The following is a 55,196-nucleotide window of genomic DNA, read 5'->3' as shown; positions in this document are numbered from 1 at the left end:
CATGTGAGCTCAAACTCCCTTTTAATAAGTGAGGTTTAATACATGAAATATTTAATTGAAATGAGGGTGAAGGACTAATACAAGATTCGAACTCAAAGCCTTTGGCTCTGATACTATTTTATATTACCACTAATTATTTCAAAAGTTTAAGTTGATATTAAGTGGTAAATTTAATCATTAAATCAATAATTTAAAAACACTATTTACTGTCGCTCGAATAATGTCGTTTTTGGGCAAAAAAAGGTGACACTATTTATTTAGTATCGCTTTTGAAGCGTTGCTAAACATAAGGTTGAGACTCCAAATTAGAGTCGTTTTACTGTTCAATCGACATTAATTAAAGTCGCTTATGTTTAAGCGACACTAAACAGTTAAAGCATCCCTAGTAAACTCTCTATTTCAAATTTTTCACCAAAATTTAATAAAAAAACTAAAAAAAGTCTATTTTAACAAATTCTTTATAATTTCTCTATTTTGATTATTGTCAGGATTTTATCATAAATTTGACTTACAAATTTCATCAACCGTTCAATACTTTATCATTTTTCGTTTGTTTCCCGCCTTTCCCCCTTCTTTACTCCACACACCCGCGCTCCACGTCCACCTCATGGACCGCTGCCAATCATGAAAAGCCTTTGATGATCGGGACCAACCACGAGTTCAGACAGTCGCGGAGAGGGAGACTCTGCAGATGAGACCGAGTTGGCCGAGCCCGTTTTTGCTCTGAGCCGAAGTTCTGGAGAGGAAGATAAGGCGACAGTGGGGAAAGAATGGAAGCCTCCGGAGGTTGCCTAAAGGCTAAAGGACCGGTAAAGGTGCACTGGTTGGGGTTAAGATCGTCACTGGCTTGGCTTCAGTTATCAAAGATGACTGGCTGTGATTTTTTTTTTTTTTCTTTGGAAATGATGCTTATGCATCTGGGAGAGTGAAGGACTACGTGATGGAGTGGATTGGGAGTGAGATAAAAGGAGTAATTGTTAAAACGTTACTTTCAAAACTAAAAAAAAAAAAAATATTTAGTTAAAATAAAGAAATATTTAAAAAGTTTAATGTAATAAATAAAATAAAAAAAAGTTTAATGTAATAAATAAAATAACAAATGTAGATTATTTAGCTAAAATTTAGAGAAAATTTAGGAGGAATGCTAGAGCATTTTTTTGTGCTCTTCTGATGTTCTCTTGAAATGATATAGATGTAATTTTTTTGATTAAAAAATTACATCTATGCCATCCAAAATGACATAGATGTGATTTTTTAATTATATTTATGCCATTGCAGGAGAACACTAGGAGATGTTCTAACATTTCTCAAAATTTAGAAAGCTCACTAAAAATGTTCTAATTAGTGTCGTTTGTCTATTCAAACAATACTAACCTAAAAATTAGAAAAAAAATTAAAATTTCTAAAGTATTCAAATATATATCTATAATTTTTTTTCCCTTCTTCTTTCCTTTCCTCTTCTTTCCTGCAACTCTGTCTTCTTCTGATCTTCGGTCTTCAAAAGAAATATCCTGCAAGTTTGCAGGAGATTAATGATTAATTCTTCTTTTCTTTCTTCTTCTTATTCTTATTCTTCCTCGTCCTGCACTTCCTGCGCAGGAAGCAAGTGCTAGAGGTTGTTGGTTTTTTCCTTATTCCTTTTTCTGTTTCCGTAGTTTTCTTGTGGCAAACAATGATTTCGGATGCTGGCATGTGAAGAACGGTGGGTGTTGGAGGATTTCCGGTGGAGTTTTGTTCAACGCCAGATCTATTAGCCTCGGCTGGTTTTTCTTCAGTAAGAACTTTCCAAGTGCGATGGCCGACCTCTTCTGGTCAGGATGGTTATTTTTCGAGGCTGTGCTGTTAGTCCATGGTCGGTCGTGACCCGCATGCGCCGACATTTCAGTTCTTCTGCTTTTGCGTGTGTGGGCTACGTCTGTTTTCTCCGGTCTCGGAAGGTGCCGATCTCAACTTGTGGAAGTCGTCTGTCGCTAGGAAGGTTCCCGGCGAGGGGGCGTGTTTTACACGCGCCGTCTCCGGCAATCGTTTCTTGCCGGTATCTGCATTCTGGGTTTCTGTTTGTGTTTGTGTTTGTTGTATATTCCTGCTTGTAATCACAATCTACTGTTGGGTAGCTGCTTCAAACCAGGTTTTCCTGGTTTTGTGGGTAGATATTCTTTATCTCTGTTCACTCCGACGACCTTCGGGCTCTGTTTCTCGCCTTTGAGCGTTAAATTTGTTTCTGGTGCCTTGCTTGTAATGTTTGTTTCTTCCCTGGTTTGTACCCCTTTGGGGAGTTCTAATGGTTTGTAATGGAAGAAGACAGCACTGTGTTCAAAAAAAAAAAAAAAAAAATCTGATGCCGCATGCTAAAAATGATCGTGACAAAACTAGCATTTAGGGTATTTATTATACTTATGGTAATAAGAAAAAGGGTCCTCTAAATATTCACGCATGAAAGTTAGTTCTTCCAATTCCAATGCATTAATAGTTCCAAATAACACATTCGACATGAGCGGGAAAGTCGCACTCTCACAATAATAGAATCAACAATTCGAATTTCTTTTTTCTTCGCAAATTAGACAATAGTATTCTTCAGAATCGTCTTCAGCAGATATATATCATATTTATGCCTCGTTACCAATGAAAGATTTGCACATCTAATTCTCATGGCGAAATCACAATCGGTGTATATGAATGAATACAGACTTCTCTTTGTCTTTAGAACAAATTAACATTGCATTTGCTATTAAAATGTAGAGAAAATAAAAGTGAATGCACTTTAGTGACATGTATAGTAACCCACTTTTTGACACGTCACTAATTAGTGACGTGTCAAATAGTGGCACGCCACTAAAAAGTTTAATGGCGTGTTAAAAAATTTTCGAAATTGATTTGCATTGAATGCGCATACTACAAAGAGTCTAGAATTTAGTGACATGCAAAAAGGTTTTGCAGATCCATAAACTCTAGTGACGTGGTGTTAGTGACGTGATCCACATGTCACTAATCATTTTATCGCTATAGTAACTTTAGTGATGCGCAAAAGTGCACCACATCACTAAAGTTTAGTGAGTACAAAATTAACATGTCACTGAAAATAGTGACGTGTCAAATAATTACGTCATGCTAGAAAAAAAATACACGTCATAAAAGTTTGTGACGTGTCCTCTAATATTTTCACGTTCCTATAGTTATTGATGCGGTCCATGCGAAAAAATAACACATCAACACGTACAAATAGTGATGTGCAGCAGACACCACGTCACTATAATTAGTGATGTGGAAAAATAACACATCAACACGTACAAAAACAGTGACGTGCAACAGACACCACGTCAGTATAGTTAGCCAGGTGATAATTGTCTTTCTTTAAAGAAACATCTTTAACTGAGAAAAAAAAAAAAAAACTTTAATTTTGAAGTTTACTTACTTGTCCCAATACTGTTAGCATTTACGTACTTGTTCCAAGCTCTTATATTTGATTCCACGTGATGTAACCACTACCATCACAAAGTTTTATAATTGCCATTAGAAAGAGAATATATATGAACAGTCAATCGTAAAATTGACCATAAAAAATTTATTATTTTTTGAAAAATATTTTTCGTTTATTTAATATCGTAAACCATTTTTCGATCGAGTTTGACTTTCTCTTTCTCATATAGTTTAGTTTGGGGTTAAATACAAAATTGCCTCCTGTAGTTTATAAACTTTATTTTTTGCTCCATAAGTTTTAATTTTTATCATAGGTGGTACATGTGGTATGAGAAAAGATAGATTTTTTGCCCCCTAAGTTTTAATTTTTATCATAAGTAGTACATGTGGTATGAGAAAAGATAGAAATGATACTTCTGTCTATTTTTCTATCCAAAACTAACGAAAATCTACATCAGCCCCATGTGACACCATTCAAAATGTGACCCATGGCTATACTATTTTAATTTTTTTTTTGAAAAAAAAAATTGTAGGCCACCCTTTTTGGGCCACTTGGGGGTGGCCGAACCACTCCCAAAGGCCACGGGGGTGGTTCAGCCACCCTTAGACTGGCCGGTTTGGGAGTGGCCAAACCCCCCTAGCCAAATGGAGGTAGCTAGCTACCCTCATGTGGCCCAAAAGGGGTGGCTTTTACAATTTTTTTTTAAAAATTTTTTATTTTTTAACAAAAGCCTTAAAATTTTTTTAAAAAAAAAATTAAAAAAAATTGTGTGGCCACGCATTGCATTTTGAATGGTGACATGTGGTGTTAACGTGGATTTCTGTCAATTTTGGATGGAAAAATAGACGGAGGTACCATTTCTATCTTTTTCCATACCATACGTATCACTTATAATAAAAATTAAAACTCAGGGGGCAAAAAATAAAGTTTGTAAACCATAGGGTGCAAGTAGGTATTTAACCTTTTAGTTTATTCTTCGCCTCTGAAGTTCGCCAGAAGTTGTACATTTTTTTTGGATGGTCACCAATCATTGCCCATTGTCTCTATTTTACGTACAAGCAACGCCAAAAAATATTTTTAACTGAAATTATTTTCACCAAAAATATTTTTCAACAAATACTGAAGTTCTAGAAAAGTTGATTTTAATGTTAATTTTGAAAATAATTTATGAATTTAGAGGGAAATTGAGACAAAAAAAAAAAGTTACCATGCACGCGCGTACAAAAGCTGAAAGTTCGAATAAAGAGATGGGATAATTGCACCGGAGGTCCCTGTGGTATACCATAATTATTTTTCACTCCCTATGGTTTAAAAAGTTCACTGGAGGTCCTCGTGATATGCAATAATTACAAATCGATCCCTGGCGTCAAATTCTGTTAAAATTTTTAACAGATTCCGTCAAATGCCACGTCAGCGCCACGTGTCGTCATCTTATTGGTGACACGTGGCGCTGACATGTCTAATTTTAATAAAATAATATAAATTTATTAAAAAATAAATAAAAAATACTTATTTTTTTTAAAAAAAAAACAAAAAACAAAAAAAAAAAAGAAAAAAACAAAAATGGGAAAGGGGTGGCCTGGCCACCCCCAAAAGGGGTGGCCAGGCCACCAACAGCCCATGGGGGTGGCCGCGCGCCACCCCCAGAGGCCGCCGGCGGTGGCGCGCGGCCACCCCCAGTGGCCGGGGGTGGCGCGCGGCCACCCCCAGTGGCCGGGGGTGGCGCGCGGCCACCCCCAGGCCATTGGGGGTGGCCTTTGGGCCACCCCTAGATCTTCTAAGGGTGGCCCGATGGCCACCCCCGGCCACTGGGGGTGGCCGCGCACCACCCCCAGAGGCCACCTGGGGTGGCGCGCGGCCACCCCCAGTGGCCGGGGGTGGCCATCGGGCCACCCTTAGTAGATCTAGGGGTGGCCCGAAGGCCACCCCCTGGGCCTTGGGGGTGGCCGCGCGCCACCCCCGGCCACTGGGGGTGGCCGCGCGCCACCACCTGCAGCCACTAGGGGTGGCGCGCGGCCACCCCCAGTGGCTGGGGGCGGCCAGGCCACCCCCAAAGGGGTGGCTGGGCCACCCCTTCAGCTTCTTTTTTTTTTTGTTTTTTTTTTTGAATTTTTTTTATAAAAAAATAAGTATTTTTATTTATTTTTTAATAAATTTATATTTTTTATTACGATAGACACGTGTCGCCATCTTATTGGCGACACGTGGCATTTGACGGAATCTGTTAAAAATTTTAACAGAATTTGACGCCAGGGATCGATTTGTAATTATTGCATATCACGAGGACCTCCAGTGAACTTTTTAAACCATAGGGAGTGAAAAATAATTATGGTATACCACAGGGCCCTCCGGTGCAATTATCCCTAAAGATATATATATATATATATATATATATATATATATATATATATATATATATATATATATATATATATATATATATATATATATATATATATATATATATATCTCAAACACAAGAGGCAAGCAAGCTTCACTTATCTTGCACTCATACAATAAATACTACACAAAGAATTGAATTGTCTATGCCTGTTTCTTTTTGCACTCAAGATTCTTTAGATTTCTCTTAGGAATGCTATTATTATAGAAAAATGATTGATTACTGTAGTTTTTATTTTGTTTTTCTTACAAATTAATTAAGGTAATAATTCATAATTAATAACTAATTTTTTATTCATTAAATTTATAATAAATTTTGTGGCAAAAAGTTCCAGGAAAATCTTTTGTTTGAGTGTGAAGTAGTGGAGTGCAACATGTGATAAAAGCAAGTGAACAAAGAAGAAAAGTGATGCAAATTACACAGTTGAAGACTTGAAGTTACCGAGAATCGACTACTCTTTGAATTAATGTGTGTTCGGGTGAGGGATAGTTTAGTATTTAAGGTACACACACAGATATATATATATATTTGCCGGATATGACACTAAAATTCTTCTAGTTATGAAAAATAAAAGTGCAAGAAGAAATTATGCCAGTGAAATGATGAAAAGCAAAAGAGTGATAGAATAAAAAGTAAAACGAGAAAATATGTAAGTAAATCATGCAATGTTCATTTGACAAAACTTTTTAGAGAGCATTTTTAACTTTTCGGTTGTTGTTAATTAGGTTTTTGAATTGGCTAATTAAGTGACAAAATAATTTCAGATGTAAGTTTTAGATCTAGATTTGTGATCAAAACAAATTTCGATCGAGCTTAAACGAAGAAAAATCTAGAGTTCATGAAGATTTTGATTAATCAAACTCAATTTGAATTAATCAAACTTAAATTGGATCAATCAAATTTGTCTGGATAAGAAAAATTTGTATGATAAAATAGCAATTTTGGAATATCAATCTTTAATTTCATTGCATATTCTCTTTGAATTCTTCTTGTAAACCACATTGTTCATCTTTCATTCGACCGTTGAAGTTTATCGGAGTTCCGATAAACAATATTATCAAGTAGAAGAGTTGTCCATAAGTTCTAGGAGAATTACATATTGCAGTAGCGGGCAAGTAGGTCTCTTGTCTAATACAAGATAGTGTTAACTACAAATGTTTTATAAATGTGAATTTCTTGTAATTTCTTATTCTTATATAGTACATTGATTTTCTAAGTTTGGCTGTCGCGAAATAGTTTTACTTTTGAAGAATTTTTCAAAAGATTTCCACTTATCACCAAAATCCTTGTGTTAAGTGTTAATGCTTTGCTTGATTTTAGTATTTATATATGTGGTCTTTAAATTAAAAGTTATAACTTCATTAATTTTAATTGTTATCTAAAAAAAAAATAATAAAGTAGGCTGGAATTTCAAAATCAATTTGAAAAAGAACAACCAATTAATCCATGTACAAGAAGTAAAACTGGAGGGCCCACTTTAATCAATCACAAATTTCCATCTAAGGTTGAACTTCATAAGGTTCTCAATGCAAATCTCTAGCTTCCTAACATTTCCTCCGGTACTCTTGAGGGTAATCACGAGCTATAAACACCAATCATACTTCAGAATTGAAATTGGTTTAGTAAACATGTTCATTAGATTTTTTTATTTTTATTTTTATTATTATTATTATTATTATTATTTTAATTTTATTCACTATGATATCACTCTTTGCCACAATCTTCCGGAAAAAAATGATATTTGACATCAATATGTTTGTCTTCTCATGATACATTTGATTTTTGGTCAAATGTATTGCGCTTTGGCTATCATAAAATACAACAGTTTCACCTATTATACAGATCCAGAGATTGCCAACCAGACCTCTCAGCCAAATTGATTCATAGGGAACATGATATATATTTGCTCATTCAAAATCAGCATTTGTATTAGGAGTGGGCCTGTTAGTGTTTGCTGACTGTTAATTAAGTAGAATTTATGGGGCACCAAAGGCCACGCAACCTGATTTTTTGATACATTCACCAGTTGACCTTTGATACTAACGAAAACTTTAACATGTCTTGCAAGTCAATATTCCTAATGATGTGTTGGTGAAACAACCCCTTTATTCAGAGGTGGATGTATTGTTTGCCTTAAATAATAATTGCCGACTTTTTTTTTTTTTTTCGATGAATAAAATCTTTCATTGAACAACTCTCAGTTTTACACGCCAGAAAGAAAAACAAACTAGAACACAATCTCTAAACAGAGAAACAAAAGAGGCCAGAAATACAAGCCTAAGAAACCAACGAAAACACCCCTCAAGGCCAAGACTTACAACAGAGCAGCCCGATGAACCACAAACAGAACATCACCAACCTCAAACTGAACCAATAGAGGATTGTATATTCCAACGAAAGACTAAACTATGTTTGAATCGATAATTGCCGACTTTGGCAAGACAAATAATATCGCTGATACTAATTTCCACCTTCTAAGTTGACAAAGGCTAGGCTAGTAGTTTTGTTGTTCTTTGGGTCAAGAGATGGCTGAAGCAACTCAAATAATGAATGAGAGCCATCATGCTTTTCAATTTAAGCCATCCTCTTTTTAGCAGCCTTAAGTTACAGTTATTCAAATGAGGACGTACCTGAGGTGAACTTAGAACAGGCTCAATCCTATCCTGAATTCCTGATTATACCTCTGTTGGTTGGTTGACTGGTTCCATACAGTGGATTGCTACAATTTCGTCAATTATGAATGTATTAAATAGATGCATACATGTAACATAAGGATATTAGTTTGTGAAACAAGGGAATATAATATATGACTTTTTACCCTTTAGTCTGAGCAGGGTCTTATGCTCTCAGTTTCACTTTAAAAATTTAGTGTTAGTGTTTTTTTTTTGGGGGGGTTTATGAAGTTTCACTAGTTTCCTTGATATAGACAACGGAGCCTTCCATTTCGGGGGAATCCTACCCCCCCTCCCCAGCAGAGTTGGGAATCTTTTGCAAAGAGGCAAGAAAGTCTGAGGAAAAGGACTTAGCTTTCAGAACAAGGTGTTCTGGAGAGATGAAGCCTCCTTGGAAAACAAAAGAATTTCTCCTTAGCCACACTTCACGCATCACCGAGAAAACCTCCAAGAGCTCTTGTCTATCCACCCTGGCATGAATAGACTTTATAATATGCAGCCCATCTCCTTCTTCTAACACCATTTTCTGGATCTTCCGCCCACAATCCTGCCAAACTACAGTGGTTGCCCGACAGCTCCATAAGGCGTGAAAAATAGATTCTGAGGATGAGAGACAGAAAGGGCAAAACGGGTCTTCAACTATGCCTTTGCGAAATAAGTTCTCCCTTGTTGCTAGGATGTTTCTTCCTAGTTTCCAAAGAAAATTTTTCAGAGAAGGCGGAAAGTTCCAGCTCCAAATAGCCTTCCAAATTTTCTAGTTTTCCCCGGACATAGAGGACTCTCCCACTTTCTGAGCTCTCCTCATCATTTCAAGATGGTATGCGCTTCGAACCGTAAAGCACCCATTCTTGGAGGTAGTCCAGATCTGCTTGTCTTCTTGTCGCAAAGGGCTAGGCGCTACATTGCACACCTTGGCAGCCTCCGAAGGGATAAAAACAGGATTGATCAAATTGTAGTTCCACCAATCTGAACCAGGGTCCAAAAGGGAATCCACCGTAGCTTCTTGGGACAGAATTTGCACAGGAGAATGAACCCGGTGATCAGCAGAGGATGGGATCCACTTGTCATGCCAAATCCGAATACGCTGGCCATTTCCAAGCCTCCACATCAATCCTTGATCTAGTAAAGGGCGAGCTTTAAGCAAGCTACGCCACGTAAAAGAGGGGCGAGAGCCCATTTTTGCCTGCATGAAGGAATCCTGAAGGAAGTATTTTCCTTTTAGGACGTTGGCCAGCAGAGAATTAGGATATTGTAGTAACCTCCAGCCTTGTTTAGCAAGAAGGGCTAAATTGAACGCCTCCAAGTCCCTAAACCCAAGGCCTCCAGTTTGTTTCGAAGCCCCCAGACGCGACTAGCTCATCCAATGCACACCCTTAGAAGCATAATTTTTTCCCCACCAGAATCGGTACATCAGGGAATGAATTTGGGAGCACAGGGACTTTGGGAGCTGGAACACACTCATGCAATAGGTCGGGATTGCTTGAGCTACTACCATGAGGAGGATCTCTCTGCCCGCCTGCGAGAGGGATTTTTCCTTCCAATCTTCAAGCCTCTTTCGGACCCTAGAAACAATCCCAGCAAAGGTCCTTGATTTTGAGCGACCCACCATGGCCGGAAGACCAAGGTACCTCTCAAAGGAAGCAGCTGCAGGAATCCCAACAGTGTTATGGATGAAATCCTTGAAGTCTTGGGGGGTATTTCTGCTATAAAAGACGGAGGTTTTCTCATTGTTAAGTTTCTGGCCAGAGGCCATTTCATACCACTGCAGGAGTTGGGAAATTGCTCTCCATTCATTCCAATTAGACCTGCAAAACAACAAGCTGCCATCCGCAAAAAGGAGGTGACTGAGATGCACACCTCTAGCTGAGATTGGGGCCCCCGAGATGAGCCCATCATGGCAGGCTTTGCTCAACAACGAGCTTAATCCCTCCGCACACAGCAGGAATAGATATGGGGATAAAGGGTCTCCTTGCCTTAGGCCCCGAGAAGGCGAGAAAACGTCGAGGGGAGACCCATTAAGGAGAACAGCATAAGAAACCGAGGAAACACACCGCATTATGAGTTGCACCCACTGATCCGCAAAACCCAACCTTAGCATCATAGCCTCCAAAAAACTCCACTCGACCCGGTCGTAAGCTTTAGACATGAGCTTGATAGCCATATAGCCCTTCTTCCCTTTCATTCTCGAACTCATAGAGTGAAGGGCCTCGTAAGCCACCAATATGTTGTCTGATATCAACCTCCCTGGCACAAAGGCACTTTGGAAGGGAGAAATAATTTTGTCAAGCACAAGCTTCAGTCTGTTGGCTATGGTCTTTGCAATGATTTTGTATAAGACGTTGCAAAGACTAATGGGCCTGAAGTCACTAACCAAGACAGCACTTGACTTCTTCGAAATCAACGCTAAATAAGTGAGGTTTAGAGAGGGGTCAAAAATACAGTTATTCAAGAAGTTCAGGGCAGCTTCACACACTTCAGCACCCACCGAGTCCCAATGATTCTGAAAAAAATAGACCCCAAAGCCATCCGGACCAGGGGCTGTCAGAGGCTGCATCTGGAACAAAGCCACCTTCAGCTCATCCGACTGGAAAGGACGCATAAGCGCTACATTCATCTCTGTGGTAACACAGGGAGAAACCGCCTCCAGGATACCTTCTACTTCCCGTGCCCCCGATGTAGAGAAGAGCTGTTGAAAATACTGAGACAACAGACCCCCAATGACCCCCGGGGAAGACCATCTTAGGCCTGAATCATCTCTGATTTCAGCAATGCGATTTGTCTTCCGACGATGGGAAGCCCAAGCATGGAAGTACCCCGTGTTTCTGTCACCCTGTTGGAACCATCTCCGTTTAGCATGTTGTTTCCATTTTACATCCTCCACCTCAAGGAGATGGTCCGCCTCCAGTTGTAATTGGAGAATATCAGCAGCATTCTCTGGGAGTTCGTCCCTCTGCAGACTTTCTAGACGACCTTTCAGAATTTTTATCCTACGGGGGACATCACCGAACTTCTTGGAGCTCCATTCAGACAAGGCTCTCTTGCAGTTATGAAGGTTCTCAATGATAGTGGAAAGTGTCTTAGTACATCCTTGCTTCTTCCTCCCCCACGCAGCTTTCACTATGTCAATACAGTCAACTTACAGATTCCAGCAGGCCTCGTATCTAAAAGAAGGTCTCTTTCTGCCCACCTTTCCTGGGGAAGCCAACAAAATCCACAAGGGTTTATGGTCCGAACGGCATACAGGCAGGACGTGGACTTCCACTTCAAGGAATTTCCTGCACCACCCTGGGTTTGCTAGAGCCCGATCCAAACGTTCCTTAATGAAATCCCCCGCACCTCTTTTGTTGCTCCAGGTGAACTTAGACCCCTTGAAGCCAAGGTCACCCAGGGAACACTCCGCTAGAGCAGAATGGAAAGAGTCCCCCCCTCGTTTTTCTAAATGATCTAGAATCTCGTTAAAATCGCTCATGCAGAACCAGTCAGGAGGGGCAAAAGAGTTGAGGTGGCGGAGAATGGACCAGGATTCAGAACGATTACCGGATTCTGGATTACCATAGAAGCCCGTGAATTTCCACGGGACCTCTGTTCCCGACAAAGAGACACTGGCACAAATGTGTCTAACCGAATAATTCATAATCTCCACCACAGCTGGCTCTCTCCAAAGTAAGGCCAAACCCCCACTTTTCCTTACCGGCTCCACCGTGAGCATACCATTAAAATTCAACTTATCCTTAATGATTTTCATTCTACGATTTCTCAATTTGGTTTCCATGAGAAACAGCAGAGAGGACTGTTTTTCCTTCACTCAGGAGTGAAGTTCTCGAACTGTGCAAGGGCGCCCCAGCCCTCGACAGTTCCAGCTTAAGAGACTCATAATGGGCGGCGGGGCTGTTGGACAGCCTCCGCCAAACAACCAACATCACTCAGTGAAATCGACTCATGCCCTCGGTCGGAAACAAAAAGTTGAGTTACCAAGTTATTATCTGAACCAGCAAAGCCATTCTTCTGAGGGGAGTGTGGGCCACCCGAACTTTGCTCTTCAGTTGGACGAGAAAAAGGCGGGGGACCCGAAGTGGCCGACACCGGAAGAGAAGAATTCGCGATTTCCCGCCCACATTTTGGCAACTCCTTCGATTGGGTGTCCTCCGACCCACGGTCTTGTCTCTTCCAGTTACTGGCCTCTTCGACCGGAGTTTTTCCATCCAAAAAGTTCAGCAGGCAGTGAACAGAGGGATCCACAGATTGCTCCCTCTCCTTTCTTTTTTTGGAGGCTTGGACTTTGGGATGGGTCTGGAAAGATCCCTTGCGGGAGGCTCTCGATACTGGATCTGTCGAAGCATTGCAGTTTGGGCCGGAAGTCTGAGGGGGGCCCAGCGACTTAGAAGAGCCCACCCGTTCCGCCTGTTGGGCCTTTGGGCGATAAGCTGAGAGCTCACAGCCCACGACTCCTTTGGGCTCAAGAGAATCATGAGCAGCCATAGACTGAGCACCCCCGGGAGAAGAGCAAATATTAAGCCTTGGGGCAGCCGTACTCTTGCCACGTTGTAAACCTTGTTTACCTCATTTCTTTCCTTTTGTACTCTTCAGGGCTCCAGACGAAATCAGAGCCCCCCTATCATGGCTAGGAGTGAGAAACCCGGGATTCGAGATCTGCTCCTGAAGCTCCCTCTTCGGCTGTGCAGGAAAAAGCGAGCTCTGCTCTAGTGCCACCTCAGACTTATCAATAATGAGATTTTGACGTTTCGATTTAGGAGGGCCGTTGTTTTCAGGGAGGGAGGGATTCACAGGATTTCTCTCCTCGACTTCTGCGTCCATCTGTTTTGCCTTATCCGGCAAACTCCCTGATGGGACCCCACTCTGGCCGGGGACCGGCCTCACCGGTGAGGGGGGGCGGTTGGTTCGCTGGCCCTTAGGGAGCCCCTGTCTTCTGGATTGATCATCAGCTCTCAACCAGGAACCCCACCCATCTAGCCCCCCATCATGGCTAGGTTGCCGGCTGTTCTCCTCTGGACACCCTTTCGATCCATGAATAATCCGATCACACTGGAAGCAGAAAACCGAAAGTTTTTCGTATTTGAAAGAAACCCACTTCGATTTCCCTAAGATAATCAACGACCTCCCACGTTCGAGAGGTTGGTGGAGGTTAATCGCCACCCTTACACGGAGGTAGCGTCCCCATCCCACATCGTCTTTTGCCACAGCCATGTCCTCCACCGATCCCAGCGAACTCCCGATTTGAAACCCAACTGCCCGATTCATACATCCAAGCGGCATGTCATGGATCTGGATCCATATTGGGGAGATCGAAAAATCCATTTTCGAAGGAGAGGTCTGTCCGTCGAAGTCGTTAAGGATTAGTATAGTACGGTCATAGGACCAAGGACGCCCATCCATCACTTTAACTTTGTCCCCCTCTTCAGAAAACTCAAAAAGCCACAGATTCTCCTGAATTTCTTTCAGGAAAAGGTTTCTACCCAATCTCCAAATACGAACAAGGACAGCTTTGAAAGCCTCCTTATTAAGTTTCTTTGGTACTCCCAAACTTCCCACCAGACACCTGGATCCCTTTGTTTGGAGATCCTGGATCGTCTCATCAGCAATAATAAGACCACATTTCTCCCCTCGTATAAAACCCATTACTGTCCCCCATACTCTCTAGCAAAAGCCGAGAATAATAGAAGAGGCAAGGGTCCAGAAACGTCCCCTACACCGATCACCAGCAGGAGCCCAAGAATTACCTCCAGCAGAGGCCCTCTGTATTCATGTCAGCAAAGTCGGCTTTCAATCCATTTGGGGGAAGAGAAGAGAGAAGGAAGAGATCACACTTCCCCAATGAACTTCATACTTGAGGCACGATTGGGTTTCTAATTCTATAGACAACTCACTTGCAGAGTTATTTCAGGCCATATTGATCACACTGCTGCATGTCTTGTTTCATGTGCCTAATCAAAAGGACACTTCTATAGTGAAAATCTTGAGGGAATCAAATTCCTTTTTTGGTACTTGGTAGTACGCTATTGGCTCTTGTCTATCCACCTTCTTTTACATGGTTTACCACCGGTGACTGCAGGCCGGTCCGATATTTTTTGGGGTGTTAGGCAAGAAGTTTAAATAAAATATTTTATTCAAAATTAAATAATATTTAATATATTATTTAATTTAAAATTATATTTTTATTTAAAATTCATTCTTCTTGCTTTTTTGGATGCAAAATTACTTATTAAATTTTTATATTCAAGTTTTTTTAACATTTCCTTTTCTAACTCTTTTTTCATGAATATCTTGTTCATTTATGTGTTTTTCAACTAAATTATCATTTATATTTTTTTTATTGCTAATAACAAATTTATTTAAAGATCCTTTTTGAGATTCAATTAATTTTTCTACTCTTTTTTTTTTTTTAGTTTGTCATATCCAGAATCATATTTTCTAGTAGACATCTATAGCTAAAAGTATTAACAAATTAAACAAACACGATTTATAATAAAAAAAAAATTATATATCTTATGACTATAATAAAATAAATTAAAAAAAAATAGAACGATAAAACCTGATTTATCAAAGGTCGAATTCTCTTTAGTCTTTATGATAGGATTATCTAACACTTTTCAAGGAATTTCCTAAAATCAAATAAAAAAATTAATGCAATTGATTGATTGAGTATTTGGTAACTAACCTTTTTTTTTAATCACTGATCAAATATGGAATGATTTTAAGAACTTAAATAGTAAGTTATAAGGAAAGAATGAAAATGGAGAAAAAGAGAGAAATTTAAATTTGAATAATTAAGATCGACTTCAATAGAAAAATTGATGTAAAAAAAAATGAAAACTTATAGAGTAGAATTTGAAATGGAAACCTAATTAGAGACTTTCCATCTTCTTACTTCTTATCATTTATTTATGTATTTTTATTTTATATTGATTCTTCATTCTTGAACGTTGGAGTCGGTTGGACTTAAGGAACGTTGGAGTTAATAATTAAGTCTTATTTTTTGAACCAGACTTTCCATCTTCTTACTTCTTAGCATTTAATTCTTTTTTTTTTCATTCTATATTTTTCTTTCGGACTTAATTAATTAATTTTTTTTTAATGAGACTTTCCATCTTCATGAATGTTGACTTAAGGTGTAATTAATTTTTTGAACTTTGGCTGGACGTACAGTTGGTCTTAATTAATTTAGTCTTATTTATTAAACGATGGGATTAAATAGGGTCTTCAATTTATGTTTTTTGTTTTGGAAATAAATCTTCATTGATATTTAGGCCTTCTTAAATTGGGGCCATGCATTATATTAATGTCTTTATTAATTTTATTTTTACAATATTTTAGGGCCTTATTAAAGTGTATTGATGGTAATTAAGGCTTTTTTTTTTAAATAATTTTTTTTAATATTTTTTTATTGGGAGCTTAGGCGGCCACCTAATTCGCTTAAGGCTCCGGCTCGCCCTGACCGTGACTGAGCACTCTTTAGATGAATCGGTTGGTCAATGTGTGCCTGATTACGTAAAAAGTTGCATCAAAGAGCAGCCTCAAGGAAAAACGAGAAGCCATTTGCATATTGATCTTCTTTACCGTCTAAAATGTGGAGAAAGCAGGAGTTAATTTCTCTAAGGTTATGAGTCATCGACAAATGCAACAAAATAATATATAAGCGTGTATCCATTTGAAGTACTTGTCTACAGTAGGATAAGTTTTGCAGTCTTTATCTATGGAGCATGAAGAAGATACATCATTTATTTTTGCTATGTCATATACTTGCATGAAACCAGTGACGGGTAGAAGTTAATTTTGGCTTAGTTCATAATGTGATTTCTATTGAAGAATGAAAAGGAAAAGATTTACAATGTTTATCTAAAGCTTATGCTAATAATTCATGTTTTTACTCTCTATTTCCAGGTACTATGCACCGGCATTGGGGGTTTTAATGTTTGCAGTTGGGGTTAATTCCAGAGAAAAGGATTTCCTTGAAGCATTCAAGAGACCAGCAGCTATTTTTGCTGGTTATGTTGGCCAATTTGTTATGAAGCCTCTTCTTGGATATCGATCTTTTTGGCACAATCTCAGCTACACTATTTGGTCTACCACCTTCCATAGGTAAGGATCTCTCTCTCTCTCTCTCTCTCTCTCTCTCTCTCTCTCTCTCTCTTATAGCTAGGATCAATCTCACCTTCAAAAACCTGCTGACACTGGGTTAACATTTTCTTAATCTATGTAATAGGTGCTGGGATTATGTTGGTATCGTGTGTTAGTGGGGCCCAGCTCTCACACTATTCTACTTTTCTCACAGACCCACTAATGGGCAATGGCCCCTCTAAGCATTATCATGACATCATTGTCTACTGCTACTGCGGTATTCGTCACACCAATGTTGTCCCTCTTGCTCATTGGAAAGAGACGGCCTGTTGATGTAAAAGGAATGATGTCTAGCATTATGTAGATTGTAGTTGCGCCCATTGCTGCAGGCTTGCTATTGAATCGGTGATATAACAACTCTATATAACTTGATAACATATTGAACTCTTTTAGTCGTCCCTTATATTTGTGCCTACAGGTTCTTTCCCCTGATCTGTGATGCTATTCGGCCACTTTTGCCCCCACTATCAGTCTTGGTAACAGCTCTCTGTGTTGGAGCACCACTTGCCCTTAACATTGAATCAGTTATATCTCCTTTTGAAGCGACAATTTTGTTGCTCGTTATTGCATTTCATTTTTCCGCGTTTGTAGCCGGTTATTTCTTTTCTGGTCTACTCTTCCATAAGGCAACTGATGTGAAAGCTCTGCAAAGAACACTATCCTATGAGACAGGTGCCACCTTTTAGCCCATTAACAGCAATGTAAAACTCTGCATCTGCGTGTCATTCAAGCTAACTGATCTTTTTGCTTTTCCAGGAATGCAAAGTAGTCTTCTCGCCCTTGCACTTGCGAATAGGTTCTTCCAAGATCCACTTGTGGGTGTGCCTCCAGCAATCTCAGTAAGTCCATGACATCGCTTTTGTATCAAATTTCTCCTATTTTTTTTTCCCTCCAAAAAACGAAATTCAGTTAAATCATCTCCCTTTCTTACTGCAAGAAGCAGGGTTTTTTTGCCCCTGATATGAATAAGATTAAATCAACTCCCTATATAGTAACTCCATCCTGTATGGTTTGATTGTCATGGATTCACACTCACCCTGGTTTTCCTATCTAGAATAACGTTTGCTTACTATTGTTTGATTTGCTGGATATACGTTTACAGCAATATAGAATCATATCATATATCGAATGATAAGAAAATCAGGCAGAAGATTTACAGAATTTGGCCAAATTATGTTCGAAGTTCTCTCTCTCTCTCTCTCTCTCTCTCTCTCTCTCTCATTTTTTTGATATATTATATACGCTATATTTGTTTTTGAATGAGGCTGCATCTGGTGTTGCACAATAGTAATCTTGAGGAATATCCATAATGTTTCTATGATTTGCAGACTGTAATAATGTCTTTGATGGGCTTCTCTCTTGTAATGATTTGGGCCAAGAGGAAAGAACAAGTCTGATTTTAAACAGCACTACGAGTGTTGATATACTGCAACTTCGTCCATGCATTATCCTGAGTTGAATGGGCAATGCAGAAGCTATCATTGAGCACTTGAAGATGGGACCTCAGGTCCCGTTTGAGGTGGCATTCTTACATAATCTCTTGCAAAGAATGGATTGGCTTCCTTTCCTTCAAAGACGATAGAAAAAAGTTGTAAATTTATGAGGATGTAGGAAGGAATCGATTGTGGCAAATTCGGGTTGGCATTTACTTTTTGAGATTCAATTACTCTGATTTTTTGGCAGTTGCAGATCGGTTTCTTCTTCCAATGTTAGGAGGCTGTTGAATACCCTTTGTCTCCAACTGTTTTTGTAAATACAACCATGTCTATTTAATTAGTATGCTGATAGCATAACAAATAACATGACATAATTGTTTTTCATGTTAAACTGCAAGAGTTATTTGAAATTCTTATAATGGACAAAATATTTAGAGATATCATTTGATCTTCAGTATCATTTTTTAATAATGTTTTCATTTTTAGTGGAGATATAGTAGATTGGTCTGACCAATGATTTTAAGCATGTACTTCTCCCCTTCATCCTGAGGGAATAACATTCTGCATTATAGGCAGAGAGAAATCTCAACAATCTCATATCAATGTACTCAAAATTTTGTGCCCAATTTTAGGGGAAGTGGTTTTATGTGTCTTTAGGTCCTAGTAATTTTGGGTTTGACTAATTGACACTTATAGGTTCATGTCACTACATATGTAGCTGATCCCTACTCAAAATAAGGTCTTAAACTCACTTTTTCAAAGTGAATCACACAACTCACACAAGCATTAGCTATGTGTTATACAAAATTTTGAATGCATCATGCATGAAATTCAATCAATTTATGTTTGACTCCCTAAGCATTTGAAACATTCCTTATGTTCTTTTGTTGATTAACACATTGAGTTTCAAATGTGAGTGTTTTTGCATTCAAAGATATGCTATTGATTTTTTTTTTTTTAATTGTTTTGTGCTTGCATTCACAAACTTTTGTGTGCTTTGCTTGAGTTGCTTGATGCACTTCATTTAGGTTTTGCATTTTTTTTTTTTTAATTCTATCTCTCTCTAGCAATAATAATGTTAATTTTATTCTTACATGTGAATATCTGGAGGAGTTTTGGGAGTTGTCATCTTCATTAGTATTGAATATTAAATCGAACAGATATTAATTTTTCTTTCTACCCATAGAACACTCAATTTCATATTTACTGAGAAGTGCCAATATTTTTGTTTGCATACTATTGAACAGATGGCACTGAAATGCCTTTGTCGTCTTGTTATTCCAATTATTTAGTTTATGCTTTTACAAGCAATAATTAAATTTAAATGTTTAATGAATAAAGTGATAAGTGTCATATAAGTTTGGGAATTGACATCCATATACGATCCATTATCATGTCGGTTACAATTAAATTTAATTATATTATAGTTAATGTAGTAAGTACCATGTGGACGGGCTTACAACTTAATATAACAATTCATGGGACACTACTACGTCAACTATCATGTAAGAGATTTATAATAAAACTTATACTACTCTTAGTATCGCTCATTTACTAATTATGAAGTACCGCGTTAGTTTATATATATGCATGATCTATTATTATGAATATTGACATCAATCATTAATCTAGTATTCATTGTTGTGTTTGCATGCACAACAACGAACAATATGCATTAATATTCTGTATGCATACCTTATCATTATGGTAATTATAAACTCTTTCAATTAGATTATTAGTTTCAATTTCAGCAAAATTAAATTAAGTGTTAGATAAATGACATTTGAACAAAACATAGTAATGCTTTCATTACCTAAATACAATTATTGTGGAAACTTTAGTTTTTTGAATAAACAAGTATTGCATGCATTAAAAAAAAACAAAATACAAAGTGGGAGAACCCATAGGAAAGAAATACACCAAAAACCAAACAACAAAGGAATAATACAACCCAACCGAGTGTTCACTCAAGCTTAAGAAGTACAAGATAAACGAAAAAAAAAAAAATGAGAAAAAATTAAGAAGCTGCCAACTTCATCAGAAGACTAAAGGCCAAGATTTCCGATGCCTTTCACTTTGTTTCCACATACAATCAGGAAAGTATGGTCTTGGAGGATGGACACTAATTTGGCATATATAACATTCTAATGCCACATCATCAAAAGCTTGGTAACAACCATCACACGACGTTTTAGTCTTCTGGACACAAGTGAGAGGGTGTTGGTGATATTCACTTTTGTAGGTATTTCCAATCATAATGCATGGATTGTTCCCAAGAACACATTCGGTGTGAGCGGGAAAGTCACATTCTGCACAATAATAGAACCAGTAATTTGGGTCTCTGTCTTTTTCACAAATTAGACAATAATATTCTCCAGAAGCGTATTCAGCAGCGTAAGTAAGCTAGCTTGAGGAAATGTGTATCACATTTATGCCTTGCTAGCAGTGGAAGATTTGCACACCTGATTCCTAATGCGAAATCGCAGCTGGTACATACAAATACATGCCTCTCATTGTCCTTAGGACAAGCTTTGCATTTTCTATTAAAATATCTAAGAGCAAGGAAAAGGGAGTGCTGATGACCTTCGTGCTCAAGGGTGTCAGGAATTGAACCGCATTGAACATCAAGTGTATCCAAACACCGCCACCGCTTACTAATCTTACTATTACATTTGTAGGTGAAGCCGCGATGATGACGATAACAAAGATAACAAAAGAACACGCGACTTTTAGTGTCTGCCCGTGGGAGGAGGGTGAGCGGGTGAAAGTAGTGAAGTTTGTATTGCTCAATCTTTGTGGGAAGTTCAGCACATCAAGTATGAAGAAAAAAGTCGCACTGCACACAACTATAAAATGGGACTGAAATTATGAATTCCATACATCCCTGACAATGCTTATCATCCTTGACCTCATTATTGCATAGGATTAACTTATGTTGTTGATGACTGAAATGTTGGATCTCCTCAAGATGAGGTCCTTCTTCCTCAGATTGATTGAGTGCCTTGATCAAGTGAGTTGCTTTGCTGGGCACCGATTCACTAGTTGCAGGCAACGACGAATACGCGGTATACATAGCCGTAAAACCCGTTAGGCATTCTATGTGGATAATATAATTACATTTAAGACAATAGTAAACTGCATACTCTGTATTCACCTTGTTACAACATATTTTACAAAACATGTTGTCGCGCTTCTTGAATTCTTGAAGAGAATAGATGAGGCTGAGTATGTGATTGTGTAGCGTAAATTTGGCGAAGCGGGGAAGTTCAGCACATCTATTGTGGACCAAGAGTTTGCAGATATTGCATAGTTTGTAGGCCATGTTCTTGAATTCCTTTCCACAAGCATCACAGCTGTATTGGATCGGCTTGAGGATGGAGAAGAAGTCGTGTTGGTGACATTCATTAGGATTAACTGGCAAGCGGGTAGCACACTCGATGTCGAGTTGGAAAAGACACAGATCACATTTGTAAAAGAAAGATCTATCGTGAGATCTACGACAAGCATCACAACAATTTTTACCTGGCTTTTGGAGAGTAAGGGTATGGTCTGGATGCAGAGGGTGGTTTATTTGATAAGATAGATCAGTGCATGATTTATGAACGACGAAGCTGCATTCAGAGATTGGGCGTCGGCATTTGTAAGCGGGACCCAATACTAGTTCGTTGCACCCCCAGCAAACAACTTCCTTGTCGCCATCATTTTCCAGCTTTTCTTTGAAGTCCAAGAAATGATCTTCGAATGAGGATGACTTGCTGTGAACAGGGAGGTTACGACATTCCACACAATTGTGGAGGGAACCCAATATTGGTTTGCGGCAATACCAGCAAAGAGCTATCTTCTCACCATCTTTTTTCATCTCTTCTTTGTAGATCAAGTGGTGCCGCTCATTGTTATGATCACAGTCCTCCATCTCTCTCAAGATTCAAGATCTCTCAAACACACTATATCTATCTCAAAGCACACAACAGAGAGGGAGAGGGGGTTAGAATTGAGAAATGCGAAGAAGTTCAGACTTAATCTCAAAGCTTTTAGATCGATTTGATTTCATGTCCATCAAAGTTTTATAATTTAGCATATATATATATATACCTAATCAAGCCCAAGCGGTAAGCTAAGCGTGAGGTGTTTCAACCTCAAGGATTTTTCGAAATTGAACAACATTCAACCTCAAGGATGCGGGCATGTGAAAATAGTTATGTTGGTGTTGTTCAATCTTTGTTTTGTAGATTGAGTATGAAGAAAGAAATAAGATTTATTTATGAAATTACTAGAAACACATACATATCTGCCTCTTACTAACCTTTCTCTTAAAAAATATTTTTAAGAGAAAACTTCAATTATAATACCTGATATTTCATCATTTTTGAAATTAAATATTCAAACTTTAAAAAGTATTAATTTAGGATATCCATATATTTTTTTTTCTTTTTTCTTTTTCAGTTTCAATCCTCTGTTAAAATTTTTCATTAAATTCTGTTAAAATTTCCAAAATACCCATCATTTTTTTAGGAAAGAAAAAAATTGTAAATATTTAGGTGTTGGTAAGAATTTAATAGAATTTACAAAAATACCCAATACTTGAATTTTCAAATTTTATAATTTAAAAAAAAAAAAAAAAAAAACACAGGAGTATTTTGATAGGATTTAACAAAAAAAATTCTAACGGATGGTTGAAATTAAGCTGAAAGTTGGATACCCTAAATTGACATTTTTTAAAGTTTGAGTACTTAATTGCAAAAATGATAAAATAATAGGAGTTAGAAGTGAAGTTTTTCTTATTTTTAATTTTAGAATAGTTTAAAATTTAGAGGGCAATTTTTTAATTACAAAAAATTATCATCCTATCTTATTGTACACAAAAGTTTGGGACAAAAGTAGAAACTAATGCGATAAACCAACTTTGTATTTTGTGAATACCACAAAAGGTTAAAGCCCAATTAAAGATGTATCCAATTAATCAAACCCAAGAGGCAAGCATGGTTGACTTGGGTTACACTCATAGAATGAATACTGATATGAAACATGATTCTTGCATAACGGTTGTGCAACTGTTGTGCAGGATTCAAGAGATATGGGTGGGTTCCACGTGGTAGGTCTCACCACATGGGTCCCGCGTGGGACCCACTCCACGTCTCTTGTCTCTTGTACAACTGTTGTGCAAGAGACATTTCTGTACTGATATATATGCTAAGAAAAGTTGACTTGACTTGGACTCATTGAATGAATACTGATAGGTAAGCAAGTAAGATTCTTTTTATATCTCTAAATGCTTTTATTATAATGGTATTCTCCTTTATCAACACCAAAATATGGCAAATTTGCTTCTAAACTTTTCTTTTAGGAAAAGCAAAAGTAAATATAGGAAAAGCAAAAGCAAATTAAAGATTGACTCTTTAGTACAACAACAAGCAATGAGACAAAGAAGAAAAGAAAAAAAGATAGATGCAAATGACGGTGGAAGAATTAAAGTTACGCGCTCAAATTGAGAGGAAAATTTATTCTTGAATTTAAGGAATGGCCATGGAAAAATACATTTAACTCTTTAAAGTTTGACTATTTTTTTCATTTTTGTCTTCGATGTTTAAAAAGTAGCATGACCTAATTTAATTAGTATGCCGATACCATAACAAATAACATGACCTAATTACTTTCCATGTTAAATTTTAATAGTTATTTGAAATTCTATAATGAACAAAATATTTAGAGATCAATTTGATCTTCACTATCATTTTTCAAAAATATTTTCATTTTTAGTGGAGATGTTATAGATTGGTCTGACCAATGATTTTAAGCATGCATGTACCCCCCCTTCATCTTGAAGGAATAACATTCTGCATTATAGAGAACAGCAAAGAGAGAAATCTCAACAAGCTCATATCAATGTACTCAAAATTTTGTGACCAATGGTAGGGGAAGTGATTTTATGTGTCTTTAAGTCCTAGTAATTTTTGGTTTGACTTTTAGCCTTTGGATAACACTAAATATTGACACTTATAGTTTCATATCACTACAATGTTGGTAGCAGCATTGTAATTTAGAATAGCCTAATAGGATTTCATGAAAATTTTCTTTTCCATAATGTTTTTGAACTTGGATAGCTCCACTGTCAAGGAAAATTGAAAGGAAAATGCATTTAGTTTACATATCGAAATAATACCTTACATCTTTATGGTTGGAGCGCTTAAAATAAAACTCTTTCAATTAGATTATTATTTTCAATTCCAGCCACCCCAAATTCCAACGAAACTGGCAAGAATTCGGCCAACTCGGATTTGGGGAAAATGGTTGGAATCTGGCCATTGTAGCCGGATTTCGGCCTTCATCTCTGAAATCCGATGAAAATGGCCGGAATTCTATCGGCCAGTGACAAAATCTCGTCACCGACGATTTTCTTGCTGTTGGTGATTTTTTTGTATGAGTCAAACGCTGAAAAATAATGATTTCGTTGAAAATATTTTACGATGAAAAATATTGTACATCGAAACAAACAGAGCATTATAGATGAAATTACTAGAAATCTATACTTAATTATCTTCCATCTTATTATCGTTGAGGTTTCAATACTGGATAAGGATCGGATCAAAGTATCTCTCAGAATTTCTGATTGTGAAATATTATTTATAGAACTCACCTGATCAAATAAAAATTAGGTTGTCCAACCACTTATCCGGTCAGGTAGGTCTCCTAAGTGGTTTCTCATAATCAATTACCCAGTGATGTTGTCTTTCTCTAAAGAAACATCTTTAATTGAAAAAAAAAAAAAAAAAATCTTTAATTTTGAAATTTACTTACTTGTCCCAATACTATTAGCATTTATGTACTTGTCCCAAGCTTTTATATTTGATTAACCAATACCATCAAAAAGTTTTATAATTGCCATAAAAAAATCTTTAGGTTTGTATGTTGCGATTAAGGCTCCGTTTTTTTCATTGTAAAATATTTTTAATAAATTTTGGTATTTGGTGTGACCCAAAATGATGGTCAAATAAAAAACATTTTCGGTTTGACCATAAAAGCTTCATCTTTGAAAAATGATTTTCGTTTATTTAATATCGTAAACTATTTTTCGAGTTTGATATTCTCTTCCTCATACACATTCTCTCTCATAGTTTATTATTTGCTTCTGAAGTTCGCCGGAAGTTGCACATTATTTTTGGTGGTCACCAGCAATTGCCCGTTATCTCTATTTTTCGTACGAACCAAACATCGAAAAATATTTTCAACTAAAATCATTTTCGCCAAAAATATATTTTAACAAATGTTGTTTTATGTCAAAACAAACTAAACATAAGATATATCCAATCAAACCCAAGAGGCAATTAGCAATTAAAGTTAACTGGGGTTGTACTCACCGAATACTGACGTTCTAAGAAAAGTTCAACATCAAACACAGCTTAACCGAAATATACACTCACTGGACAAAGAATCCAAGAATCCAAATACTCATAGCCGACCAACACACAGTAAATCCAAACTCCCACGGCCGACACACCCACTGCAAGGAAAAACAACACTCAAAACATCACACAACCATGTTCGGCCAATAGCAAGGGTATTTGGTCCAAGCCTTCAAGACTTAAAACACATAAAATCAAGTAACAACCAAACCACAATTGGCTAAAACACCCGTCCGGTCATAAAACTACCCACACACACAAATTCATCCGTCCAAAAACCCACCAAAACAGAGGGCACCAAACCGGACAAAGCAAGGGAAGAACATCATCAAACCAAAACAATCCTTAAATCAACAATAATCCCAATAATTTAGAAGAATTATTTAAAAATTACCTACTTAAATAGAGCTTAAGAACTACCGGAAATCCCACTGAAATCACCAGAAGAGTTTCAACCTCAAAATTTAAATCATATCATGCATGTTTAATAATTTATTCAAACTAAATAATCCCTTACCTAATAATCTTCAGCATCGCTGAAGATATGCTTTGGAGGTACTAGGGGAACTTCATCCCTTGGATCAATGGGAATCAATCCGTTAGGCTGTCCCTCATCGTACTGGCCCGAAATGTAAGGAGCGGGGTCTCCCTCTTGACCACCCCATCCATATGCGTGATGTAAATGAATCATGTAATTTAGCCTGACCGCTTTATTTTCTAAATTGTTTTCAACTGCTTGCTACATCTAAAAGTATTCATCCAATGGATCGAACTGCCCCAACTTTGAAATGGGATCCACGATCTCATACTCCACTACAGGATCAGCCATAGTCATCTCATTCTTAGGGCTATTTACAATATTACTCTCTTCTACTAATGGTTTCCCTAGTGGATCCATTCAACCAAGCTTTCTGAAAAGGATAACACTATCAAACCATATATATCACAATTTTTACATCACATCACTCACATATAGTAGGTATTTTAATAAAATACTGCGAAGGATTTCCAAACCTTTAGAACAAATGTGGATATCTGTTTCTCATATCATGCTCAAGTTCCGAAGATGCCTCCTCTACATTATGATTTCACCACAGAACTTTAACTAACAGAATGGTCTTTGTTCTAAGTTGTTGTTTCTTGTGATCTAAAATTTGCACGGGTAGTTCTTTGTACTTGAGGTCTTCTTGAATTTTGCAATGCTTCAAAATCAATAACGTGCAATGGATCATGCACATGCTTTCTCAGAGTATATACATGGAATACATCATGTATTCCAAATAAAGCAGGTGGCAGATGAACTGTATATGCCACAAGACCCACAACTTCCTTTGTTTCAAAAGGACAAATGTACCTTGGGCTTAGCTTTCCCTTCTTGCCAAACCACATCACTTTCTTCATTGGTGAAACCTTCAAATACACGAGGTCACCAATATTAAATTCTAGCTTGCAGCGATGCTTATTTGCGTAGCTTTTTTGCCGACTCTGAGCCGTCAACATTCTCTTCCGGATAAGTGCAACCTTGTCCTTCGTGTCTTGTATTATCTCTGGCCCAACCAATTGTCTTTCACCAACCTCATCCCAATATAATGAAGATCTACACTTGTGCCCATAGAGAGCCTCATATGGTGTCATCCCAATAAGTTGCCTAGAAACTATTGTTATAAGCAAACTCAACTAAAGGCAGATATTTAATCCATTTACCTTTAAAGTCAAGTATGCACAATCTCAACATATCTTCCAAAGTTTGGATGGTCCTTTCTGACTGTCCGTTGGTTTGAAGATGAAAAGTCGTGCTAATGTTCAGCCTTATACCCATTGCATCATATAAGCACATCCAGAATCATAAAGTAAATCGAGGGTCCCTTTTAGACACGATAGAGGCAGGTATTCCATGTAACCTGACTATCTCTATTATGAATAGTTTAGTTATATGGAATGGAATGAAATGAACACTTTCGGTAAGTCTGTCAACTACCACCCAAATGGAATCTTGGCCACTAAGTGCCTTTGGCAAACCTACCACAAAGTCCATAGCAATCTGATCCTATATCAATTCTGGAACATTAAGTGGTTGGAGAGGCCCTATTGGTCTTTATTGCTCGACCTTCACTTGTTGACAAACATGACACTGCACCACGTACTTTGCAATATCCCGCTTCATGCACGCCACCAGAACTTCTTCAAATCCTGGTACATCTTGGTGCTTTCTGGATGTATTGTATATTTGTATTTGTGGGCTTCATCCAGAATATCTCTCTTCAGCTCTGCATCGTTTGGTATGATGGTTCTGGCATCTCCAGTTCTTAACATATCGTCATCCATAAAATGAAAACCAGAGGCATCACGATTAGCCTTCACCACGAGTTCTTGTAACTCAAGGTCGTTTTCTTGGGCAATCTTGATCCTATCAGCAATTAAGGGGTGGATTAATAATGTTGCAAGAGCGGATTGCTCTTCAGTTGGAGCAATGTTCAGTTGGATCATCTCTAATTGCTGAGCAAGTTGATCTAGAGTACTCAAAGTATTCAAGGTATCACTTTGTGATTTCCTACTTAGAGCGTTAGCAACAACATTTGCTTTACCTGAGTGGTACAAGATATAGGAATTGTAGTATTTTATGAGCTCTACCCATCTTTGTTGCCTCATATTCAGCTCCTTTTGCGTATAGATGTACTTGAGACTTTGATGATCGGTATAGATTTCAATCTTCTCCCGAAATAGATAGTGCCTCCAAGTTTTCAAGGCATAAACTACTGCTGCAAGTTCTAGATCATGAGTAGGATAATTTCTTTCATGATCTTTCAATTGTCTCGACACATAGGCGATTACCTTACCTTATTGCATGAGTAAGCAACCTAGTCCTTTGAGAGAGGCATCGCTGTAGATAATGAATTTCTCTGACTCCATTGGAAGTACGAGGATAGTTGCAGACACTAACCTCTGCTTGAGTTCTTGAAAGCTTGTTTCGCACTCGTCACTTCAGGCAAAACGAGTGTTCTTCTTTGTCAGAGTGGTCAAAGGACCCGAAAGCTTAGAGAAGCCTTCTACGAATCTTCGATAATATCCAGCCAGTCTCAAGAAACTTCTAATCTCATGGACAATTGTGGCCACTCCCATTTCGTTACTGCTTCAATCTTACTTGGATCGACAGCTATCCCATCTTTCGAGATTATATGGCCTAGGAATGAGACTTCTTCTAGCCAAAATTCACATTTATTGGGTTTAGTGAATAGCTTCTTCTCCCTTAGAATACCTAACATTGTTTTCAAATGCCTCCCATAGTCACGGTGATTGGTGGAATAAACTAAAATGTCATCTATAAACACGACTACGAACCAATCAAGATACATATGAAACACTTAATTCATTAAGTCCATGAATACAAATGGTACATTTGTTACTCCAAACGGCATAACCAAAAATTCATAATGATCATATCGTGTACGTATCGCCGCCTTCTAGATGTCTTCTTCATTCTCCTTGAGTTGATGATATCCTGACCGAAGATTGATCTTAGAGAAAACCGTGACCTCCTTAAGTTGATCGAAGAGATCGTCAATCCTTGGTAAATGATATTTGTTTTTTATCGTCATTCGATTCAACTCGCGATAGTCTATGCATAAACACATTGAACCATCCTTCTTCTTCACAAACAGCACTGGCACTCCCCATGGTGAGACAACCTAATCTAACGTGCTAACTCTTAATTTAAAGCTCCTAATAGCATAACAAAGATATAATAAAATATGACACCGTGACCATTTCTGAAAACTAAGAATGGATATAAACTTATATTTTGAAAATGACATTTTCTTTTGAAGTGGGAAAATAATTCCTTAAAGCTTTCATGTAACGAAAATTGTAAAACAAATAATGAACCAATAAGGATAGAACATTAATAACATGAAAGAAAGGTTAGGCAACAAAGGTTACCTCAAATAAAGGTGGATTATCAACTCAACTTCTTATTCTTTGTCTAGAACTTTCCTCTAATCAAGAGTGTGATAGAATAAGTGCACAGAGAATAAATGGTATTGAGGGATGTAGGGTAAGGGGTACTTATGGGCAGAGAATGCATAGGATAAGGTTTAACTGATCTGGCTATTTGGCGAACATCCTCAAGCGAAAAATGAACGTTTGTATGAATTTTAGGGTTGGTCGATCGTTCATGGAATGATCTTACACACATGATGAAGGCATATGATGTACTTTCTGACACACTATACAATACGTCAACGATCATTCGTAATGCGGACCATGGGCATTCCTAGTGGGGACTACAAATATTCATAAAAGGAATAAGAATGACTGGCTGCGTTAGCTAGGGTTTCCCTCAATCATTTGTAAAAGGGTAAATAATTTTCGTCAAGGATTTGCACCGAACGTACTAATTAAGAGTCACAAAGAATGTTCGGGAGAGAAATAAATGAATTATTAACGAAGACATTCTTTTCTCTTCATTTTATTTTTTTTTGCAAAAAGTTTTTGTTTATTGGATTAATCATTAATAAAAATATTGATTTTTATACAGGGCATCGCGCTTTAGACCATTAAAAAATAAAAATCGTATTTTTAGATTAGCTAAATGAAATGTATACAAGTATTTTCTTTTCTTTTGTTTGGATGTTTGAGATAAAGAAAATAAAAGAAAGAAAAATATATGATTTGATCATTATATATATATTGGAAAAACTACACTTTACCACCCTAATGTTTCACCCCTTTTTCAATCTTACCCCCAAAGTAAAAAAAATTATGCAATGGACCCCGACAAAGTTTCCTAATATTGCAATGTAGCCATTCCGTTAGATGATTCCGCCTTCCCTAACAGAAATTGCCGCACATGTGATTTTTGCTCTCAACTTTACCAAAATGCCCTCATGTTTCATTGGGATAGAATTCAACGTGGGATAGCTACAAAAAGCCTGACTCATATATTTTTGTTGCAATAGAGATCAAATCCCGGTTCACAACCTTAAGACCAATCGGTATGGTTTTTCATAGTATATCGTGGAAGGCATTTCCTCTCAGAACCAATAACATAGCTGAATATACTGTTGACCCCACAAATACCATGAATCTTGCAAGGTTTCTGAATGGCTTGCCATGAAATAACCCACTTCTCCTCCTTCTCTTTCCAGCTGTAGACTCGAATATCACCATCGTAATCTATTGTCAGTCTTCTATGAAGCACAGCCCCATAATCAGCTGATACCGCAGTAAAATCATCGGAAGAACTGAAGTTCCCTAAGGAATCAAGCACTGCAATTCTACTATTGTTGTTCGTGGACCTTTGAGCATCCCAACTCACAAGCCATGGATCAAACCAATAAATACTGGAAATCTCAAGTCCATCGTAAAGAAGGCAGAGAAGGATATCGTTGTCGAAGAAAAGCTTGTAGAAACTAGAGGAATAATTGCTCTGGCTCCTTGAGGAGACAAGCTTTGTATTTCTAGTGAGTAGTTGTTGGGGGAGAAGGGTATCTGTCGGAAAATGGAAGCTCTCCCACAAAGTAACACCTTCCAAAGTGTGTAGAACAAGATTACCTGTGTTGTAGAGAGACAATTGTACTGATGAACGGGAAAGAGTGTTTATCGCCCATATGGGGAACTTACCGGTATTAGTCAAGTCAAGATAAGATTTCCAGTTTTAAGAAACATGAAGGCATTTTGGTGAAGTCGAGAGCAAAAATCACACGTGTCGTGCACATGCGGCAATTTCCATCAAGGAAGATGGAATCATCTAACAGAATGTCTACATTGAAAAATTAGGAAATTTTGGTGGAATACATTGTAAATTTTTTCACTTTTGAGGCAAGATTGAAAAAGGAGTGAAACATTGAGGGGGTAAACTGTAGTTTTCTCATATATTTTAATTGTCTTTTATATGTTGGAGGATAGCAAGTATGCTTAAGAGCACTAGTAGCAAGGGAATAACTTCTGTTCGGTAGTGGCAGAAAGGAAGGGTATTTTGCCAACCAATAAGAAATCGACAAGTCAGCTAAAACTCAAAAAATGAAATGCTGCTGCCCAACCGGAAGAAATGCCGCTGCCCAACCGGAAGAGCACCATCACCGCCCCAAATCCGCAGCCCCAGGCCGGAAAGCCGCCGCCAGCGGGCCGCTCGGCCACTCCACAGAGGCCGGGAGTGGCCGCGCGGCCTCCCACGGGGTCTGGGGGTGGCTTTCGGGCCACCCCTAGATGGATCTAGGGTATGCCCGAAGGCCACCCCAGGCCCTGGGGGTGGCCGCGCGGCAACCCCCGGCCACTGGGGGGTGGCCGCGCGGCTACACCTGGTCCATGGGACGGTCGCGCGGCCATCCCCGGGGTCTGGGGGTGGCCTTCGAGCCAACCCTAGATCCATCTAGGGCTGGCCCGATGGCCACCCCAGGCTCTGCGCTGCCACCCCTGGCCACTGGGGGGTGGCCGCGCGGCTCCCCACGGTCCATGGGGCGGCCGCGCGGCCACCCCCGAGGTCTGGGGTTGGCCCGAACCTGGGGGTGGCCTTCGGGCCACCCCTTCTGTCGGGCGTCACTCACCGTCGGGTTTGGCCTGGCTGTGACGGCATCTTCCGACCCGGACAGTGGCGGTTTCCGACCTGGACGGTGTGGTCCGGCACGGGCGTTGGTGGCGTTTTCCGACTTGGGCGTTGCCGAAAGCGTCCAGACCCACGTCGGAGGAGTTGGGGTTGGCCTGGCTGTGACGGCGTGTTCCGACCCGGGCGGTGGCAGCGTGGTCCAGTACGGGCGTTGGCGGCGTGGTCTGGCCTGGGCGGTGCCGGCAGCGTTCGGCCTAGGCGGTGCCGGCGGTGTCCGGCCTGGCTGTGGTGGTGCGGATTTGGGCAGGGGCGTTCTCAGCGTGGTCCAGATTTGGTGTTTCAACAACACTTTAGTTTTTTGAGTTTTTTTGTTTTGAGATGATGTGTCAGTATATTATTGGTGGGCAAAAAACCCTTGGTTTTTGCCATAACCTGATAGAAGGGGCTCTCCTAGTAGCAAATGCCCTATAAGTAGTTCCCTTTCCTAAAATAGGGAAAATTTGGAAGAAAAAAAATTACAAAAAAGTATGTCACAGCAGATGCCCTATTATGCATCTTCATTCTTGGTGTAGCTACCCAATCCAATATTTTAATAGGAAAAAAACCTCTCTCTGACTCTCTTGTAGTTGTACCCTCACTCGCCACTCTCTTGTAGTTGTACCCTCACTCGCCATATTATCTTCCCTCTTCTCCTTCTTCTTCACCAAATTCCCACTTGTAGCCCATTGCAACACTCGCGGCCACCGCCAATGCAACACTGTCCGTCAACAAGATGCGCATGTCCACTCTCACGGCCACCGCCACTTCACCGATTCATAGTTCCTCTGCTTTATTGCCTGCTGATACAGCCCTTTCCAGCAAAGCCGAGAAAAAAACAAAGCGGTAATCGCCAGCAAGTTGTTGTCCCTCTCCAGGTCCAATCTCTCCAGCACGCTCTCGCTAAACCTCAACCATCTACGCTTCCTCTCCAACCTTTCGTCGCCTCCAACCAGCTCTCCAGGCCCATCCCCGTCCTCCACAACAAGCTGAGCGATGCCATCCGCTCGATCTCAGGAACCCAACTCCGTCAAATCCCTGAGGAAACCTCCAGAGAAGAACAAGCTCTATGGTAGCAACAACACCGGCAACCTAAACGACGCCATTGAGGAAAACGGCCGGGCCGAGTTCGTTTTCGTGAAGGATTTCCGGGGATCGACAAAGAAGACGACTGACAAAAAAGACTACTTGGCCATTTAGGACTCAGGAGGCCAAGAGCCTCAACGCAACGGTGACGGAAATAAATGAGAGAGAGTGAGAGTGAGATACAGTGAAAATAAAAAGTAAAAAATAATAATAATAATTTAATAGTATAGAGAAAGATTAAGAGAAGCTATTATAGAGTATATTTGTATAGGGAAAAAAAAAATAGTTTGATTCACTAAATTTTCTTTAAATTAGAGAAAATGGTTGGGAGTCTGCTGCCTGGTGCTCTAACTCATATAATGAAAGAAGGTGTAATTCCATACAAATTGGGGGAAATTAATACAAGTGAGTGGAATGGAATATCGAACTCTGTTCTACCATTTGCTTTGCCTATAAAAGATCACGAACAAGAGTGGTTGATTTCAACTAATTTTTTCATTCGATTCCTCTCAAAATCCCCCATCCAAATCAATCGTTAGTGGTGTACAAGGCATCATATCAAATGAATATGATAATTAAAGGGGGGTAAAGAGACAAATGCAAAATGTCATGATGTTCTTGTTATTTGTATTAGCCCTTACCCTGCCACGGTACAGACCTGGGTTCGATGAGTCTGGTGCAATCTTTTTTGTTTCCACGGGTTCGTCTCCCCCTCGCCTTGCATTCAATTGTAAGGCATACATACATAAGTAACAAAGACAAGGTCATTATATTTGAGCATTTTCTAAGCACTGTCAATCTTGATTTATTCAATTTCAGTCCCCAAGCGCTTAGAAGCCATTATTCTTAATTTACATTATTATTCAAAAATAATGTATAAACCACCAGGAATAGAAGAGAATAATAATAATGCAAGGAAAAAATGATTCTTGAAGCTTGATTACTGAGAGAGGCTTCTGTCACTAACACGATTTGAGATTTGGTTGACGAAATCCTCATGAGCTTGCAAAACCAAGTGATGATCTTCCCATTCGTCACGGTAAGACTCAGGTCGAGCAAGTTTGTTCTTTGCAGTTGAGTAATACATTTGTTTTCTCCATTCTTCATCTGCAGGACATCCACAATGGGCGGCAAGCCAAGCATTGTACTCGAACTGCAAAGTGACACCAAAAATTCTTTTTGAGCATGACTAAATTAATGTAAAGAAATCAGAACAAGAGGTATGCACTTTAATTGGCTTCAAAGGCCAAAATACATCTCTCCAACTTAGCTGGTCTCTTACCATGTGAATCAAGGTAGATTTTAGTAAATGTGTTACAATCCTTACGTAAAGATAAAGACTAACACAATACTACTTCCGGTAATCTGAGAGAGGTAGGCAGAGATATACTTATAGTTTTAACTTGCTAAGGATTGTAACATTCATCTCCCCGTACAAACATCGTTGTCCTCGAGGACAATTTGAAAAGCGAGAAATGAAGTCGGCATTCTTTTCCCAAGAAGCATTTGCTGTAGAATAACCCGCCCAATGCACCAAGATTTCTGGTATTCCCTTGTGCACCCTCCGCCCCAATATTGCTTGATGCTGGACCTGCGAATCCAGCCCGTTGGGTAGCTCGATCCCTGTAGGTTTTGTGGTACGGTGGTTACCCACATGCTGCTTAAGAACTGAGATGTGGAAAACAGGATGCAATGATTCCTTAGGCAAATCGAAAAAAGAATGCAATGAGTACAATTTTTTTCAAAATCTTAAATGATTCTCCTTGTGATGCTTCTTGTAAATTTGTGCCATTCGATGTTGAGCTTTTAGCAAACGATCCCTTGCCTCTCTAAGTAGCTGATCACGCTTCACTAGTCTTCTCAACGGCTTCCACCTGTGTTGTGCCCTTGACATATGATAACAATGTGGGAGAAGATCTTCCATACACCAATTCAAATAGAGTTATGATATGAGCTGAAACGGTACTAGTGTTATAGCAGTACTCAACCCATAGAAGCCACGTAACCTATTCTTTAAGCTTTGAACTCGTTAGATGTCGTAAGTACATCTCCACCGTGCGATTAAGGACTTCCGTTTACCCGTCAGTTTGCAAATGATAAGCCGATCTAAAATTGCATTTAGTTTCATGAAGTGAAAAAAATTCAGTCCAAAAATGATTTGTCAATGTTGGATCTCAATCACACACAATGGACCCCGGCATGGTGTGTCAACGACACAAAACTGAGACAACCATGCCTTTGGGCCTCTTGCAACCTAGCCAGTCAATAACCACCAGAATAGTGGATTTCCCGTGCGACTTGGGTAAACTAATAATGAAGGCCATTGAGACCTCAGTCCAAACTTTAGTACGGGTTGGTAAATGTTGCAAGAGGCCCAAAGGCATGGTCGTCTCAGTTTTGTGTCATTGACACACTTCGTACTGCCTAATAAAGGCCTTGACCCGCTTCTTCATTTTTGCCAGTAAAACACTATCTTTAGCATCTTCATGGTTTTAAAGAGTTCTTCGTGTGTGTCCCATGTATTTCTGCAATGATGGGCTAAATGAAAGAAGTGCTGGGCAAATATACCAGCTCCATAAAGAAAATCAGGCCCTCCTTGAATTGCCATGGCCCACCGCCTCTCCTTGTATTCTGACAACTAGAGCTTGGAGTTCTAGATCAGATTGAATTTTTTCTTGAATAGGCTCTAGCCAATGTGGCACTCGATGAGAAATAGCCATCAATGTATTCAGATCTTCTATTCGTGACAGGGCATCGGCTACTGAAATTTATTTTCCCCGCTCATACTCAATCTCATAAACTTATTCCAATAATTTTACCAACCACTGTTGCTGGGCTGCGGTTGATATAGTATGATCCAATAGAAATTTCAGGCTTTTCTGATCAGTGCAAACAATAAATTTTGAACCCAAAAAATAGGTTCTCCACTTTTAGAGTGCCAAGACTAATGCCAGCATATCTTTTTCATAGGTAGATAGTCTGAGCTCTCTCCCTTGGTATCTTTGCTAAAATAAGCTATGTGTCAGTTTTCTTGCAGCAAGACCACCCCAATGCCTAACCCAGAGGCATCACATTCTGTAACGACCCACTCCCAATGACACAATATTGTCCACTTTTGGCTTCCCAAACCAGACTTCCTAGGAGGTCACCCATCCTAGTACTGCTCTCGCAGAAGCACGCTTAACTGCGGAGTTCCAATAGGTTCACCGCCATCACGGCTTTAAAACGCGATGTTGTGGTATCAGAGCACGCCGTAGCCATGGTGACCCACCCACAATATTGTCCTCTTTGGTATCTTGGGACTGCTCGAACCCTCAACCTCAAGGCTTTGTTCCTTACACCCAACCATCTAGGCTCTAGACGCGTTGTGTCATAAAGGGTGCATTTATACATATAAGCACATCCTCATTCTCAGGTGATGTGAGACGTCACAATCACCCCCTCTTTGGACCCAGCGTCCCCGCTGGCGTCCCTCATTGGGCTTGTGCACGCTCCCACCATCTCAGGCTGGGCAATGGCTCTGATACCATTTGTAACGACCCACTCCCAATGACACAATATTGTCCATTTTTGGCTCCCCAAACCAGACTTCCCAGGAGATCACCCATCCTGGTACTGCTCTCGCAGAAGCACGCTTAACTGCGGAGTTCCGATAGGTTCATCGCCATCACGGCTTTAAAACTCGTTGTTGTGGTATCAGAGCACGCCGCAGCCATGGTGACCCACCCACAATATTGTCCTCTTTGGTATCTTGGGACTGCTCGAACCCTCAACCTCAAGGCTTTGTTCCTTACACCCAACCATCTGGGCTCTAGACGCGTTGTGTCATAAAGGGTGCATTTATACATATAAGCACATCCTCATTCCCAGGCGATGTGGGATGTCACACATTCTACTATGAATGGTTTGGAAAAATCAGGTAAAGCCAGAACTGGGGCCTGGGTCATAGCCCGTTTCAGCTCATTAAAGGATTCATTTGCATGGGCTGACCATCCAAAGGCATTCTTTTGAGTAATTCTTTTGAGTTTGGGCCACCCCATTATTGAATCAATTTTTCTAGGATCCATCTCCACCCCTTGCGGAGAAGTTGTGTCCCAAATAGCACACCTCAATTTTGCCAAATTGGCATTTATCTCTCCTCAGGAACAATTGATGGGTCAATAAAATTTCAAAAACTTGGGCCACATGATGCAAGTGTTCCACCTAGGTTTTGCTATAAATTAAAATAACATCAAAGCAAACTAAAACAAACTTCCAAATTACCTTCTGAAAGATGTTCCTTAGGGCCCGAAAGGCGGACCGGGCATTGGATAGCCCAAACTGCATTACTAGAAATTCATAGTGCCCATGCTGGCTCCGAAATGCCGTCTTTTCAGTATCTAGTGGATGAACTCTGATCTGATGATAGCCAAAACGTAAGTCCAATTTGGAGAAAACTCTGGCCCCCATGTAACTCATTCAGAAGATCATCTATCACAGGTATGGGGAAATTAAATAAATTTCCCATGATTGGATTCAAAGCTCAGTAGTCAACACAAGATCTCCATGATCCATCGTGTTTCTTCTTGTGCTAACTGTTACTACTATCGAATTTAAAAACCAAGAGACTTGCCACTCAATTTCATTTTTTTTTTTTTGATAAAAGGATACTCATAAGGCCGAACTCTGACCAGACCATGGCTTGACAACATTGGAACTTTATGATTATAGGCTCTGGCAAGTGGTAGGCCTTTGGGCTCATGAAACAGGCTAGAGTAGTGATCAAGTAAGGCCTGGATATCGGGCTCCACTTCTTCAAATCGGGCTCCCTTTCTCCTAAGTGGACTGCTTTGATTTGTCGTACCCCTGCAGCAGCCACGAGTTTCAGAAACTTTGTCCCATCTACCACCTTATCTTGAGGCGTTGAAATTCCCCGAAACACTTCCCGGTCTCCTTCCCACACAAAACACATCCATAGACTTGAAAAATCCCACAAAATGGGACCTAAGACCCTCAGCCACAGCCCCTAATATAGCCTCACATCCTTCAATATCTAGTATGTAGAAGTCCACCACAAAGGAAACGTTTTCCAGCCATATGGTGATTCAACGACAAACACCCCCATTGAGCAGCCATTCGCCGTTAGCCACGAGGACCTCCAGTCTTCCTCCCTTCGTCCACGAGATTCCCACTCTTTGGGCCATGGCGGTGCTGATGAAGTTGTGGGTGCTTCCACTATCAAAGAGAAGCAGGATTTTGCAGCCACCCATAGTCTTTTTTATCCACATCGAGCAAGGATCGTGAGCTCCGGTGATGGCGTGTATAGAAATTGCTGGCAGCTCCTCCCCTACTCTGAGAAATCCTTTGAAATTTTCCGCATCGACCCATTCTGGTAGTGCTTCCTCTTCATCATCCTTCAATTCTAGCCAAAATAATTTGGCACATCGATGGCCAGGTTTGAATTTCTCGTCACAATTCAAACACAACCCTCTGTCCCTTCTGTCTTTTAATTCTTCTGCTATGAGTTTTTTGATTTGGGGACTCTTGGCTAGGGTTAGCACCCACGATGGCATGGGTGGCAGACTGGGGGGCCTCAGGGGTTCCAGCAAACTGTTCCGGCATTGGGCTTGTTGCTTGGCTTCGTACCGCCGTGCCAAGCCTACTGCAGCGATGAGGCTTGTGGGGCGTGCTGCTTGAACCTCCGTGCGTATCGTGTTAAGCCCACTGATGAAACGCCCCAATTGGTGTTCAAGAGAAAATTTGCCAACACGACTTAGGAGTCTTTTGAATTGAATTTGATAGTCACGCACTAACCCAACCTGTTTCAGCTTAGATAAATAATCCAAAAAAAAAAAATCCTCAAAAAGGGTTGGACCATACTTGGCGTGGAGACCCCCCCTCTTTCAAGGCATCACTACTCTTTTCGTTACGGTAGGCAGCTAAGGGTAGTCTCTCCTCCTCATTTGTACCATGGAATTCAAAAAATTGCTTGATCCGGTAAATCCAACTAGTCGAGTCGTCATTGCTACAATAGCGTGGAAAATCTAACTTAGACACCCTAGGAGCCGTTGATCCACTGGTGCCCAAACCTCTCTGGGTAATTCGTGGTCCTTCGCTGCAATTATTAGATCAACTCCCTGTGTTGGTGTGTCAATGATCAAACCTGAAATTCATTGCTGTGAAAGCTCCCGCATCGTAGAATCAAATTTAGTCTCCAATGGTTCCATCCGTTGCTTGGAAGGCAACGAGGAAGGTGAAGACATTGTTGGCTCTAGTACCAAGTTGTTATGTGCCTTAGAAATAGACTGCATAACTGGACCGTGGACTGGAAAGTTAGTATGATGGTCCTGCGTAACTTCACTATGGTTACCATAAAGAACAAAGATAGAGGCTTTTACATGGACCTCAAGGCCTCACAACGCAAGCATTGATTTTACTGAATAATTCTCTACCCATACTTTATTCCAATACTGCACTTAAATGAAGGTTACAACACTGACTTAGACTAGGATTAGGACTTATAGTCCCACTTGGACTTGGACTCTTACATAACTAGGATTAGGACTGATAGTCTCACTCAGACTAGGACTATGACTCTTGCATAAAGATAAAGACTAACACAATACTAATCCCAATAATCTGAGAGACGTAGGTAGAGATATACTTATAGTCTTAACTTGATATCTAGTGCGAGCAGTATTTAGACACCCTTATGTTCTTTCATTGTGCCAGTTTGGGACCATTTAACAACACATTGAAAATGGGCCATTAGCCACCATACTAAATTAATGTGAGCTCACAAAAGTACCAAACATCAAAATAGACCATGTAAGGCTCCTGGCTTGAGCAAATATATACCTGACTACCACCCAAATTGTGAGTGTATCGCTTAGGCATGCCAGAAACTTCGGCCGATGAGTAGAAAGCTTCAACATCTTCCATCATCTCTTGTTGTGATGGAAGCATGAGTCGATTAGACAAGACACCAGCTACCCACTTGCCTTGTAATTCATACATGGGGAAAGTAATAACCTGGCACCAACCAAATACAAAGATTTTCTTCCACCATTAACTAAGATCAAAATAATATATATCCAACTAAAAACCAAGGGCATACTATGATAAGTAGGGATAAACCTTCAACGGTAACCCAACAAAGGAAAGCAATGGGGCCAAGACTGGTGGGAAAATGTGCTTGTACAGTGGCCCCACACGGTTGTCATCCACAGTCACGAAGCCATCAGTTTCAAGAAAAGGAAAATGATACTTGTACCTTTAAATGAGAAAGGCTTTGGTTGTTAAAGTTTCCTTTATCTTAACAAAGGACCCAAAATATAAAACATTCACAAAACACTTAAAACTGTTTTCACTCAAATTGATTTATGTCATGTCAAAATACTTTTCAAACCAAAAAGAAAAATCACACTCCATTCCCACAACTTTTAATTATCATTCAATGTTTCATTTTGGGTTCACTCACAAATTTTACATTCAATATGAAACTTTCTGTAAAGAGAATTTTGGTCCTAGATGAAGCTAAGGCCAAATAATGGAGTTTTCAGCATACCCTGTGCAGTGAAGAATGACATCAGCAAGGATAAAGCTACGGTCTTGGAAATATACAGTTCCATCTTCACGGACACTTTGTATCTGCATCAATTTAGTATTAAGATTAGCACTTTAGATCAACTTTACCCAGAATCACAGTGAAAGGATTTTACTCGAATAACTTGTCATAATAACCACCCAATTGTCACCATGGGAAAGGATTTTACCATAGGATGAAGCCACATGTTATCATAGCCAGCCTGCTTTCCAAATGTTCCATCTCCAATTGTTCTCGCAGCAATATGTACTTCTTTGGCAACACCAGCTATGTCCCGAGAAATATCAACAGCACTTGCTGAACTCCCTATCAAAACTACAATCTGTCAAAAGCATACTTGTTCACTATCCAAACTTTTAAATACCCAAAAAAAATAAGGATGAAGTAGATAGAAACCTGGCACATACTTGATCTCGAAAAGGCTCGGGAACACGGTAATTGTGGCTATGAATTTGCTTCCCAGGCCATTTACTCATGCCTGAAAAGAAAAAGAAAAGAATAAGCTTCTAACCGATTGATTTAATGGTTGGTTTGGATATAGAGAATAATAAGTTTTCTTCTCGGGTATTTGTTCAAAATCCGAAAACCCGCATCACACCCGCAAAAAACCCGAATTCTATTATTCTCAAGGCTGTCTTTCAGATTAATGGTGGGACCCACGCGCAGGAAAAGTTGACTAAAAAAACACGTGGGTCCAACATTTAAATAATAAAATATTAATAATTTAAATAAAAAATAAATAAATAAATGAAATTAAAAATAAAAACAGAGGGGTGGCTGCCACCTGACCCTCTTGGGGAGGCCACGCGGCCTCCCCCTACTACTGGAGGTGGCCGCGCGGCCACCCCCGACCCTTGGGGGAGGCCGCGCGGCCTCCCCCGACCACTGGGGGTGGCCGCGGGGCCACCCCCGACCTCCTCTGGGGGTGGCGCGCGGCCACCCCCAAAGGTGTGGCTGCCGGCAGCCACCCCTTGCTTCATTTTTTATTTTATTTTTTTATTTTTTAATTTTGATTTTAATTATTTTTTAAAAAAAAAAAATTATTTATTTTTTTAATTAAATAATCAATATATAATAAATTATTATTTCACACAACTTTTTAAAATACCAATCATTATATACAACTTTTTAAACTTTCAATCATTTATTACCATTAAAATATAATATTTTTCAATCTCAAAATTCAACACCCAAACACAATTTTTTATCTCGATATTTGTAAATAGAATTAGAATTCAATTCTAATTCTAAAAATTCAATACCCAAACGAGCAATTCACAATTCCTATTCATGTACCCAACACATACCGGGAATTTCAGCGACACGAGGCTCGGTGTAGTGGCCGTTACTCACAACAACGGCGTCAAAAATCTCATCCACACTCGTTTCGTCTCTGCCTCTCTTTCTTGATATCACTTTCCATTTCGAGCCCTCCACTAATCCCACGCGCACTACCTCTGTCTCCAGCCGCACCAACTCAGCAATCCCAAACTCGCGCGCGAAGTCTTCGAGATACATGAGGACCTCTCGGTGACCCGGGAAGCGCCTCGGATCTCGGTCTGGGTCGTCCCGTGAGACGAAAGGGTAGTCCCGGAAACCCATGCACTCCCGGGGGAGGTTCGTGCGGAGGGAGCGGTAGAGGCTCGAGTGGACCGTGGTCCGGGTGGGGCCGAGCCCGAGCAGGTCCGACTCGACCTTTGGGGTGTAGACCCAGGTGCCGCCCACCTGGTGGGCTTGCTCGAAGACCACCACGCTGAGACCCTCGCGCTGGAGCTCCCGGGCCGTTACAAGGCCGCCGGCGCCAGCTCCAATCACGGCCACGTGGCAAGACGCGAGTGGCATGGGCAGTTGTCGTATTGTTGTCGAAGTTGTTCCTGCGATTGCCATTTTCATTGTGATAGAAAGAAGAGCTCGCAAATAAGTGACCCGGATAAAAAGACAGAAATTTTTCTAACAAAATGATTTTTTTAATTTAGTGTATAAAATTATTATGTATCCCTAAATATATAAAAAGTATATAATTTCTTAATTAATATGTAAAAAAAAATATATGATTTTAAAATAAAAGTTATTAAAATTATTAGCGCCTAGGTTCACTCATTATTCTTGTACCAGACATAAAACAAAAGGTTGCTGTTAACGAGTGTTTTTAAAAAAATTCCATTCAACTTGTCAAAAAAAAAAAAAAAATTCCATTCAAGACTACTTATTTATTTTTATGAATTTTCTTTGCATATTGTTCTTCAAAATTAAACTACACCTATATTTTAATATTTTTAAGTTTCGATTTTTTGTCAATTTGAAATCTAAATTTCGAACTTATTGATCTCTAAAATTTGTTCATTTTTTGTTAATGTATTTTTTTTTTTTTTGGTGAAAATTTGTTAATCATAATCCTATTACTATCCTTTAAAAATGTACGTTTGAAAAACAAAAGATGTCATTTTAGTGAAAAAATTAAAAATTAAAAGAATTGAGAAGGAATATAGTTGGAATCTGTTAGGGCAGTTTCTGTTATGGTGTAAACTGCATGTTCTTCAATTTTTTTCACGCTCTCAAAATCACCACAAAACAACAAATCAAGGGACCCTTTCAGGGGTTTCACTTCAATGCTTAAATTAGCTTTTGGAACAAAAATATATTCATTGCATAAAATAATTAGTCTGTTGTTTATACATGAGGTTTGAGCCTATTTATAGGCAAAGAGGTATAGGGAAACCTGAATTAGGTTTCCTACTCCTACTTGACTTAGGAGTGTTGTTAGCGTTTGATTTGGAGTTGGATTCCTTATTGGACGTAGGATCTAGTTCGGATCTTCAGGGATTCCCAAATCTTTAATGATTATATTCGGACCGAGAGTCCTATCCCAATTCTACAGGGAATATCACTGTTGATCAGATTCTTTAAGATGTTCTAATTGAACCAGATTGTGACTCCTACCCCAATTCAACTTGGATTAGAGTTCTAATTTGGATTTCGTTAGATAAGGTTGATACCACTTTCCGAGACATGCTTTGTCCCTGGCCTTGGTTGGTTGATACCTGAGTTACAGAGACATGCTTGTCCCAGGCCTTGGCTGACTGATACCTGAGTTCCCGAGACATGTTTATCCCTAGCCTTGGTTAAACTCTCAGTCTCGAGATGTCTGCATTCTCGAGACTCAATCTAGATGAATTTGTTGTCTCTTATCCTCGGAAATAGCCATTTTAAAGGATGGAATCTATCTCCCTAGATTGGCCTACCTGGGAGTCCTGGCGTCTCAGCTTAGGGCCTCCAATTTTCCTTGGGCCGGTATTGACTTGGTGGCCCATGGTTCTTCAAATGGGCCGATATGAGTTGATTTATTCCCAGCAATTACCCACCAATTCCTTTAGCGAAAGCATATTCGGATAATGAGAAATATGTGTCTCGAAAAAATTTGAGTCTTGGCTCCTTCGGAGGCTTGAACAATCTTTAGCTTCCTACTCTTTGACTATCTTGGGTACGAGGCTGCCGAGGATGATGCTCCTCAGTAAACTTTGTAATCTCCTTCCAGAAATGTGTGATGCTTTTGTGATTTCTGAAAACCTGAAACATGTAGCCTACAAATTCTAGGGGTTAATTCGCGCCCCCCCCCCCCCCCCCCCCCCCCCATGCCTTTTTGTTTTTTGCCTTAGGGTTTTTTTCCCTATCCCGAGAGATGGCCTCCCACCTCATGAAAATCGAGGCTTGTCTACAAGGTACCTATAAATTTGTAACCTACAAACTGAGGGTTACCTTCGACCCCCCATGCCTTCTTAGTTTATTTTATTTTATTTTTTTCCTTAGGGTTTTCTCCCTACCTTGTTTTTTATAGGGTTGTCTCCCTCCCTTGTTTTCTCTGCAGGTTTTCTCCCTTGATTTGCCTTAGGGTTTTCCCTCATCCTTGTTTTTTATACGGTTGTATCTCTGCCTTGTTTTCTCTTCATGGTTTTCTTACTGGATTTTTAGGGTTTTTCTATTTGGAATTGGTTTGCATATTGCGCAATGGAAAATAAAATTACCAAATCCAAGAACGAACTTTATAATAAACAGGCAAAGAACAATGTTATTTTAAAAATAAACTATAAATCATAAACACTTACTTGAATGTGTTTAAAATAAACGGCCACTCATTGGCTATATGGACAAGATTAAGCTCCTTTCTCCTCGATAAAAAACATGTGATGAGAGTGGGCTCTCAACTTGCTCTTCAAAATTTAAACTTCTTCTCGAGAGTTAATTCAAGAATATTAGTTCTTAATAAAAACTAAAGAAATATAGCAAAATAGCTTCTTTTTTTTTAAGAGTTATAGACATGTCTATTCATAGGCTCAGAATACTAGAAGCCTGGAAGATTTAAGCAATGTGGGACAAGCTGCAGTTGAAGTTATAGATAAGTTAGAACTCCTTTATAGTGGTGGACGGCTAGGGCTAGGAAAAACTGGTGTGCTGTCGTAGACAACCAAAAATAAAACCTTTACTTCTAAAAATACATGTAGTAGTGTAAGTAAGGGTCGATCCCACGGAGAGTATTTAGCCTAGTTTTATGCTGCGTGAATAAGGATGAGGGGGTTTGAGTATAACAAAAACAATTTTAAGAAGAATAACTAAGGAACAATTCAAATTAAAGTAAAAATCAAAAGAACAAACATTGGTCTAAGTCAACATCCACCTTCGAAATTTTACAACTGATCATCGATGCAAGTATATATTAATTCATATTTTGAATATTCACTGTTGGAACTCTTTCCCTATTTCTCCTTAGCCGTAGTTAATTAGAAAATAAGCGATCTAATTAACCTTAACTACTAAACAACCCAAGACAAGCGCTAAATGTTTAATCTAGTAGCAGCCTTAAGAATTAGAGAGATCGATGAAGCTAAACAATACAAGCACAAGTGGTTGCATTTAATTTCATCGAGCGTGCTTCCTAAGATCTTAATTTCTGACGCAGCAAATCATTAAATCTTAGTTGCTTCACAAATTAGAGGGATCAAACAATTATGGTGTAGTGTACGCGTGACTAAAAAGGAAAAGTTGGTTCATTGCGAAAACTCAATTAGTTTAATATCACTGAGGTCTCAGTATTATGTACTGAGACGGTGAACTCACTATTTCACCTATACAGATGTGAAAAACTCTCACAACTGTATAAATGATATTCCTTTGGCTGCAGGTACTCCGGTCATAGTTGATGAGGTTGTAGATGTGCATTTGAGATATTATGACCGAAGCTCGCCGTGACGGTTATAATTGCGGGATATGGGCGTCCTCAATTTTATAGGTTTTGTTTATGGCTTGTGATGCCTGTTTCACTTGTTATTATATAAAAACATCTCTGTTATGTAATTATATTGAGGAAAGACTTAAACAGATAGATGTTAAATGACTCTTGTTGTAATTAATTTGTGATAAATGTTTAATATGTGATTTCTGCTATTAGATTTATGTTTTCCGCTGCATAGTTAGATAAATGTCATACTCTGATTTATCATGTACATATTATGGGGTATGTACCATATGTTGGCTTTGCGACATATCGCCGTGCCACTGTGAAGATCCATTTGTATTTTAAGAGATTAATGTTTATGAAATGTTTTGTATAAAAAAAAAAAAAAAAAAAAAAAAGGGTTGTCACAAAAACATAGATTCTGATTCTCTAATCGCAAATTCTAATTCTCGTTCTCTATATTTTCTGTGATTTGTCAAATAGCAATCTAATTTGTGAAATTGTAGTATAGGTTGTATTGGTCTTATATATTGGTTTGGTTATAGACACATTCACAAATTACAAAGTTGTATAGTTTAAATGTAATAGGTTTAAAGTTTGCACAAATTTCAAAACAGAAGGAAAAAAAATAGGGCTAAAAGTGGCGCCCTTTATTTCATGCTTTTTAGAGTCTTGTTTTATGGAACTGGTGTCAAAAACTCCAATTACATTATGTTTATTTTTTATAAATTGTATTATATATATCCTTGAAATTTATAAAAGATTGTTCGTAGTCATAAATGGAATTGGAAAATCCATATAGACTATAACATGTCAATCTTAACAATCTATCTTGATTAGGAGAAGTAGGAAGGGCTTCAGATTGATATGTTGGTGTAAGTGCAATGTAGTACTATGCACCGAACGGACTACGTGAGTCATCATTCTTTCAACACTGTGATTAAGAATGATGTACATGCATGACGACTTATAGCAGTTACACTAAATCCTAAGAAGATTGTGAACTCAGATGTAAAGTGTATGTCACTCTGATGTACAAGAATGAGATCAAATCTCTGGTCAATACTTATGTGCTTTGGGTGATTGCGTGTAGAATTATGAGAACACATTTTGTTTTGTGCAAGGTGAGATGAAAATCTCACATGGTACAAAAATGAGTATCAAGGAAAAGAGATAGTAAATTAAGTAATAGTGTATTGACTTTGGGTCGACTACGGAATGATTTCATGGATGGGTAATATATAATAAATAAGTATGTCGCTGGAATTGATTTTATTAATTTGAAAATACATATTAAAGTGCAGTCACATTTGTTTAGTGGAATCATTTTTTATTAAATACGGCTGTGTGATATTGTCACAAACATGTTTAAAGCTAATTGTATTTTTCCCTTTAGGTCCCTCTTTGAGCTCATGTAAATTGACCATATGCTATGAGCTTCGGTTGTGTATTTATTTATTTTAGATTGTTTTATTTGATAAAATAGGGCCAAAAGAATATGATTCCTAAGCGGCTCATTACTTAGAGATGATTAGGCTTATGAATTAATTTCCTATGGGCTTAAGCAATTAAATAGCTATGGGCTTAAGGAATTAATTTCCTATGAGCTTAAGTATTTAAGAGTTATGGTCTTTTGGAATTAATTCCAAAAGGCTTAAGAAGAGATTAAGGAGCATTGGGCCTAAGGGATAAAACCCAAGCACATGCTAGAAAATTAGTAGCAATAGAGTTAGGATTAAATCCGAAAAATGATTATTGCACAACCCACTTATACAACTCCTACACAACCCAAGACATATTGGTGAGACCTATGCATGGTAGGACCTATATGCCTTAAAATCCCAGTCCTACAACTCTTTCTTATCTCCTGACTCTATCATAAGTGTAAATTCAAGTCTATAAATAGAGGGCCATTGTGAAGTATTATTTATCAATTCAATGCTTCAAGTTATGAGTCTACACTCATAGTCATATTCAGTCATTAGAGATAAGATCTGAAGGTTGAGTCAAGAACATGTTCTTCACCATTCAACATGTAATGAGCAAATCAACCAAAGTCCACTGGCCCTGGTAGCCTAGGAGAGGCCGATTTCGATTGTAATTACCTTAAACACGTTAGTTTAATTAATCTAGCCTTGTTTATTTTGAAGAATAATTTTCTGGGATCGGACTTTGATTAGCGCATGATCCCCAACATTGTTTTTGTCAAAGTTTTTCAAAGTGCACTACAAAAAAAAAATGGCTTTTTGAGTCGTTTTAACAAAACGGCTCTAATTAGAGCCCTTTTCAACAAAAGAGGCTCTAATTTGAGCCGTTTTAAAAACGCGGCTCTAATTAGAGCCCTTTTAACGAAAACGGCTCGAATTAGAGCCACTTTTTTAAAAAGGGCTCTAAATAATTTTGAGCCGTTTTGGTTAAAATGGCTCTAATTCGAGTCGTTTTACTTAAAACAGCTCAAATTAGAGCCGCTTTTTTAAAATGGCTCTAAATAATTTTGAGCCGTTTTGTTTAAAAGGGCTCTAATTAGAGTCGTTTTACTTAAAACGGCTCTAAATTATTTAGAGCCGTTTTGGTTAAAATGGCTTTAATTTGAGCCGTGTTGGTTAAAACGGCTCTAATTAGAGCCGTTTTGGTTAGAACGGCTTGAAATAATTTTGAACCGTTTTGATCAAAACGATCAATCACACATGATCATACCACGATCGATCACATAGATCGTACGATGGAACATGGTCTTACCACGATGGATCACATAGCGTCCATCACATAGATTATACCACGACCTATCACATTGATCATACGACAACCTATCACATTGATTGTACCATGACCTATCACATAGATCGTACCACGATCGATCACACTTAGATCGTACCACGATTGATCACACTTAGATCGATCGTACCACGATCCATCACATTGATCGTACCATGTTCGATCACCTTGATCGTACCACGATCGATCACACTTAGATCGCACCACGATTGATCACACTTAGATCATACCACGATCGATCACATAGATCGTACAACGATCGATCACATGATCCTACCACAATCGATCGCATAGATCGTACCACGATAGATCACATTGATCGTACCACGATTGATCACACTTAGATCCTACCGTGATTGATCACACTTAGATCCTACCACGATCGATTACATAGATCGTACAACTATCGATCACATGATCTTACCACAATCGATCGCATAGATTGTACCACGATCGATTGTGGTAATACCAATTGTGTCAATAACCCCCCTCAAACTACCAAAAAATGTTAATATTCACCATAATGATAAAAATACCCTTCATAAAATTGTTAAAATTAATATATATATATATATATATATATATATATAAGATAACAAAAAATTATACAAAAAAATAAATAAATAAAAACTTGTTTTAATTTTCTTTCGTTTGTTTTTTTAAAAACAAAAAAAAAAAAAAAAAAAAAAATTGTTTTAATTTGTTTTTTCCTTTTTTCTTTAATTTTTTTTTTTTTAGATTGTTTTAGTTGGAGCCCTTTTGGGTGAAAACGACTCTAACTTAGAGTCGTTTTCTTACAAAACGACTCAAACTTGGAGTCGTTTTCTTCCAAAACGACTCCAAGTCGTTTTGAGAGGGGGTGCGGGACACGAAAATTTCGTGTCCCGCACCCCCTCATATTTTCATTCAAAAAATTTTGAACTTTTTTTATTTCCTTTTCTCTTATAAAAGGTACAGGCAGCCCCACGCAAAAACTGATAACTTCTTTCTGTCTTCTTTCTTTTTCTTTTTCTTTTTCTTCTTTCTTCTTTCTTGTTTAGCCTCTTCTCGCCTGAACCCAGAAAGATGAAAAACAGAGGGAGCGTCCAACTGAGACACACACAATCAGAGAGAGAGAGAGAGAGAGAGAGGCTTTCTTTCATTGTCTCTCTTATGGCGCCCAAGAAACAAAGTGGCAAGTAGCAAGACCCAACGAAGCTCGAGTTGCCGCCAACGATGGTGACTAGCCCAGGAGCTCGGCCAAGCGAGCGGCCAAGAAGGAAGAAGAGTACGGCTAAGTCGAAGCCCGAGTTGCCGAAGAAGAAGACAAAGAAGGCTGCAAAGAAGGAAGAAGAGCACGAGGAATAACTGACATTTAGGTTTTGAACGGTTCCCCTGTTTTTCCATTTGGTGTTTGGTATGACTGTCAGTGATCTGGATTTTCAGAAGGTTGATGTTTGAATTAGAATAGTTTTGAGTTAAAAATCTTGTTATTGGATAATGTATTCATTTTCTTTGATGATTATGGGGAATACTTTCCCAAGATGTTGTCCCTGATTTATGCTATATGTCCATGATAATAGCCCATTGCTTAGAAGATAAAGCTGATTTCCAGCAATTTGGTTGTAGCCATTTAGTCCAGCTTATTGGTGTTGTTCCTGGTTAGGGGGATTCTTGTTCGGATGTAGTGTACTGAAAAAGGGGTTTTGTATATATATATATATATTATTTAGAGTCGTTTTAGAAACTTTAAAATGACTCCAAAAAATATATTTTTTTTTTTGTAAATTTTTTTATTTAGAGACGTTTTAAGGACTCTAAAACGGCTCTAAAAAAATTATTATTATTTTTTAAAAAAAATTAGAGTCGTTTTATAGTTCTTAAAACGGCTCCAATTAGTTAGAGTCGTTTTGGTCCAAAACGGCTCAAATTTGTTTGAACCGCTTTTACTAAAACGGCTCAAACCGGTTTGAGCCGTTTTTTACAAAACGTCTCTAACTAATTGGAGCCGTTTTAAAAAGCGATTTAAACTGGTTTGAGCCGCTTTAATTAAAACGGCTCAAATTAGAGTCGTTTTAGTTCAAACCGGCTCAAAACGAGATTCTAATACGCTATATGTTGAGCTATTTTGAAAGCGGCTAAAAAAAAACGGCTCAAAATGTTTTGAGCCGTTTTAAGGCCTTAAAACGGCTTTAAAAAAAGGGCTCAAAACACCTTTTTTTTTGTAGTGGTCAAAGAGTCAAAGCCTCAAAGGTGTCGACGAGTTAAACATTATTTCTCAACATTAGTAAAACGGTGTATTTTCTATTGCTTCAACGATGACTTTTGGCCTAAAATTAAAAGTCATCTTCAACCTTTCATCTTCTTCAATCTTCAATCTCATTGTCACAACTGTGTATGAACTGTGACCTAATTATTACCAGCTGAACAGAAAGAAAATCACGTACACGAGTCATGAATCCCGATCCTCTTAGAAACTATTTGTCCCTTAATGAACGATTGAGAGTGGACAACCAGAGCATCCAAAACTTTTTACAAGGGGAGTAAGGGGAATTTTGGAAGGTGAAGGGAGGCATTGGGCACTAGTGTTGTACCAGAGGTCCTATGTGACATGCAAACCTCACTATAACAGAGTTCTGGATACGGATAAACCATATGAACTTTAATTATGACTTGTTCACATGTAATATCATATATTATATTTATAATACATCAACATAATTTTTTGCCTTATCATATGACAAGAATCTTGTTGCATACTAATGCATGTAATTTATTACCCTTTTTATAAACTGTGGAGTTCACTACATGATAACACTTTCCCACTAAGTCCTAGACTTAAGCTTTGATTTGTTTTCCATATGTAACACATGTTTGTTTTATAGTTGGCCAGTCATTAGATGACAAATCCTTTTTGTCGAAGACTTTGGAGGATTTGGCTAGGATGGTATTTGAGGAGTTAGACCCCTACATGTGACATTATCTGTGGAATGAGCACAATGGACTCCCTGATAAGTTCGAATTGTTTTTGTTGATGGTGTACGATATCCAATGCCTACACAACCATGAAGGAGTGGTTATCTATAGGACTCAATGAACATCTTGATGAATACTGTGAAGATACACATTTATAGGTGTAGTTTTCTTATGTACTTGATGACTCACGACTATTAGACCGGCGATGTAGAATTATCTGTTTGTGTTACATGATGACTTGGTGACTTTTAAGGTTTAGATCTTTAATATATATATATATATATATATATATATATATATATATTTAATATTTACTTGATGACCAGTCTTAGATCAAGACACTTGACGTTTTTATGTTATGTTATAATTGTTTAGTTATTGCTCTCGTTATTATTATTCTAATATAGTATAGTGATAATTATCTTATCGTCTTTCGTTGTTAGCTCTTAGATGAGGGTCCCAAATCTCTTAGAGCTTATTTATTTGGAAATAAGTGGTGAACTATGCAGTTTGTTATCTAATTGAACAAATTGAGGAATAAGAAGAAGAAAAAAAAAAAATTGGCTAGAAAATAAAGGAACAAACGGGTATAAAAGAAATATGCTAAGCAAACACTATTTCTAAACTAAATGATGTTAGAAATTATATTTTTATTCCACAATTATCTTAAAATATTGATAAAGCAGTCCTAACTAACATTTGGATCAGTCATTTTAATTTTTTTTTTAAAAAAAAAAAAAATTAAGAATTAGTTGGGATTGTCACGTCATCATTGTGAGATAAAAATATTATATAGAGTACTATTTTAACTATTTGAAGTACATAAAAAGAACAAAAACTTTCAAAAGTAATGCTATAGAAATTACATTTTTATCCAATAATTATCTCACAATATTGATGTGACAGACTTAAAAAATTCTTAAACTTTTTTTTAACAATAACTAATCCAAAAATTAGTTAAAATTCTCATTTCAACATTATAAAATAATTATAAGAGAAAAATGTAGTTTATACCGTCCCTTTTAGTTAAAATGAAGAAATATATTGGCAAATTTGAATTAATTAGCGACGCACCAAACAAGGACAATCATCACTCGATCCCAAATGCCAAGCATGTTAAATTCCTGAAAACAGTCCTTATATAACATTATGCGACTATAATTTATATATGAATTACGAATTATATCAAATCATGACTTGTGACACTATTTTTGATAAGTATGATAATTATAAATATTTGAGTATTTAATGATAGTACTTAAATCGAATGATTATACGATTTAAGTCTTATCATATAATTATATGATGATACGATCTAAGTATTATCACATAATCATATGATTTAACAATTCATATGATCTTAGATCTTGGATTACGTGATCTAACGATTCCTAGATATTTAATGATAATACTTAGATTATGGGGATGTTTGGCAACAAACAATAAAGAGGTAAACTCGAGGCCCATACTTCATGCCGCTTTCCGCATCGACGAGCTTGAGTTGCGGGGGACTGGTCCCAAGAGACCGATTTCAACTCAATAGGGGCTCGAACTTAAGAATGGATAACCCCAAATAATCCCTTTAACAATTTAACCATTGAGCCAACCCCATGAGGCTTAGTTCCAATACTATTTTACCTTAATTGTTGTCTTTCTCTAAAGAAAGATCTATAGTATTAAAAAAGGGAAGAACTTCATTTATAACCTGTGATCTTTCATTACTTTTGAAATAAGGTACCCAAACTTTAAAACATGTCAATTTAGGGTATCCATCTTTCAATTTTTTTCAATTTCAACCATCCGTTAGACATTTTAGTTAAATCTTGTCCAAATTTCCAAAATACCACTCCTTTTTTTAGGAAAAAAACAAAATAAAAATAAAATAAAATAAAAATTTATAAGGATTTAGGAATTCGTTAGAATTTAACGGAATTTTCAAAAATATTCTGCCTGAATCTTTGGAAAAAATTTAATTTAATTTTTTTTTTAAAAAAAAACCAAAACATATGTGTATTTTGAGAATTTTGATAGAATTCAACTGAAATTTCTAACGGACAATTGAAATTGAAAAAATAAAAATAAAAATTGAAAGACAGATATCCTAAATTGACATGTTTTAAAGTTTGGGCACTTTATTTCAAAAATGATGAAATATCAGAGATTATATGTGAAGTTTTCCATTAAAAAAGTTTAAAATTTATAGGGCAATTTTGACTCAAAAAATTATCATCCTGACTTATTATACACAAAATTTTGGGACAAACATAAAAACAAGCTTTTTATTTTGTAAATACCACAAAAGTTGAAAGCCCGAATAAAGATGCATCTAATTAATTAAACTCAAGAGGCAAGCAAGGTTGACTTGGCTTGGACTCATGGAATACCAAGGTAAGATTATTTATATTTCTCTTAATGTTGTTATTATAATGATATTATTATGCTTATGAACACCAAAATGTGGCGAATTTTCTTCTAAACTTACTTTCTTTTTTCTTTTTTTCTTTTTTTCTTTTTTTATGTGGGAGGCTAGACAAAAAAAAAAAATCAAAAGTAAATTAATGAAGGAAAAGCAAAAGCAAGCTTAGACTTGTTATTGTACACAAAGAACCAAATCTAATTAGCATTTGATCATAAGAAGCAAAAGATCGAAGTGATGCAAATCAAGTAGACAAAGAAGAGTAAAAAGAAAAAGATGCAAAGATGACAGTTGAAGACTTGAAATTGAGGATTCGAATATTTGAATTTCTGACTGTTTGCGTGAGGGGGAAAGTTTTAAGTATCTTATTGTAGTAAGATAGTTGATTAAGTGATTAATTATGAGTATAAAATGAAGGATATATAGTTTAAACATTTGAAGTGTATTTATGCATATATATATATATATATATATATATATATATATATATATATATATATATATATATATATATATATATATATATATATATATATATATATATATATATGTATGAGACGACATTTAATTGCTTGATTATATATACCAAATTTTCCTTATTGCAAAAAACAAAAATATATCCAATGTTTGCATTAGGAATAATTTAGGCATCTAGTGACAAGCTAAACATGTAAACCATGTCAACTTTTCATTTTATTTTATTTTATTTATTTTCATTTTGTTTTGCTAATTTATCCTTTCTATATGCAATGAGAGATCATTCTATAAGTAAAGATTTTAGGGCATAGCCTAACACTTAGTAGCCATGCTGATCCACTTGTTACAAAGGCCTAGCCTCCATTATACGTTGTTATGCTCAGCAAACACTCAGGTTTGCTTGACGTCATACTGGAAAGAGATGCTTTGCAAGTAGTAAATGAGATCAATTCACGCTTCCCTTCTCTGAGCAAAATTGGGCACTATACTGATAAAATTAAGTCAGAACTGAACTTCTTTCGTTTCTCTTCTATACTTCATATGAAAAATGAGGCAAATTATGCTGCTCATGCTTTAGCAAAAGTAGCTGTGTTTAATGTTATGGATTCAATATGAGTAGAGGAAACTCTACC

General features: G+C 38.1%; 2 protein-coding genes and 3 pseudogenes across 2 annotated transcripts; 1 reads left to right on the top strand and 4 right to left on the bottom strand.

The window, feature by feature from the left end:
* Positions 1–13,051: 13,051 nt before the first annotated feature.
* On the bottom strand, positions 13,052–14,128 carry LOC133854564 (uncharacterized). Its single transcript, XM_062290799.1, has one exon. It carries the CDS (start codon positions 14,126–14,128, stop codon positions 13,052–13,054), a length of 1,077 nt encoding a protein of 358 aa, XP_062146783.1.
* A 1,956-nt stretch (positions 14,129–16,084) lies between these two features.
* LOC133853743 (probable sodium/metabolite cotransporter BASS6, chloroplastic) lies at positions 16,085–18,393 on the top strand (annotated as a pseudogene).
* Positions 18,394–20,405: 2,012 nt separating this feature from the next.
* LOC133854563 (uncharacterized) lies at positions 20,406–21,976 on the bottom strand (annotated as a pseudogene).
* Positions 21,977–30,441: 8,465 nt separating this feature from the next.
* LOC133854562 (putative receptor protein kinase ZmPK1) lies at positions 30,442–33,010 on the bottom strand. The gene is made up of 2 exons (XM_062290798.1): positions 32,977–33,010; positions 30,442–31,013 (listed from the first exon to the last, which is right to left on the bottom strand). Exons 1-2 carry the CDS (start codon positions 33,008–33,010, stop codon positions 30,442–30,444), a joined length of 606 nt encoding a protein of 201 aa, XP_062146782.1.
* Positions 33,011–33,899: 889 nt separating this feature from the next.
* Positions 33,900–42,613, bottom strand: LOC133854181 (flavin-containing monooxygenase FMO GS-OX-like 4; annotated as a pseudogene).
* Positions 42,614–55,196: the final 12,583 nt, after the last annotated feature.

This window comes from Alnus glutinosa, chromosome 13 (assembly GCF_958979055.1).
Source record: "Alnus glutinosa chromosome 13, dhAlnGlut1.1, whole genome shotgun sequence".
NCBI classification, from domain to species: domain Eukaryota; kingdom Viridiplantae; phylum Streptophyta; class Magnoliopsida; order Fagales; family Betulaceae; genus Alnus; species Alnus glutinosa.
Note: the sequence above shows the minus strand (reverse complement) of the source record. Positions and strands in the feature narration are given on the sequence as shown.

Coding starts and splice junctions, on each gene's coding strand:
- LOC133854564 (XM_062290799.1), bottom strand. CDS start 14,128: ATGGGTTTTATACGAGGGGAGAAATGTGGTCTTATTATTGCTGATGAG.
- LOC133854562 (XM_062290798.1), bottom strand. CDS start 33,010: ATGGGCCTGGAGAGCTGGTTGGAGGCGACGAAAG. Junction 31,014..32,976: donor CTGGTTGGAGGCGACGAAAG/GTTGGAGAGGAA, acceptor TCTACAACACAG/GTAATCTTGTTCTACACACT.